Source organism: Pelobates fuscus, chromosome 1, assembly GCF_036172605.1.
Source record: "Pelobates fuscus isolate aPelFus1 chromosome 1, aPelFus1.pri, whole genome shotgun sequence".
In the NCBI taxonomy this organism is placed as follows: Eukaryota; Metazoa; Chordata; class Amphibia; order Anura; family Pelobatidae; genus Pelobates; species Pelobates fuscus.
This window is the reverse complement of record NC_086317.1, coordinates 136,079,491-136,151,579: the sequence shown is the minus strand read 5'-3', so window position 1 is coordinate 136,151,579 and position 72,089 is coordinate 136,079,491. Positions and strand designations below refer to the sequence as shown.

Below are 72,089 nucleotides of genomic sequence, written 5' to 3'. Positions count from 1 at the left end.
ATTATTTTCTGATCCTGAAGTCTTGACCTCTGTTATGTTTTCTCAAGTCTGATAACATCTATATCTACTTTTAGCCTGTCTGTAAACCAGCCTGGGGAACAAACTTACATCACATGCTTTATATTCATATTACACGAATTAATTTTATTCTAAGACACTTCTCCACTGTTTAATTCCTTAGCTACTATTCTAATTGAGAGCCTTTTCATATCATTCATTGGATACTTGGGGGCTCAACAGATAGTGAAACAAGATTGCCTTGTCGACTCTGTTCTGATTCTCTCTGGCACTATAAAGGACATATAACAATGGTATACTTGTCCTGTCTTTAAGTAGCTTTAAATTAATTTATGTAATCCCAATGACTATTACATCCAGGGCCGGCATTATCATAAGTTGGCACAATCGGCCGCCTCAGAGCGCACTGACCCAAGGGGCGCAAAGATGTGGGAGCACAGAGAACTCCGCTTCCGCCAGTCGCTCTCTGCAGCAATGCTAGAGCCAGTGAGTGTAAGAGCCTGTGTGTGTGTGTGTGTGTTAGAGCCAGTGTGTGTATCAGCAGTGTGTGTAAGAGTCAGTGTGTACATAACAGCCAGTGTGTGTGTGTCTATAAGCAGTGTGTGTAAGAGCCTGTGTGTGTGTTAGAGCCAGTGTGTGTATAAGCAGTGTGTGTAAGAGTCAATGTGTACGCAACAGCCAGTGTGTGTGTGTTTATAAGCAGTGTGTGTAAGAGTCAGTGTGTGTGTAACAGCCAGTGTGTGTGTGTTTATAAGCAGTGTGTGTAAGAGTCAGTGTGTGTGTAACAGCCAGTGTGTGTGTGTGTATAAGCAGCGTGTGTAAGAGTCAGTGTGTGTGTGTGTGTGTAACAGCCAGTGTGTGTGTGTGTATAAGCAGCGTGTGTATGTAAGAGCCAGTGAGTGAGTGTGTGTAAGAACCAGTGTGTTAGAGTCAGTGTTTGTATAAGCAGTGTGTGTGTGTGTCTATAAGTAGTATGTGTGTATAAGCAGCGTGTGTATGTAAGGGCCAGTGTGTGTGTGTGTGTGTGTAAGAGCCAGTGAGAGTGTGTGACACAAGGGGGTAAAGAGACTACAAAATTAGGATGAAGACACAAAAACATGAAAAGAATGCCAAACAGGGGATACAATATACAAAAAGGGAAAGCAAGAAAGAACAAGGTGGCAAGATACACAAAAGGGGCTGTAATACTCTCTGGGAAATATTATTTGGAACTCCACCGCAGATAAATGAAGAGATTTATTAAAATAAAGTAATATAACTTTGGAAGACTTCTGCAGCAATAAGGATTTGAAATAATAATGCATAAATAATAAGAATCTTGTTTCAGTATTGCTTCACGAGAATATAGCATTTAAAAATAAATTAAAATAAGGAATGCTTAATTAGCAGTAAGTACGTATAGTCTGCTAGACTTCAATATAGTTTTCCTGTTGTTGGAAAGTAACCCAGTCTTTTAAAGGACCACTATAGTGCCAGCAAAACAAACTCGTTTTCCTGGCACTATAGTGTCCTGAGGGTGCCCCCCCCCTCAGGGTCCCACTCCCGCCGCGCTGAAGTGGGAGGAAGGGGGTTAAACACTCACCTTTCTCCAGCGCCGGGCTCCCAAGGAGCTGGGGACTCTCCTCCTCCTTTGGCCATCATCGGCTGAATGCACATGTGCAGCAAGAGCCGCACGCGTATTCAGTCAGTCCATAGGAAAGCATTCTCAATTCTCAATGAAAATCACAGTGAGAAGCGCGGAAGCGCCTCTAGCGGCTGTCAATGAGACAGCCAATAGAGGCTGGATTAACCCATTTGTAAACCTATCAGTTTCTCTGAAACTGCTATGTTTACAGCAGAAAGGGTTAATCCTAAATGGAACTGGCACCCAGACCACTTCATTAAGCTGAAGTGGTCTGGGTGCCTATAGTGGTCCTTTAACTTAAACCAGTAAATATTGCCAATTATATATATATATATATATATATCCTGGTACGAGAAGTGGCTATAGTCTTTTAGACTTTAGAATAATAATTAACGTAAATGAGCAATTCAGCAAATTAGATTTTCAATAGAGATAGCATGTGGAATCCCAGAGGGCAGACTTTAGTATTCCTTTTCCTTCCAAAATAACTTTAGGTAAGAACCAATTCGTAATCCCAATGACTGGAGAACCTATCTTGCCTTTCTTGGATGATGAGCATTGTAGTCGTTTCCACAGTAGAGTGGATTATGGTTCCCTGAAGTAAGTGGAGAGAGGCAGGAATCCTAAGTGAACTTGTCAGGGATTTGAGAGAACAGCGTAGCCAGGATCAAAGCCAGAGAGGTTCAGTATACAGGGAATCAGTTAGCAGAGCTCCATCGGGAAGCGGCAACAATGTACCAAGTAGTGAGAGCATATCAAAGATGAATAAACAAACATTTATTGAGAAATTTTGATGCGGTTGCGGCTTCCTTTTTAACCCCTTAAGGACACATGACATGTGAGACATGTCATGATCCCTTTTATTCCCGAATTTTGGTCCTTAAGGGGTTAAGGGAAGCATGTGACGTCAGATGCATGGGCGGAGACGGATTGGCGAAAACCCGGAAGTCATACGGGTAATGCAGATCGGTCTGAAAACAATATGGAGGAATTCCGATACAACATGGGGGAATCCTGAAAGGGGCAAAAGAATGGATAAGAGGGGCAAAAGGGGGAATATTAGAAAGACAGGTAAAGACAAATTCTGGGGCAGCAAAATGTGTCCTTTGTGTAGACAGAAGTCCTTGCACCGGCCCTCATTACATCACTCTTTTTAAAGTGACATTCTAACTTATGTCTACCCTCTTTTCGTACTCCCTACTCTGATGCTCGCCTTCAATATTTCTCTAGGGCTGCACTGTTCCTGTGGAACTTCTTTCCCGTTTCTGTTAGATGCTCAATCAGTCTCCACTTCTTCAAAAAATCATTAAAATATAATATCAATTAAACTCCCACACTTTTCAGTCTTCAGTGAATACTATTCTACCAATCTGCTTCTCTACTACTACCCTTACCCTTTGTGTCACTTTACCCCACTCCCTGTAGCATATAAGCTCATTGAGCAGGGCCCTCAACTGTTCTGCTCCTATGAATGCAACTTGTTTAGTTACAATTACATATTTGTTAGTCCACCCATTGTACAGCTCTGCGGAATTTGTTGGCGCTATATAAATACTATTAATGATAATCACCAGAATGCTTTAGTAGTTATGGTGTCATATGTCTGCTGGCACCATCCCATGGTAAGTTGTAATAAACAGTTTGGCACTTACCTGGCTCTTACAGGTGCCAGAGGTATTTCCATACGGATGTGGTAAACTTAGCTTTAGTGTATTAGTTGATGCCATGATTAATGGAATGCTAATGTTGAGTATGCGAATAGACAAAAATGGGATACTAAAAAACAAGAAAATACATAGCACATAGTGAAGTACAGTAATTGCCATTGGATTTAACCCCCAATGATTGCACTCACGAAATAGTATAGAGTAATGCGCCTTTAAGCCCACACTGGGGCTAGGGTAGGGTTCACCTTCCACGAATAGGTGACTTCTGTCTTCCAATGAAGTGGGAATACGCCAATTTGGAAAAAATATTTTTATTGAGGCAATACAAAGCCTTAGTAAGAAATAAGATAAAAATAAATAAAATGTAACTGCAATCTAACGCGTTTCGTCCACGTATAGTGGACTTCCTCAGAGATAATAACACCGTATAAGCAGTAAAAAAACAAAGCATGCTTAATTCCCACCCCCAACAAAGTCCCTTTAAATAGAACCAGTCCGTGTGTTGATTGGAGAAATCTCTCATAGAAACGCCCGAAAACCTCTTTAATCCATCCTCTCTTTTCAATAAAGGAGCATTCCTTCCATCTGATGATCATAGTAGAATTTGAAAATCGCGGCAAAATTTAATGGTTATCGGTCCGTTTGCGTTCCATTACTATGCGTTCCAAACGCGTATTTCCGGTTGCGTTCCAAATACGTATTTCCGGTTGCGGATGTGAACAGAGGTCATGGGCGCTGACATAGCATTCCATGACTTCAGATATATGCGTTCCAAATAACGAAACAGTCTTACAGCTTGACAAAAGCTAGAAATAATCTTAAAATAATACCATAATCAGAAACATGATTTCATATTCCAAATTGTAACACATGTAACTTAATAAAAACTAACAACTAACAATACAATAAGAATTCAATCCTTTGCCAAGTGTGATCAAAATACATTAAAAAAATATATCAAAAATACATAATTTGAAATAAATGAATACAAATAAATATAAATAAATAAAACATAGATAAATGTAAAATAAAATTAAATAAATAATTGAATATAAAAAATATATATTACCCTGTTACAGGTGCCTCATCTCAGGTCCCTATTTAGCCTTGTACTGCAGAGAGCCTCAGATGGAATTTTTTCCCAAGTAAGTGGTTAATCTCATAAGAGCAGACATTAGACTGTGAGAGTAGGACCTGCCAAAGATGGGGTACATTGACGTTGTGGCAGGCTTATGCAATGTATGATCATATAATGTAACTAAATCCCCATTTTTTTTTTTGCCTAGATTAGGTGTTTTTAAAAAAATTTTTTACAAACTAATAAAATCTGTCAACATTGAAGTTGCTGTTTAGTAGATAGGAGAGTGCGCTGGATCTTGAGTATTGTTTATTGTATAATATGGCCCCCAGCAGCACCCCATTTAAGCATGTTTAGGTGAGTGCAACCATCCCCCCATGTTTCATATATATATATATATATATATATATATATATATATATATATATATATATATATATATATACACATACAGGGAGTGCAGAATTATTAGGCAAGTTGTATTTTTGAGGATTAATTTTATTATTGAACAACAACCATGTTCTCAATGAACCCAAAAAACTCATTAATATCAAAGCTGAATATTTTTGGAAGTAGTTTTTAGTTTGTTTTTAGTTATAGCTATTTTAGGGGGATATCTGTGTGTGCAGGTGACTATTACTGCGCATAATTATTAGGCAACTTAACAAAAAACAAATATATACCCATTTCAATTATTTATTTTTACCAGTGAAACCAATATAACATCTCAACATTCACATATATACATTTCTGACATTCAAAAACAGAACAAAAACAAATCAGTGACCAATATAGCCACCTTTCTTTGCAAGGACACTCACAAGCCTGCCATCCATGGATTCTGTCAGTGTTTTGATCTGTTCACCATCAACATTGCGTGCAGCAGCAACCACAGCCTCCCAGACACTGTTCAGAGAGGTGTACTGTTTTCCCTCCTTGTAAATCTCACATTTGATGATGGACCACAGGTTCTCAATGGGGTTCAGATCAGGTGAACAAGGAGGCCATGTCATTAGATTTTCTTCTTCTTTTATACCCTTTCTTGCCAGCCACGCTGTGGAGTACTTGGACGCGTGTGATGGAGCATTGTCCTGCATGAAAATCAAGTTTTTCTTGAAGGATGCAGATTTCTTCCTGTACCACTGCTTGAAGAAGGTGTCTTCCAGAAACTGGCAGTAGGACTGGGAGTTGAGCTTGGCTCCATCCTCAACCCGAAAAGGCCCCACAAGCTCATCTTTGATGATACCAGCCCAAACCAGTACTCCACCTCCACCTTGCTGGCGTCTGAGTCGGACTGGAGCTCTCTGCCCTTTACCAATCCAGCCACGGGCCCATCCATCTGGCCCATCAAGACTCACTCTCATTTCATCAGTCCATAAAAATCAAAAATCAGTCTTGAGATATTTCTTGGCCCAGTCTTGATGTTTCAGCTTGTGTGTCTTGTTCAGTGGTGGTCATCTTTCAGCCTTTCTTACCTTGGCCATGTCTCTGAGTATTGCACACCTTGTGCTTTTGGGCACTTCAGTGATGTTGCAGCTCTGAAATATGGCCAAACTGGTGGCAAGTGGCATCTTGGCAGCTGCACGCTTGACTTTTCTCAGTTCATGGGCAGTTATTTTGCGCCTTGGTTTCTCCACACGCTTCTTGCGACCCTGTTGACTATTTTGAATGAAACGCTTGATTGTTCGATGATCACGCTTCAGAAGCTTTGCAATTTTAACAGTGCTGCATCCCTCTGCAAGATATCTCACTATTTTTGACTTTTATGAGCCTGTCAAGTCCTTCTTTTGACCCATTTTGCCAAGGAAAGGAAGTTGCCTAATAATTATGCACACCTGATATAGGGTGTTGATGTCATTAGACCACACCCCTTCTCATTACAGAGATGCACATCACCTAATATGCTTAATTGGTGGTAGGCTTTCGAGGTTATACAGCTTGGAGTAAGACAACATGCATAAAGAGGATGATGTGGTCAAAATACTCATTTGCCTAATAATTCTGCACTCCCTGTATATATATAAACCACCTTGGCAAAAGATAGAAATCCCCCTCAAAAAATCCATCTCTATATATATATATATATATATATAATATTTTTTATACCATAAAACTGGCTAAATCCACATCTATATGTAAACCCTTTGGTTCTAAAGTATCCAATTTATAAATCCAATAGGTCTCACGTTGTGCTAATTTTAATTCCCCATTACCTCCTCTCCAATGGGAGGATACATGTTCTATACCACAACCTTTGAATTCCCTCCAATTAAAGGCCGGGCATGTATTACAGTGAACTGGCACTGAATGAGTCGTAATACCCTTCCTTATATTATTAATGTGCTCCATAAGGCGTACTTTTAAAAGCCTTTTTGTCTTTCCCACATATTGTTTGCCACACGGACACTGCAACAAATAAATCACAAAGTCCGTGTGGCATCTAATATTAGATTTCACCGGGAAGGCAACTCCAGTAGTATGACTTATAAACTGGAGAGCTGAACCTAAGTTCATCCTTGAGCACGCACGACACATTTGGCATCCTTTGAACCCCTTTGTAATATTATGTGTAATAGCTTTCTTTTTAGGGATATCTTTTCTAGGATAACTCAGAGCCACCAAATCCTTCAGATTCTGGCCTTTCCTATAAATAATAGATGGTCGATGGGGTAAAATACTTCCAAGAACTGGATCTTGGAGTAATATGGGCCAGTGTTTATTGAGGCACCTATTCATTTTCCAATGGTCTGTATTGTATTTCGTTATAAATGAATATTTAAATTGTTCATTTGATTCACTTTTTGGATGATTAGTTAGTAATTCCCTTCTATCCCTTTTCATGAGTGTTCTAATTTCCTTTTCAATCATGTTCTTATTATAGCCTTTATTTACCAATTTATTTTTTATATGTTTTGCCTGGATTTCAAAATCTTGGGTATTAGAACAATTTCTGCGAACTCTTGTTATTTGGCTTTTAGCAATGCCCCTCAACCACGGTTGATGATGACAACTTGTCCGCTGTTTCCATCAGTTTTTTTTTTTTTTTAAACATCTGGATCTGATCTTATCCCCTTCCCAAAACAAGTTTAAATCTAAAAAATTAATGGTATCTTTATGCCATTCTGGTGTCAATTTTAAATTAAAAGTATTGAAATTGAAATACTGTACATAATGCATAACAGCCTTCACTAACTTATATGTTGAATTACTAAGTATGCGTGTGTTGTCATTCATGCTTCATAATTTTACAATTTATTTAAATGGGAGACCAGGGATTGACTGAGACAGTTTAGCCAATTCCTGGTTGGTGTACACAGCTCTAGATGTTGAGTATGACCTTCTACTTTAGCATATTTAGTGCAGACTAAAAGGCCACAGGTGCCCAAGAGAGCCAGTTAAGTGTAAATATGTTTGTAAATGGTTTGACAGCTTACAGTGGGACTCCTGGCACAATAACCAATACACTATCATGGTTATGATGCTTTCTTTACTGAATATGTGTCATTATTTAGTAGATAGAGCCCAATATGCATTTACAGATTTTGGTTGTTCAAAACAAAGTACAAACAAGTATAAGGCAAAGGCATAGTCAGACAGGCAAAAGGGTCGGTTCAGGCAGCGCAGGATCATAAACATAGAACAAGCCAGAGTTCAGATAACAGATAAGCAGACCGGAACAGGGAACAACATGATAGGAGTCTGGAGCACAGAATACTAAGCAAAGATAGAAGGTCTGAGAAGACTTATATCAAGGTTTCCTATTATACTATTCCTAAGGTGATTATTCAATACCAGGGCCGTTTGAAGGGATTTGGGGGCCCCAAGCAAAATGGACATGGAGGCCCCCCCCCCAATACTCCCCACACATACGCAAAGCCTCCAGGAACTACAGCATAGCCATACAGTTTAAGTTCACCCACACTTTATATAAATACAAAAGGTTTACAGTGCAAATACTGCTGTTGTATATAATGTGCATAAAATTTGAACATTTTTCACAATTGAACATTTGCAAAAAACACCACTGTAACGGATCGCCTGGCACCCCGACTGGGTACCTCCGTTGATGGATGCTCCTAGCGCTTCTTGAGGATTCCAAGCACTCTAGCCGACACCACAACCACCGCAGGACGAACCTCTCTTCCTTCCAGAGCGAAGCAGGAACGAGCTCTTAAAAGAGCTTAGGAGTGATTATAGCAAGGGAATATGCAGAGCATAGCAATCCCTTGTAGCAGATTCCCCCAATAAGAGACAGGACTCCAAATTGAGGATGAAGTAGAACTAACTCAAACTTTATTTTACTTGGGACTAGCCCATTTGGTCTTAACATTAACATTGCTGTGAAAACTCAATAAAATTACAAACAGTCAAATCATAGCAGGCAACATTCAGTGACTTATTATAACATAATTACATATTTATAAATAGGTGGGGAAGACCATAATTAACACAAATGTCTCTCCTGCATGCAGAATTAGCGATATGCAAATCTACCCGAATATGCAAATTACCAGTCTTGCTATTCAGGTAGTGCATATTACTGTTGCTACCAACAGAGGGCACTACACAAGCTCCATAGCCAAATCCACCTAGATGGTAGCAATCCTCAGCAGTACAGGAGAGCAGTCAATACATCCCAGGGGCCATAGTCACATGGCAGGAGGCTGGCAATCAGTCTTCTCCAATGCCCAGTGGCAAGGCTGGTACCGCCACATTTCTCCCCTTTTCCAAACAGACTAACAGGGTATCTGACCTCCTGCTGGTCAGTGCCCTGGTTAGTCCAGCAACCCACCCACGAAGCACAAACAGTAATACAGCCTACCCACAATACATGGTTACTACACCTGGGTAAAAGATTAGCTCGTCCATGTCCAGGTGCCTCACCAAGGCTGTGTGGGGTACTGATAGGCTGCCTTGGTGGGTTGCTGAGTGCCAGCACTACCACGGGAGTAGCCTGGTTTGAGCCATGCTGAAAAGAAGAGTTGGTAGGCTCCTCTCTCGGGATCTGGGTCTGCTGCTGGAGGGGGAGACCGACTGTCTCCCCTTTGGTTACATAGTCCTGCTGCTGGAGGGGGAGACTGACTGTCTCCCCTTTGGACACACAGCCCTGCTGCTGGAGGGGGAGACCGACTGTCTCCCCTTTGGCTAAACAGCCCTGCTGCTGGTGGACAGGACCGACTGTTCCTACTCCTAGTGGTGCATGTGCAGAGACCACGGTCCCATCTGCACTGTTGTGGAGCTTACAGTCTCCCCTTGGTGGGTTAAGCTGCCGCTGGGGAGAGGGGGTAACAAGCTCCTCTCCCATACATACTTTCAGCCGCTGGGGAGAGGGACCAACTGTCTCCTCTCCTAATGACACACACTGCCGCTGGGGAGGAAGGACGACACCTTCAGCTCCCTGTAACACACACTGCCGCTGGGGAGGAAGGACTGCACCTTCGGCTCCCTGAGACTCACTGGACTGCTGGGGAGAGGGACCAACTGTCTCCTCTCCTAAGGACACACACTGCCGCTTGGGAGGAAGGACTGCACCTTCGGCTCCCTGAGACTCACTGGACTGCTGGGAAGAGGGACCAACTGTCTCCTCTCCTAAGGACACACACTGCCGCTGGGGAGGAAGGACGGCACCTTCAGCTCCCTGGGATACATACTGCCGCTGGGGATCTGGGTCGACTGCCCAGCATCCCTGTAGGGCCGGTAGAGAGACCTCGGTCCAATCTCCACCTGCCAGCTGGGTGTCTTCCCAGGACAAGTCAATAAGATCTTCCATCTCTGGTGCTGGTTGGGACGTATGTGGTACAGTACCAAGGTCCCCTGATAACAGGCTTGGTTGCTGGGGAGGAGGAACTAAACTCAATGCTTCCGGTGGTATACAGTCAATAAGCCCCATCATGTCAGAGACAGGCGGCGTTATACATTGGAATAGGCAAACATAATCCTGTTCTAGTTCCCACTCCCGGTTGGCAAGAAAAGATAGATCTGGCTGAATGGCATCGATCTCCGTAAGGTCCCAGTTGTCTGCCCGCTCAGCTCGGATGGACCAGAAGCGAGCAATGTCGGTGTCTCCGAACCAGAGACTAGTTTCAATAGTATCCCACAACAAACCAGGGCCATCGTAGTCTTCCCCCTCAATACACTTGTACTCGATCAGCCATGGGTAGAGGTGGTAAGCATGCCACCGCAGGGCCCGATAGGAATCATCCAGCCACACCTCAGTCTCAACAAGCGTCTCCAGTTCGCTTACCCATTCCTCTGAGGGCTGGTTTCCCAATAATGGCATCCGCAGCTCTAGTTGTTCTGCTTGGCGCTGGTTAGTGGTAAGGATTTCCTCGAACCGGAAGGGTCGAATTTCGTCGATGTCCTCCTTCCAGAGATCGGTACGAAGCGCCACCCTCCACTCTGTCTCTCTTTCCTCTGGGATAGGATACTCCATACTGCGCATCACATCCTGTAGTCGCTGCTGGAGCCTGGCGTCAAAGGGAGATACTGCACGGCCTTCCATCTCCGAAGTAGTGCTGGTTTTCCCAAGGCTAGGAAGCCATCCCACCGCTGCCACCAATGTAACGGATCACCTGGCACCCCGACTGGGTACCTCCGTTGATGGATGCTCCTAGCGCTTCTTGAGGATTCCAAGCACTCTAGCCGACACCACAACCACCGCAGGACAAACCTCTCTTCCTTCCAGAGCGAAGCAGGAAAGAGCTCTTAAAGGAGCTTAGGAGTGATTATAGCAGGGGAATATGCAGAGCATAGCAATCCCTTGTAGCAGATTCCCCCAATAAGAGACAGGACTCCAAATTGAGGGTGAAGTAGAACTAACTCAAACTTTATTTTACTTGGGACTAGCCCATTTGGTCTTAACATTAACATTGCTGTGAAAACTCAATAAAATTACAAACAGTCAAATCATAGCAGGCAACATTCAGTGACTTATTATAACATAATTACATATTTATAAATAGGTGGGGAAGACCATAATTAACACAAATGTCTCTCCTGCATGCAGAATTAGCGATATGCAAATCTACCCGAATATGCAAATTACCAGTCTTGCTATTCAGGTAGTGCATATTACTGTTGCTACCAACAGAGGGCACTACACAAGCTCCATAGCCAAATCCACCTAGATGGTAGCAATCCTCAGCAGTACAGGAGAGCAGTCAATACATCCCAGGGGCCATAGTCACATGGCAGGAGGCTGGCAATCAGTCTTCTCCAATGCCCAGTGGCAAGGCTGGTACCGCCACAACCACTGTACCATAAAATCAAATATAAATTAAAAAAGTGCACAATAACTAAATCCCAACATACTAAAAACACACACACACATACATACATACACGTTTTTCAGTTCTCACAAACATGTGCAAATTATCTATAACTGCTGTGCACTTAGTGTGAAAGAGCTCCCTGTCCTGCCCCCTGTCCCAGAGAGCTCTCTTCTGTCCCTTAGAGCTCTGCCCTGCCTCTTGGTGGTCTTTCCTCTCCCCCCCCCTCCCCTACCAGTCTCTTCTCACCCTCCCCCCCCCGTGTTCTCCTCATCTCCGCTTCTCCTCACCCCCCTCCCTGTGTTCTTCTTACTCCTCCCCCTCCCTGTGTTCTGCTTACTCCTTCCCCCTCCCTGTGTTCTTCTTACTCCTTCCCACCCTCCCTGTGTTCTTCTTACTCCTTCCCACCCTCCCTGTGTTCTTCTTACTCCTCCCCCTCCCTGTGTTCTTCTTACTCCTCCCCCTCCCTGTGTTCTTCTTACTCCTCCCCCTCCCTGTGTTCTTCTTACTCCTCCCCCTCCCTGTGTTCTTCTTACTCCTCCCCTCCCTGTGTTCTTCTTACTCCTCCCCCCTCCCTGTGTTCTTCTTACTCCTACCCCCCTCCCTATGTTCTTCTTATTACTCTCTCCTCCCCCTCCCTATGTTCTTCTTACTCCCCTCCCACCCTCACCGTGTCCTTCTTACTCCCCCTCCCTGTGTCCTTCTTACTCCCCCCTCCCTGTGTCCTTTTTACTCCCCCGTGTTTTTTTACTCCCCCCTCCCCCTCCGTTTTTTTACTCCCCCTCCCCCTCCCTATGTTTTTTTTTACTCCACCCTCCCCCTCTCTATGTTTTTTTACTACCCCCCTCCCTCCCTATGTTTTTTTACTACCCCCTCCCCCCCTCCCCATGTTTTTTTTACTACCCCCTCTGCCTCCCTGTTTTTTTACTCCCCCTCCCTTTGTTTTTTTACTCCACCCCCTCCTTATGTTCTTTTTACTAGCCCCCTCCCTCCCCATGTTTTTTTACTCCCCCCTCTGCCTCCCTGTTTTTTTTACTCCCCCTCCCTATGTTCTTTTTTTTTTTACTCCCCCTCCCTATGTTTTTTTACTCCACCCCCTCCTTATGTTCTTTTTACTACCCCCCTCCCTGCCTCCCCATGTTTTTTTACTCCCCCCTCTGCCTCCCTGTTTTTTTACTCCCCCTCCCTATGTTCTTTTTTTTTTACTCCCCCTCCCTATGTTTTTTTACTCCACCCCCTCCTTATGTTCTTTTTACTACCCCCCTCCCTCCTTCCCTATGTTCTTTTTACAACCACCCACCCCCTATGTTCTTCTCAGTTACCTCCCCTTTCCTGCAGCATGGCCGAGCTCCTCTTCCTCCTGGCTGTCAGTCCGGGCGGGTACCGCGCGGTACAGGAGATTCAGTTTCCTGTTCCCGGCCGGACTGAAAGGAAGTGAGCACTCAGTGTGCACTTCCTGTCAGTCCGGCCGGGAACAGGAAACTGAATCTCCTGTACCGCGCGGTACCCGGCCGGACTGACAGCCAGGAGGAAGAGGAGCTCGGCCATGCTGCAGGAAAGGGGAGGGGACGAGAGAGGAGTGCTGCAGCCGCCTGAGGCTCTCTATAGAGCGCTCAGGCGGCTGCAGCCTTATAGGAAACACCGGCTCTGCTCGGGGCCCCGGGCCAGCTCGGGGCCCCAAGCAATTGCTTGGTTTGCCTGCCTGCTAGTGACGGGCCTGTTCAATACATTTTATGTATTATTCTCCTTCTATAGTAAATGCTACATTCTTCTAGTTTACATTTCACAGGTGTCCTACCGGTCTCCTGGTACCTCCTTCTGGAAAATGCCTACTTCCCCTTAAAGATGCTTTTGTTATTGTGCATGCGTGCCTAAAACATCCAGTCGGAGAGTGGATTCGGCTGATGCAGCTCGGAAGCCGCTGTCTCCGTCGGTACAGCGTGGAGAGGAGTATCTGATCGGGCGGGGGTTCTGTGGACGGTCCGGTCTGGGGGCTGATAATATAGGCTTTAAATATCTTAATTGTCACTTATAATATTATAACTTGGTAAATCTTTTTGAGTCATTTATACATATACTCTTCCATGAAATAAATGCTGCACCTGCACTTTCTGCAGGTATATTTGCAATTTATCAGTCAAGTTAAACAAAACTCTAAGTTTAAAAAATTATTCAACTGCATTTGCCTCTGGTAAACAAAGTTATAATCTTGCCCTGTAACACTTAAGGAGTTAACATACAAAGCAATTATATTCATTTGAGGCAGTAAAAAAAAAAAAACCTTAATTAGAGCAATAATAATTATCTATGCAAAGTCTTGAAACACATTCACTAATTGTTTTCTTCTTAATTATAGTCTTTAACCCCTTAACGACGAGTGACGGACGAGGTCCGTCACTCAGGGGATTGCCTTAACGACGAGTGACGGACCTCGTCCGTCACCCGTTAAAATTAACCCCAGATCGCCGCAATCGCGGCGATCGTGGGGTTAATGGTGCTCCGGTCTGCCTCTGCATTAGAGGCAGACCGGGAGCACCGGATCGGGCTGTCCCAGTACATGTGCCCGCTCTGACAGCATGCCAGAGCGGGCACATGTGCTCTCTATACTCACCTCCGCCTCCCTGCACTTCCGGGTTCAGTGTGAAGTGCAGGGAGACGGATCAGTGTTGATCCTGCCCCCTGGTGTTAAAAAAATAAAGTTTAATTAAAATCCCACCCCCTTTACCCCCCCCGTTACCCATTTTAATATAAAATTAACCCCTTCCCTGCCAATTGATCACTGACTACAGTGATCAATTGGCAGGGATTACATTTTACTATGATCTGATTTTTTTTTTAACCCCTGAGGGTTAATTATTATTTTTTTTAACCCTCCGGGGTTAAATATATTTTATTAATTAATTTAAATAGTTTAAAGTTATAAATTTAGCTAGCTGGGGAGGGTGGAAGTTAGTGGGGAATTGGGGGATTTAGTATTAGGCTAACTAGGGGTTAACGTTAAAAAAAGTTTAAAAATAAGCTTTAAAAAGTTAAAAAATTAAGTTAAAAAAAGTTTTAATAACGTTTAAGAAAAAATTTCAAAAAATAAACCCTTTACCCAGTCCAAATAAAAATGAACCCATTCCCTGCCAGTCGATCACTGCCTACAGTGATCAAAATACAGATCACAGTATTATACTGTGATCTAATTTTTTTTTAACCCCTGACGATTAACTTTTATTTATTTTTTAACCCTCAGGGGTTAAATTTATTTAATTAACTAATTTAAATATTGTATAATTGAATATTTTGTTAGCTGGGGTGGGTGGGAGTTATGGGAAAATGGGGAATTTACTGTTAGTGCTGCTTACTGCTAGTTAGGGGTTAACGTAAAAAAAAAGCTTAGAAAAATGTTAAATCTGTAAAAAAAAGTTTTACGAAAGTTTAGGAAACTTTAAAAAAATTAATAAACAAAACAAAAGTTTAAAAAATAGTTTTAAAAAGTAAAAAAAGTTTTAAAAAGTAAAAAAAATACATTTAATAACGCTCATTACCACTACACCTGGTACAAGCTAGCGGAAAAATGATCCCACGCTAAGGTTCAAAATATGCCTTTTAAAATACCCTGGGATGTCTTCTTTAAGAAATGATATGGCTTTATGGGGTATTTGGTTTATATAGCCTGGTAAAATACTCTAAAATGGGACATGGGCACAGCGTAAAAATGTAAAGTTTGAAAAAAAAATGGAATGGCTGTGTCCCAAATGTGCCCCTCCGATGTCCACATATACCTGGCAAAGGTACATACGGGGGTATTTTTGTACTCAGCAGACATAGCTGAGCAACATATGAAGTATTATACAGTGGTAGTACACATAAGGTTTGCAAAATATACTGTGCAAACTCACTTTGTGTGTCAAAAAGGCAGAAAAAACGCTTATTACCACTACACCTGGTACAAGCTAGAGGAAAAATGATCCCACGCTAAGGTTAAAAATATGCCTTTTGAAATACCCTGGGATGTCTTCTTTAAGAAATGGTATGGCTTTATGGGGTATTTGGATTATATAGCCTGGTAAAATACTCTAAAATGGGACATGGGCACAGCGTAAAAATAGAAAGTTGGAAAAAAAATTGAATGGCTGTGTCCCAAATGTGCCCCTCCGATGTCCACATATACCTGGCAAAGGTACATACGGGGGTATTTTTGTACTCAGCAGACATAGCTGAGCAACATATGAAGTATTATACAGTGGTAGTACACATATGGTTTGCAAAATATACTGTGCAAACTCACTTTGTGTGTCAAAAAGGCAGAAAAAAACACTTATTACCACTACACCTGGTACACGCTAGCGGAAAAATGATCCCACGCTAAGGTTCAAAATATGCCTTTTGAAATACCCTGGGGTGTCTACTTTAAGAAATGGTAGGCCTTTGTGGGGTAGTTTAAATTTAAAACCTGCGAAGATGCTTGGAAATTGCACTTAGGCCCGGCGTCAAAATTCAAAGTTCGGTAAAAACTGATATGGCTTGGTCTCCTATATGGCACTGTAGCTTCACGAAATAGTGCCATAGACATACAATGGGGGTGTCCTTTTACTCAGAAGACTTAGCTGAGCATAATTTGGGGGGTTTGAACTTAGTGGCACATATGAAATATACAAAATGCCCAGCAAAAATGCAATCCGTATGTAAAAAATGCACAAAATTATTTTTTACCACATACTTTGGCATGTAATGGTAAAAAAATGGGGGCATGTTAAGGCACAATATGCACCTTATGAGATACCCTGGGGTGTCTACTTTTACAAATGGTAGGCCTTTGTGGGTTTTTTTGAACAGTCAAACTGTTATAATACCCCAAATGGAAGCATAGACTCATTAAATCCGTCTCTCAAAATTCTACTGTGAAAACTGAAAAGGACAGGTCTCCTGTATGGCACTGTAGCTTCACGAAATAGTGCCATAGACATGCAATGGGGGTGTCCTTTTACTCAGAAGACTTAGCTGAGCATAATTTGGGGGGTTTGAACTTAGTGGCACATATGAAATATACAAAATGCCCAGCAAAAATGCAATCCGTATGTAAAAAATGCACAAAATTATTTTTTACCACATACTTTGGCATGTAATGGTAAAAAAATGGGGGCATGTTAAGGCACAATATGCACCTTATGAGATACCCTGGGGTGTCTACTTTTACAAATGGTAGGCCTTTGTAGGGTTTTTTTGAACAGTCAAACTGTTATAATACCCCAAATGGAAGCATAGGCTCATTAAATCTGTCTCTCAAAATTCTACTGTGAATACTGAAAAGGACAGGTCTCCTATATGGCACTGTAGCTTCACGAAATAGTGCCAAAGACATACAATGGGGGTACCGTTGTACTCAGCAGAAGTAACTGAACACATAATAAAACTTTGTACAGGAATAGCACACACCAACTTTACAAAATACACATGAGAAGTTCTTTGTTATAAGTTTGTGTGCAAAAACACCCAAAAAACACAATTTTACTCCAATATTTAGCAGAGGTTGGCGGTAAAATGGCTACGTAGAAAGTGTCAAAACAACCTTAGGTAAATAGCCTGTGGTGTCTACTTTATATAAATATATACTTTTGTGTGGCAATTTTGTTTTCTATTATGGCTATAAAGCTTACAAGACAACCATACCAAATTCTAAAATCGCTCCATATTAAAAGTTTATTTTACTCCTTGTGCTTTGTGACCTGTAACTACCAAAAAAAAACTGAAAATCCCAGACACATTATATATTCTGTAAATCAGAACAACTAAATGAATTTATTTTTAATTACTTTCCTTAACCTGCACTAATTAGGCACACATTATTATTGCAAAAACTGTAAAAAAAATCTAAATTTTTCATTTGTTTTGCATTTTTCTGTATTTTTTTTATAATAAATAAGCATGTATATATATATATATATATATATATATATATATATATATATATATATGTTACATCAAATGAAAGCCCTTTCTGTCCTTTAAAAAACGGTATATAATATGCGTTGGTGCAATAAATTAGTCAAATGCAAATTGCAGTTGAACGCAAACAGCAAAAAATGCAAAAAATGCCGTTGTCACAAAGTGAAAGACAAGCTTCCGAAGCTCTGTCCTTAAGGGGTTAACTTAATAAAGATCTGCAAAATGTTTCTTACCATTTATTTGAAACAAAGTATTGCAGAGGGTAATTTAAATTATTGTGTAACTAAAATAAAGGTGTACAAAAATGATGCAAAAAAAGTTTTTTACTGTTATAAGCAAATAGTTTTTGCTTGAGCTTTTGTTCCTCTGTTGGTGGCCAAATTATTGGAGTGCAGTGCCTTGCAAAAGCACTAACCCCCCTTGGCATTTTTCGTGTTTTGTTGCCTCACAACCTGGAATTAACATGGATTGTTTGAGGATTTGCATAATTTAATTTACAGAACATGCCCACAACATTGAAGATGTTTTTTTTTTAGGACAAAATAACAGAAAAGGACAATGTGCTTAACTATTCACCACCCTAAAGTCAATACTTTGCAGAGCCACCTTTTGCAGCAATCACAGCTCCAAGTCGCTTTGGATAAGTCTCTATGAGCTTGCCACATCTTACCAGTGGGAATTTTGCCCATTCCTCCTTGCAAAACTGCTCCAGCTCCTTCAAGTTGGATGGTTTGTGCTTGTGAACAGCAATCTTTAAATCTGACCACAGATTTTCCATTGGTTTGAGGTCTGGGCTTTGACTAGGCCATTTCAACACATTTACATGTTTCTCGTTAAACCACTCGAGTGTGTTTGGGGTCATTGTCCTGCTGCAAGGGGAACTTCCGTCCTAGCCTCAAATCATGCACAGAGTGGTACAGGTTTTGCTCAAGAATATCACTGTATTTAGCACCATCCATCATTCCCTCAACTCTGACCAGTTTCCCAGTCCCGGCTGCTGAAAAACACCCCCACAGCATGATGCTCCCACCACCATGTTTCACTGTGGGGATGGTGTTCTTTGGGTGATGTGATGTGTTGGGTTTGCGCCAGACATAGTGTTTTCTTTGATGGCCGAAAAGTTAAATTTTAGTCTCATCAGACCGGAGCACCTACCTCCATACATTTTGGGAGTCTCCCACATGCCTTTTCGCAAACTCAAAACGTGCCATTTTGTTTTTTGCTGAAAGTAATGGCTTTCTTCTGGCCACTCTGCCATAAAGCCCAACTCTATGGAGCGTACGGTTTATTGTTATCCTATGTACAGATACTCCAGTCTCTGCTGTGGAACTCTGCAGCTCCTCGAGGGTTACCTTAGGTCTCTGTGCTGCCTCTCTGATTAATGCCCTCCTTGCCCGGTCCGTGAGTTTTGGTGGGCGGTCGTCTCTTGGCAGGTTTGCTTTTGTGCCATGTTCTTTACATTTGGTTATGATAGATTTGATGGTGCTCCTGGGGATCATCAAAGATTTTGATATTTTGTTATAACCTAACCCTGACTTGTACTTCTCAACAACATTGTACCTTACTTGTTTGGAGAGTTCCTTGGTCTTCATGGTTAGTGGTGCCACTTGCTTAGGTGTTGCAGCCTCTGGGGCCTTTCAAAAAAGGTGTGTATAAGTAATGGCAGATCATGTGACACTTAGATGGCACACAGGTGGACATCATTTCACTAATTCTGTGACTTCTGAAGGTAATTGGTAATTTCTGTATGGTTGCACTGTTTATGTGGAACTCCCTTTCCTGTTTCTTTAGACTCCAGTCTCCATTCCTTCTAAATAAAATCACTTAGAACTCACTCAGGGCCAGACTGGCCAGGATACCAGGAGATTTCACACACTATCGGGCCGTTGCGCTGCCTCCTAGGGCACACCGGCCCGTGAACCGCACGGTGCAATAACAGGGTAACCGGCAGGAAGGGATGTGCTCCCCTCCTGCCGGTTACAGAATGTAGCATGACCAAGCAGGCAGACCGCAGGTAGAGGAGATTCTGTTTCCCTACCTGGTCTGACAGGAAGTGCTCACAGAGAGTATAGAACTGCTTCCTGTCAGACCAGGTACAGCGAGCAGGAGATCCTCCACCACGGTCTGCCTGCTTGGCCACGCTACAGCAAGGTACAGGGAGAGCTGGGGGAGGCTAATGGGACACACGGGGCTCGGTGGCTATAGGAACACATGAAGGGCTGGGTGGGTGTAGGGACACATGAAGGGCTGGGTGGGTGTAGGGACACATGACGGGCTGGGGGGTGAAGGGACACATGAAGGGCTAGGGGGGAGCTATAGGGACACATGGAGGGCTGGGAGGGAGCTATAGAACACATGGAGGAATGGGACTATAGGGACACATGAAGGGCTGGGGCTTATAGGGACACATGGAGGGCTTGGAAGGGACTATAGGGATACATGAAGGAGGGGGTATAGGGGCACATGGATGGCGCTCAGTGGGGGCCTATTGGGACACATGGAGGGCTGGGAGGGTGACTATAGGGACACATGGAGGGCTGGGAGGGGGCCTATTGGGCACATGGAGGGCTGAGAGGGAGGATAAAGGGACACATGAAGGGATGGGAAGGGGGCTATAGGGACACATAAAGAGCTTGCGGGGTATAATGAAACACATGGAGGGCTGGGGGGTAATGAAAAACATGGAGGGCTGGGGGGATGGATTAAGAAGCACAGAGGGTTGGGTTGGGCTGGGTGGGTGTAGGGACACATGAAGGGCAGGGGGGTGAAGGGACACATGAAGGGCTTGGAGGGAGCTATAGGGACACATGGAGGGCTGGGAGGGAGCTATAGGGACACATGGAGGGATGGGACTATAGGGACACGTGAAGGGCTGGGGGTTATAGGGACACATGGAGGGCTTGGAAGGGACTATAGGGATACATGAAGGAGGGGGTATAGGGGCACATGGAGGGCTGGGTGGGGGCCTATTGGGACACATGGAGGGCTGGGAGGGTGACTATAGGGACACATGGAGGGCTGGGAGGGGACCTATTGGGCACATGGAGGGCTGAGAGGGAGGATAACGGGACTCATGAAGGGATGGGAGTGGGGCTATAGGGACACATAAAGAACTTGCGGGGTATAATGAAACACATGTAAGGCTGGGGGTGGAATGAGACACATGGAGGGCTGGGGGGGATAATGAGACACATGGAAGACTGGAGAGGGTGGAATGAGACACATAGTGGGCTGGGGGAAATAAGACACATGGACGGGCTAGGGAGTAAAAATAAAGGAAAGGTTGGGGAGAAAAAAGACACGGAGGGGTGTGGGGAGAAAGAGACAGAGTGGTTGGCAAAGGGGAACTGGAGACACACGTAGGAGCTGAGGAAGACATACAAGAGACACACAGAGGAGCTGTGGAAAGGGAGAATGTGATGCACAGAGGAGCATGGGCGTCCGCAGGGGGGGCAAGGGAGGGCACTTGCCCCCTCTCCTGGATTTTTCATCTTGTTCTGCTATTTTTCATGTGATATTGAAAATACAGTGCTGGCCAATAAGTGGCGCTGTGTATGGAGAGAGACAGGGATGGGAAGCTACATCTTATCCCTGCTTCTCTCTCCTGACTGAATCTGCAGGGGAGCAGCAACTCCTAGACTGCAGAGACAGCGTACAGATCAGGTAAGTGAGAGATGGGGGGGTCAACCTACAGATCAGGTAAGTGAGGGATGGGGGGCCAGCCTATAGACGGCACATGTAGAGATATACATACACAGTGATACAGAGACATACATACGCAGACAGTCATACAGAGACATACAGACAGGGCAAACAGATATATACATACACAGACAGTCATACAGAGACATACAAACTGTATGTCTCTGAACTGACTATCTGTGTATGACTGTCTGTGTATGTACACAGGGTGGCTAAAAGATAGATCCTCATCTGTCGTGCAACTTCAACAATGCTTCAAAAGCAAGGGCTCTACAGATTCCCCATGCTTGCAGGATTGTATTTAGCACTGAGCAATATTTGTGTGTTTGAATGTAAGCATGTTTTTGTATGAAGTATGTTTGTGTTAATGTAGGGGTGTGTTAGTATGTAGTGTTTGCGTTTGAATGCAAGCATGCATTTATGTGTAGTGTTGGTTTTTGAATGCAGGGGTGTGTTTATATATATAATTTTGGTGTCTAATACAAAGGTGTGTTTATATGTAGTGTTGCCGTTTGCATGCAGGGGTGTATTTGTGTGTAATGTTGGCGTTTGAATGCTGAGATGTATGCACATATACACATACTCTGACACACACACACGCACACACTGTGATACACATACACGCAGATACACACACTAACACACATGCAGACACACAGATAGAAATATACACATTCAGATAGACAGATACACACACACATACACATATATAGATGCAGACACACACTGACAAACACACAGATATACACAAACACTGACAGACATACAGATAAACACACACTGACTGACAAACAGATATATACACACACTGACATACAGATACACACTGACATACATACCGATGCACACACAGGCACACTAACAGACATGCAGACACACCAATAAAAACACATACACACTATTAGACATACAGACATACAGATATACATACAGATACACACACATGCTGACAGACACACAGATATACACACACAGACACACACAGACATACAGACACACTGACATACATATACACACTGACAGACATATAGATACACACACACATACACACTGATAGACATACAGATACACACACAGACACACTGACAGACATACAGATATACACACACTGACATACAGATACACATTGACATACATATACACACATAGGCACACTGACAGACATGCAGACACACCGATACAAACACATACACACTGATAGACATACAGACATACAGATACACACACACACATACACACTGACAGACATACAGATGCACTGACAGACACACACTGACAGACAGACAGACAGACAAACACACACAGAAACACATGATGGTCAAAAATGCACACTTTTCTAGCCACCCTCCTGTTTCCTACCTTGTGGGTGCCGGCCACCCAGACATTTGTGAACATTTTTGCTGACAACGGAATAGAAAAGCTTATACCATCTGGAATTTCCTGCTCTGTAAAGCCCTGATTCCCCTGATGCTTAAAGGGTTACTTTAACCACAAAAGACTGTTTTTATGAAACACTATTCTTGATTAGAGTAACCCGTTCTATGCTGGTTCTGCACTGAACAACTCTAAAAACAAACAAACAAACAACAACAAAACTTAAGCTAAAACTTATCACTGTTCCAGAGGGTAGGCCAAGTTCTGAATATTCTGCCGCACTCATTGGAGGGGATATTGAAGAACGGGGAAAGAATGAGCAGAGTGGAGGACACAGCTGACACAGAAAGGTGGGGATGTGCAATTGGAATTTTGTCACCAGTGTGCTGTGCTTGCACTTAGACAGATACGTATTATTTTTAATAATCCAGGCTGGAGACATGCAGACTTCAGTGAATAAAACTAAATATGTTAATTAAGCAAACTTCTTCCACTCCAGTTAGTTTAATCCCCTCTCTAATTAATTTCATGGTAACCACCATTTTTCCTTTAATATAAGCACCATTATTTTACCACTTTTAATTTTTATAATTATAGTGTGTTTGTCAAAATGTTGGAGGCAATGAATGTGTACTTGCTGCTGTAGTTTTCCTTCTATTCAATCAGTGATTGCTGACGGTCAAGTGACATCGACAAATGCAAAATGTCACGTTTTACATCCAGTAGCAGCTGTTTGTGTCCTCTCTATATCATCACAGGCACATGCAAGGAACATACATTAACATTCTCTTTGTTTGATTGACCATGCCATGTGTAGCACACAAAGATATGTTAGGGCTTAGCATTTATTATCTACGTGTTCTGCCTTTGCCATGTGTGCTAGAGGATTCACCCACAAGTTTAAGAATGAACAAGACCTATATTTCAATATTATTAACAGGCAGTAGTTTCACAATATCAACCAAAAGGCTTAAGTACAACATATAAAACATGATACATAATAAAATAATAAAAATAGCATTTGCTTAAAAGGACACTCTGGGCACCAATACAACTTTAATGCATTTGACAGATTTGGGCATCATTAACCCCTTAAGGACACATCTTCAGAAACCTATCTTGCACTTAAGAACACAAGCAATGTTTACATGTTTGTATCCCTGACCCCATGCTTTGTGCAAGGATTTCTGCCGCAATAGGCAAAGATCCATTTTGCCGGCCCCTCATGAAAGCAACTACATTCTCTCAGAGGTTTATTCACTAAACAATGATTTCCAGTGAATTGAAAACAGAATAGCAAAATATAAGCAAAAACAGCTGAGCTGTGACTGTATCTTCTAGATCAGCTACGTTGGCCTAAATTTTGCCATTTGGTTTCCAGTTATGTCTGATCACAGTGCTCATTCCTCTCTCGTAACAATCTGTGTATTCTCTCTCTTATCAGCTTTTATCCCCATCTTTCTCCTGTTTCTCTATTCCTAAGCTTGCAGTGTCTGTGTTCATGATTTCTCTGCTCACTCTCTGCCATTGATTCTCTCCAGCCCGTCTTTCTTTATTCTTACAGGATTATTCACTAAAGTGAGAACTGTTGGGAATTCAAAGTGAATTTCTAATTTAGGCTACTTTGACTTTACATTTGAAATTAAGTTTTAATTCATTTTGAATCCAACAATTGTCACTTTAGTGAATAACTCTGTAATTGACTTTTGTCGTTTTCTTTTCTTTTCCCTGTCTGTTCATCAAACAGTGAGCTGAAATATAACCTGCAAGATTTAGACAAAAACAAAATAGTTATATAAAGTCACCATCTTAACACCTTTTCATAACGTTTTCAAATCACTATTTAGTAAATAGACTCCTAAGTGTCCTCTTTAAGAGAGACAGGCCGAGACATTTAGGGAAAACAAGACAGACTGAACTGAAGAGATATTTAGGGAAACAAGACGGAGCCGAGATACATTTAGGGAAAGCAGAGACACCTGTGAGAAATTTAGGGAAAGGGAACAGACTGGGAAGGCAATTAGGGAAAGGATAGAGAGATTGTTGAGGTATTTAGGAAACAGAGACAGACTGGTAGACATTTTAGGAGAGACACGGTGAGCAGACATTTAGGGAAAGAAAGAGACTGCCCAATATAACCACACACATTCATACATACACATTGCCCAATACATCCATCCACACACACACTGCCAATATATCCATCCATACACATAAACACTGCTCAATACATAAATCCATACACACACTGCCAATACATACATACACACACACACATTGCCTAATACATGCATCCATACACACCTATTGCCTAATGCACACATCCATACACACAAACTGCCTAATACACGGTTTCCCAAACTGTAGGTCACCAGCTGATTTTTCGTGGGTCGCGCTGACTCGGGAGACCATTAGGCCCTCGATCCATGACCGAGCATCCGACACCAAGAGGGGTTCCACCGGCTCTGTAACAGCGATAAAGCCCAGTGCACCATCCGGTCTGCAGCACCGCCTCCACTGGGGGCAAAGCATGCAGTAAGTGTCAGTGAGCTTAGCCAATCACAGAGAGTTACCACGGCTTACTGCGGTAAAGCTCTGAGACTTCACGTGCCAGAGTTTGCAAGACTATGTCTGCATGGTCTGCAGCCAGGGGAGGCGGAGCTGCAGACAGGGCAGCAAGCGCCACCAGACCGCCAGGGAGGAAAGAAGGAGAAGAGACCACTGGATCACCAGGGACCTCTCAAAAAAGTATTTTAATGTAAATGCCCCTCACCTCCCACATACTGTCACCATCACCTCCCTCCCACACTGTCACCATCACCTCCCTCCCACACTGTCACCCTCACCTCCCCCCCACTGTCACCCTCACCCCCCCACTGTCACCCTCACCTCCCCCTACTGTCAGCATCACCTCCCCCACACTGTCACCCTCACCTCCCCCCCACTGTCACCATCACCTATCCCACACTGTCACCATCTCCTCCCTCCCACACTGTCATCCTCCCTTCCACCACCACACTGTCACCCTAACCTCCCACCCACACTGTCACCCTCACCTTCCCCCCCCACTGTTATCCTCACCTCCCTCCAACACTGTCACCCTCACCTCCCCCACACTGTCACCCTAAACCCCTCCCACACTGTAACCCTAACCTCCCTTCCATACTGTTACCCTCACTCCCCCTCCCACACTCTAACCCTCACTCCTCCCCACACTGTCATACTGTCATCCTCACCTCCCTCCCTGTCACTGTCATCCTCATGTCCCCTACACTGTCACCCTAACCTCCCTCCCACACTGTCACTCTAACCTCCTTCCCAAACTGTCACCCTCACCCCCACCACACTGTAATCCTCACTTCCCCCACACTGTCATCCTCACCTCCCCTACACTGTCACCATAACCTCCCTCCCACAAACTGTCACCCTCACCTCCCCCAACTGTCACCATCACCTCCCTCCCACACTGTCACCCTCACCTCCCTCCCACACTGTCACCCTCACTTCCCTTCCACACTGTCACCCTCACCCCCCCACACTGTCATCCTAACCTCCCCCCACACTGTCACCCTGACTCCCCCTCCCACACCAACACCCTCACTCCACCCACACTGTCATTCTCACCTCCCTCCCACACTGTCACCCTCACCTCCCCCCACTGTAAACCTCCTCTCCCCTCCACACTGTCTCCCCCACCTCCACCCACTTTAACCCTCACCTCCCCCCACTGACATACACACATAATGTCACTTACACATTCTCACTGACATACACATAATGTCACACATTCTCACTGACATATACATAATGTCACGTACACACTCCCTGAAATACACATAATGTCACTTACACACTCTCACTGACACACATAATGTCACTTACACACTCTCACAGACATACACATAATGTCACTTACACACTCTCACTGACATACACATATTGCCTATTACACACTCTCACTGACACACATACACATAACTTCACTTACACACTCTCACTGACATACATACACATATTGTCACTTATACACTCTCACTGACACACATACGCATGCCGCTGTGGCAGTGTCCAGTGGTCAAAGGGCTCTGATCAATAGCCTATCCCCTCCACCAAGATTCAGTGGTGATTCCCAATTCCCACTTCCACTTTGAAGCATCCCCTGGTTCTTTCCCTTCTGATAGGGCAAAGATTGGGTATTTGATGAACCAACTATCTGGTAAAGCCCTAGCATGGGCTAATCCCTTATGGGAGAGTGGTAAGACTGTAGCTTACAACTACATGGAATTCATTACTGAATTCAAGAGATCATTTGAACCTCTTGGGAAGGTTAAGAAGGCAGCCAAGATAAGATTCGGATAAAACAGGTCAATGGATTTATTGGAAGACTATGTTATCTATACGATGGATAAAGATAATCACCTTAGGGAGAGAGCAAAGACCAAAACACCTAATGCCGTTTCCCCTGTTTCTCCAGCTCCTCGTATGACTACATCTTCCCTATAGTTGCTGTCGAGTCCGAACCCATGCAACTGGGAATGATGAAGCCATCGGAAGCTGAGAAACCGTATCGTAGGGCTAAGGGTTTATGCATGTATTGTGGTAAGAAAGGACGCCTAAACTGCCCTTTACGTCTGGTAAACCTCTGCAACTAAGCACTGTTAGAGGACCGGCCTTAGGTGTAATGAAATCGTCCTCTATCATGCCTTACAACAGAGTCCTCCTCTCGAATATTCTATCTTGGGATGCTCATAACATTCCTTGTAAGCCGCTGAGAACTTCATAGATAAAAAAAAGTTTGTTAGCGACCTTCTTACCCCTCTGAAGAAGAGATCCACACCTTTGGCCATTGAGGCCATAGATGGTAGACCCCTCAAGATACCCATTATAACCCATGAGACAATTCCATTACCCTTATCCACAGGGACATTACATAGAGAGAATATAGCTCTCCAAGTAATTTCTACCTTGTCATGTCCTATCATTCTTGGGTTTCCCTGGTTGGTGTGGCATAATCCGGTCTTGGATTTGGTTAAAGGTGAAACACACACCCTGCATTCAAATGCAAACACCACACAAGTACGCAAACACTGCTCCCATATACAACCCTTCAATGATGGGCAAATGGTAGATCCGCAGCTGGCATAGCATTGTGGGAGTTGTACAAAAGATGTTGATCTACCTTGTGGCCACTCTTGCAATAGGGGGGGGGGGGGGGGAGAGGAAAAAACTTTCTTGCACCTGGGCCCTCTCTACATTACTTCAGCCACTGGTTCAGATCATTCAGTATTGTTAGAGGTTGAGCTCTGTGCATATAATTTTGTTAAAGGGACACTGTAGGCACCCAGACCACTTCAGCTCATTGAAGTGGTCTGGGTGCATTGTCCCTTTTGCACTTAGTGCTGCAATGTTAAACATTGCAATTCCAGAGAAGCTGAAACACAGCTTGGTATTCCTGGAACTTATAGTATCCCTTTAAGGAAGTAATTTTCCAGTGTGATTCCGGGGTAGCTACAGAAGCAGGCTTATGGTGCATCATTCAAAACATTTATTTATTTTATGCAAGAGCTAAAAAGTTTTGAGGATGTTAAAAATACAGCAAATTGACAAGGTCAAAACCTATCAAATGCATTAAAAGTAGCATTGGTGTCTGTCGTGTCCCTTTAAGGTAGGCATACTAAACATTGTCTTGTATATTGGCAAAGTTAAAAAAAAAAAAGATATATTTGCATTATATGTATATTTCTATAGACAAGCATGTACTGTATACTTATATATAAATGTATATTCCTTTGTGTGTGTGTGTGTGTATGTCTATATATATATCTATATATATATATATATATATATATATATATATATATATATATATATATATATACCGGTATATGCAAATTATTAATATAAATGCAAATTCCTATTAGTTTTACTCATCACCCTATCTAGTGTATCAAGCAGAATACTTAAAAGATCATTTAAGTACCAGATTTTTTTTGTAGCAGAAATCAGAGTAAATGCTCTTTTACAAAGGTATTGTTAAGAAAAAGCTGTGCATTATGACAGTGCTAGTTTTTGACAATTTTATTTTAAATTAGATTTTGATTAGCAAGAATTATACGCACAGCTCCTCTACCATGTCACCGATCGTTTGTGAATCCATTCTTCAGCTATGACAGTATATTTCTAACTATGCAGGGTCACGTTCTCTACATCGGCATAATTTTTTTATGGTGTTCCATATTCCTGTATCAAATATTCTATTGTATATGTAATAAACACTATCTGGCTTCAAGGCTCTTAGAATGGATTTTCATGTATTTAGGTGATTTCTGCTATCATGGTAATTGAACAAATTTAGGGTAGCATTTTATGCTGGTGGCTCCGACTTTGAGACAACAATTTATTTAGAATGATTTTGATAATACCCGGAACCTGTTCAGTCATGCTTGACTAAAAGTATATGTCATTTTGTTAAGCATGAGAAAGGAAGACAGAATGAAAACAAGTCTGTTTAACCCTGAATTCTACCAGACTGGGTTACATAAAGAAATGAGCATTTAGTGGCAGATAATATTAAAGATACACTCCAAGCACCATGACCATTACAGTCTGCTGTAGTGCTTATAGTCGCAGGTGTGTCCTGGTGCCCTCCAAGCATAAGTAGTCAAAACGTTTGTTAATGGTTTAACAACTTTCATGGAGTCCACTGGATGCCAGTCACCTCCTAGTGGAAAGCGAAAAGATATCTGCACTGAGCCAGCCCAGCTGGGCACTATGAAAGTAGGTGCTTCCAGCTCTCCTGGAGGTTGTGACCAGCATGCAGTGGACCCCTGGTAAGTTGTCAAACTGGTCGCAAAACGGTTTGTCTAATTAGCCGGGGAGAACACCAGGGTGCTGTCAGTACCATAATCACAACGACGTGCTGTAGTGGTTATAGTGCTCAGAGTGTGCATTTAAAGCATTACTCCTACAAAAAAATAAACAGTATTTAAGAAAGTGCTTTTTTGGGCCAGAGAGTAACTGTTGAAGCAGGGAGACAAATAATGGACACATCAAACTCATAAACTCACAAAAATGGATCACAGTTCTATTATTTACATTTCATTTTACATGTTATCATTGGACAGAGACTCTAATTTTACAATTGTTGCTCTTTTTGCCCTCAAACATCCACTGTAAAAATATATAGTGACATTTAAGATAGATTATTTAAATCAACTTTAAACAACAATTGTAACTCTTGAAGGAACATCCCAAACACCTAAATCACTTTAGCTTGTTGAAGTGCTTTAGCTAGTGTGTTCTCTTGTTTTCATTTTACAAAAAATGCTTGGATGGGCTCTATGTGGGGAGGGTTAATGGCTGCAGTGGGGGTGTTATAGGCAGCAGTCAGGGACAGAGGCCGCAGTGGGGGGATATGTGCTGCAATGGGTGTATAGGGCTTGTGGTTGGGATAGGGTATTAGGAGCTGCAGTTAAAGGATCGGAGCTGCAGTGAAGGGGTAGGTTGTTAGGGCTGGCAGTGGGCGCATAGAGGCTGCAGTAGGATGATTGTGGCTCTAGTGGGGCCGATAGGACTTATAGTGAGGACATAGGGGCTGTAGTGTAGGGGATAGGGGCTGCAGTAAGGTATAAGGGGTTAGGACCTGCAGTGGGGGTGATAGCGAATGAGAAGAAAGTATAAAGCAGGGCAAACAAAAAAAATTAATATAAAAAAACAAAAACTTTAATAAACTAAAGTTTATTAACCTCCTTGTGGCTTACCTTAGGCCAGAGAGGGGGAATCCTGATCCCTGGGGATCCCCTGGGTACAGACAGCTCGTTCTGGTAGGCGCAAAGGAAAAGTATCCGAATGCTGCCATGGTAACCGAATAAAGATCCATTGATTCAATACATCTCTATAAGGTGATGCTGTTCTGGCAGTAATGGGATTTGCCGCACATATACAATAGCCTCCCAGTGCTTTCCTATGGGGTAACACTAATTTGGCAGAAAGTATTAAGACTTATGAGCTCATCCAAGGAGGCAGGGCTGCCGCAATAAGAATGCCATGGTGAGGGCTGAAAGGTAAGTAATTACCTTTATTTCTTTCATTTAGCGGGGTGAGTAATCTAAATAGGTAACTACAACAATAAAGGAATATATGTTTGATTTCCTTAAGATATAGTGCTCCTTTAACATAAAACAAGAATAACACCTTGATATACTAAGCGGTATAGGGATTTCAATTAGTATTGCTGAAAAGAGCTATTCACTAACTGCCATAACTTTGCTGCAGTGCTCAATAGGAAAACAGATAGGGCATGGCAAGTCAGGTTGAAGGCTGCAGGTTGAAAACGTATTAAGTATGGCCCAGGAGATGCCTAGTCAGTGGCGGAACTGTGTATCTGTGCATCTGTGCACCAGTATTTGTGTTAATGTGTGTGTATCTGAATGTGTGTTAGTGTGTGTGGATCTGTATTTGTGTTAATTTGTGTGTGTGTGTTTGTGTATCTGAATGTTTGTTAGTGTGTGTGTGTGTATCCAGGGCCGGTGCAAGGATTTCTGCCGCCCTAGGCAAAGGTCCATTTTGCCGCCAGACACAAACACGCTGACACACATACACCCACTCACTGACACACAAACACACAGAAACTCACTGACAGACATACACACACTCACTGACACAAGCACACACTCTCAGAGACACACAGAAACTCACTGACAGACATTCACTCACTGACACACACATACACTCACACAGACACATGCTCACTCTCTGACACACACATACACTCACACAGACACACGCTCACTCACTGACACACACATACACTCACACAGACACTCACAGACAGACAGACATACAAACACTCAGACACTCACTGACAGACATACACTCATTCACTGACAGACACACACACACACACTTACTGACAGGCTTACACAACACACACACACACTCTCACTGACAGACAGACACACACACACACACTCACTGACAGACAGACAGACACACACACGGACACTCACTGACAGACCTACACTCATTGACAGACACACACACAGACACACAGACACTCACTGATAGACACACACACACAGAGAGACACTCACTGAATGGCATGCATACACTCACTCACTGACACACACACACACATAATCACTGACAGACCCAAACACACACAGATACTCACTGACATAAATACTCACTCACTGACACACACACACTCACTCACTGACAGACACTCACTGACATATATACACTCACTGACAGACACATACACACACACACACACACACAAAGGCAGACACTCACTCACTGACAAACACTCAAACACTCACCTCCCTGGGGTCCAGTGTGGGGCAGCTCTTCACTCCTCCCGCCTGCTGTTTAGTATGCCGGGGCCGGAATGATGTCATATTCTGTCTTCCGGCATCACAGAGGGCGCGAGAGGGATGAGTGAGAGGCTGCAAGAAGAGGCTCCCTCGCACCGGCATTTGATGGCAGAGCAGGCACCTGTCATCAAGGTAAGAAGGTGCATGCTCTGCCATACTGTGACAGGGCTCCTTTGGGCGTCCCCACCTTTGGGCACCTGGAGGAGCGGCCCGGCGCTGAGGGGGGGCAGATCTAGAGCCGCTCACCCAGCGCTGTGGTTCAAGACTGGGGGAGTCCACCAGGAAATATCCTAGTGGGCACCCCCAACAGGCCGGCGCCCTAGGCGAATGCCTAGTTCGCCTAACGGTGGCGCCGGCCCTGTGTGTATCTGCGTGTGTGTCTGTGTATCTGCATGTTTGTCAATGTGTGTGTATGTGTGCATCTGTGTTTCTGTATGTGTATTAGTGTGTGTCTATTTTGGGCATGAGTGTGAATCCTGGGTGTCTGTGTATCTTTTACTAAAGTTTTACAACAGTACATAAAAACACATACATTCCTACATTCAAACACACACACTCCATACAAACACACAAACAACTGCTCAGTGCTAAATACAAGCCTGATCCCCAGCTGACAAAACAGCTACCGTTTGAACATCTGTAAATGCTAAAGATTAAAAAATGCTTGCACCAGGGGCCTGTCTTCTTTAGTTTTGCCATTGTACCCAGTCTATTGAGCTCTATTACTAAAGCTCCCTACAAGGGCCTGAGTCTCCTGGGCTCTTTTTTAATACATGGGTCTCCAGGCTACGATGCCAATTAGTAAAGCTTCCATTCCATTGGAAACCATAAAAACTGCAACACCATTTTATTATTGGATTATTTTATTTATATTTGATGTAGAGACCCAATTATTTTTCTTTCTTAAAAGATCTGAACTGATGCCTCGAATGACATGCTTAGGTCTCACTGGCCTTAGCATATATTTCTTATTGTTTTTTTGTTTTTGTTTTTTTTACTGTTTATTGCTGCAAACAATGACAGAGTGTTACTGTTGACAGCATGGCTATTCACAACGTCTAGTAAATCATCCTCTTAGTCTGAAACATTGTCTTCCATCATCAAGGTGCTGACACCTTTTGGATAGAATTCGTTAATTGAGGCCATAAAACTTGACATTTGTACAACTTGGTTTTTCCTGCTTTTGTTTTTTTTTAGATTTGTGACACATAATAATGAGTTCTGTTGTGCTGGTCAACATGTTCAACTTGTTTGTTTATGTCAGCATTGAAGCCTTGCTGTATAAATGTTATTCTACAATTTCTGTAGCGCTGTAAGATAGTTGGACAAACAGACATGCAATTACAATAAGACGAGTTAGAGCAGAGGAAAAAAAGGTTTTGAGAGCCCTGCTCAAACAAGCTCACATGCTAGAGGGAGTGGGGTAAAGTCGTGCAAGAGGTAAGGGAAGGACGTATTTCATGTACAGGAAAAAGTAGGTTACTAGACTAATTTACAGTGAAGGGTTAGTTTATTGGATGACACAGTTGCAGGAGAGGAAACAGGGTGGGTTACCAAGGTGCAGGAAGGGAATGAAAAAATGTGATGTTTATAGCCAATTTACACTATAAGCACCATAACCACTACAATGTTATTAGCTATGGTGCTTTGAGTCTATGAGAGCCATCTTCTGGTTTTGTAACAAACCATTTGGAGGGTCTGACAAAAGCCAGAGTGCTCCTTGGGATCCCATGGGACAGAGAGGCAGACTTAAAGGACCACTATAGTCACCCAGACGACTTCAGCTCAATGAAGTGGTCTGGGTGCCAGGTCCCTCAGGTTTTAACCCTTCACATGTAAACATAGCAGTTTCAGAGAATGTTTACTATGTTTACATTGCAGGGTTAATCCAGCCTCTAGTGACTGTCTTCCTGACAACCGCCAGAGGCGCTTCCACAACGCTCAATGCAAAAATCACAATGAGCACGCAGAACATCCATAGGAAAGCATTGAGTAATGTCTCTGGTCGCGCATGCGCATTCGGCTCCACTTGGGAGCTGACGTCAGAGGAGGAGGAGAGGTCACCAGTGCCGAGGGCAGGGCCGGATTAACATAGGGGCTGATGGAGCTGTAGCTCCAGGCCCAGGCCCATATCATAGGCCCATTGATTTAAAAAAAAAAGAAAAATTTTTTTTTTTTTACACACTACTCTTAGGGTTGCCAGGTATTTCTCATGTATTTCTTAGGGTTTCCAGGTATTTCTCATAAGTATTTCTCAGGCATTTGAGGCTGCCTAGCCGGTGCCTGTACTGCAGTAATACCGGCAATACAAATGTCTGTCTCAGTATAAACAGAGATTGTTCTGCAATACCAACGCCAGCCAGTAGGGGTCGCTGTTTGTGTGGAGAGAGGCAGTGATAAGAAGTTACGGGACACTGGGCAACATGGGGAAACTGAGAGACATGTAGACACTGGGGGACACAGGGAGACATGGGGACACTGGGTGACTTTGAGACCTAGGAAACATGGGGCACTCCCAGTGTCCCCATGTCTCCCAGCCAGTGTCCATAGTATCTCAGTATCCACATGTGTCCCTGTTGTCTCTCAGTGTCAGTGGTGTGCCAGTGTCCCTAGTGTCTCAGTGTTTCCTAGTCTCCCAAAGTCCCCTAGTCTCCCAGTGTCCCCATGTCTCCTAGTGTCTCAGTGTCCCCTAGTGTAAAAGAAAAAATCTCAGGCACTCACAGTGATAGATTTAGGCAGGTTTATTGGACACTGCAACGTTTCGACCTGTACGCAGGTCTTTATCAAGTCCCCAATATCCCCTATGTATCAGTGTCACCTATGTATCAGAGTGTCTCAGTGCCCCATGTCTCTCAGTGCCCCATGTCTCTCTGTGCCCGTAGTGTCTCTGTGTCACCTAGTATAAAAGAAAAAAGAGCTAAACTCAAGAGGCAGCAATTGCCCAGAGCACATGTCTTGCATTGGGAGGTCTGTGATTGGACAGACACAAAGTCTGGACAGGTTTAGAAGGGGAGGCCTTGCAAAGGCAGACAAAAGAGCAGTAGCTTTTGCAAAATTATTATTTTTTCATTATTATGCATGTAAAAATGCTTAACTAGGGGGGTGGAGCCAACGAATGAACCTGAACAGACGCCATTCCTGAAAGCTCCTCACAGGCCCTGTCAAAATCGCCTTATATCATCACCCCGAAACGCCATCTAGCCTTGCCACCCCAAGAATTGGCACCGGGAAGCCTACTTGCACAGTTAGATGCCTTTCCAGTACGCTCAGCGACAAAATAAACAGAAGCGTAAAACTGTGGCCTACCAGCCACTGACACCACGAGGCCTGGAAACGTTCCTTGATCAATTCTTCGAGGCACACAGCCCGAGCAAGCCAGAACGGCACCAACACTAGAGTCAGCAAATGGGGAACAAGAAGCAGTCAACAAGCCTGACACTGAACCCACCTTAAGCCTGCAACATACAGACAGCTCGGCCCGACTAATAAAGGGGATCTCAAAATCCTCCTTGCAGACCTGCGCAAAATGATGGCAGCTGACCTAGTGCCCCTACGAACGGAGATCCAGGCCAATACTGTACGCATTAAAGTGATAGAAGAAGAAATCACGGATGTCAGAACCACAGTGAATCACCTGAACGGTGAGATCCCACAACTCCACACTTACTATTACAACATGTCCCAGCGCCTGACTGCCCTTGAGGACCAGAAGCGCCGCAACAATATAAAGATCCGAGGCATCCCCGCCACAGTAGTGGCTGAAGAGCTGCCACACTACGTCAGGAGGCTGCTTACATCCGTTCTCTCGCCCCCAGTGGCCAAGAAAATTGTCCTGAACAGCATATTCCGGATCACTAATGCAGCTAAAGCCTCTTCAGCAGAGTCAAGAGACGTCATAATTAAATGCACCTCAACGTTGGATAAAGCCCATATCATGGCAGCACTACCCAGGACTTTTGAAGACTCCTCACCTAACTTCTTCAACGACCTATCCAGGGCAACACTACAATGGCGCAGAACCCTGGGCCCTGTCACTACCCACCTCCGATCCTCAGGCGTGACCTACCGCTGGGTAAACCATGGCACTCTACTGCCGAACCGAAACTGCACCACATACACACTCCGGTCTCACATCCTGGCAGCATTGGGTCTCCCCGCACCCGATACCACCCCATTACCACAGGCCCCATCAGAGACGCTAAACCCTCATAACATCACCACATTTGTGCCAAGGGTCTCAACACTCACCACCCCTGGGACTTGAACACTTGGAGCAGAAACATTAAGGACTCAAGAATCCAGGCGGCAAGACATAGGAACGCAAAGCAATGGATCACACCAGATGGCTCATTTTATTGTTTAAACAAAGTTTGACAATAATTATTTTTTTTATACTTCATATTGTATTAAGTTAGACACTGCATGTTCTCCCCGCCTAACAATACACGTAATGTCAGTTACAGGCTCCTATGAGTAGCAAACGGGCCACAGTGCACATCGACCAGACCAGGCACGGCAGAACACACACCCGCACAGGTGCCACACCCATCACAAACACCTCTTGAAATCCCCCCCACCCCACGAGCCCTAGGCACTGGGGTAACCACTCACACCAGCCCTCTCTCTAACCATGGGGCAATCATAGGTGCCCAGCTTGCCCACCCATGTACAAACACACACATGACCGGCCTCAGTAAAAACAGGCTAGCCAGAGGCTCACGAGAATCACGAGCCACCATGTCATAATACCACAGCACATGCGGGACACACCTACGGACACCTACAGATATATACTGACGCATAACAGCCTAAACATCCTACAACACCTGGGTTACTATCCTGGCCCGACACTGCAACACTCACACCAACACTGACTAGGACAGCTCCCTCCTGTCTATATAAAAAACAAAAGTGCCATGAATCTATCATATAATGCTGATCTTGTAACTACTGCTTTCACTACCTTAATTGACCAAATACATGTATGGTATATTACAAGCACTACAAAAATAAAGATTTATTAAAAAATTAAATAAAAAAAACCTCAGGCACTCACTGTGATAGATTTAACCAGGTTTATTGGACACCGCAACATTTTGACCTGTACCTTGGTCTTTATCAAGTCTCCAGTGTCCCCTATATCACAGTGTCTCAGTGCCCCATGTATCCCAGTGTCCCCTTGTGTCTGTCACCCAGTGTCCCCATGTCTCCCAGTGTCCCCAAGAGTCTCAGTGTCCCCAGGTCTCCCAGTGTTCCCTAGTATCTGTGCCCCCATGTCTCCCAGTGTCCCCATGTCTCTCAATGTCCCCTAGTGTCCTAGTGACATGGGGACAATGGGAGACATGGGGACACAGACACTAGAGGACTGGGAGACATGGGGACACAGACATGCCCCCTTTTTGTGTATGTTCGCCCTTTCAGCTGTTCTGGTTATGTGATTTGTGTCAGTGGCCCACCCTTTTACCGCATCCATAGACTTCCTGCTTTACTGGACACTGCTGTTAGGGGATATGGGTTGACTTAAAAGATGAAAGCGTGAGATTAGCAAAGGGTATGTGTTTTCTCATAGTTGCATCCTATGAGTTTCCCTCTAGTACCATCTTCATCAGATACATGACGCTTAGGAGGTAGGACTGTTTTAGTGTTTTTGGTCAATAAGATTTGGAATTAGGCCCATCATAATTATCAGCACCAGGCCCACTGGGCTCTTAATCCGGCCCTGGCCGAGGGAGCCCGGCGCTGGATTAAGGTAAGTGGCTGAAGGGGTTTTAATCCCTTCAGCCTAGCGGGAGGAGGGCCCTGAGGGTGGGGGGGACCTAAGGACTATATAGTGCCAGGAAATTGAGTTTGTTTTCCTGGCACTATAGTGGTCCTTTAAAGAAAGATGCTATTGTTTTCTCTCTCTTTTTTCCTTACATAAATCAGATTAATTATCTTACCATTTTCTGTTTTTTTTGTTTTTTTTTACCTCCTGGGAGACTAAAAGCATCCCGTTTACATTGACGAGAAGGCTGAACTTTGGATGAACCTTAATTCACACTAAAAGCACTTGTATTGGATTTAGGTGCTTAAAATCAAGGTCTCACACCCTTGTATTGAGTACTTCATTCTGCGCCCAAAGTCATTATCAGGCACTGTTGAGTCCATACGCCAAGTGAATAATCTCACTTCCAAACCCAAACTTAATGCACCTAATATAGCAATTAAGGCTTCTAAATTCCAATTAAAAGTTCATAACAATGAACAAACCTATACATTATTAATGAAAATGAGAACTAATCAAAACATGAACCTCTCAAATTGAGTCGATTTTAACAGAAAACAGGATGCATTTAATTATTCATGAATGTTTCATCATAATATCTTGCCTGTTTATTGTAGAAATGCAGATAAATCAAAATTGTTTTGCTGCCAAAAATTAATTTGTCATAAATGTTTTTTTTTCCCAGTTAAAAGTTAATAGAAAAATGTTGCACTTGTGAAAAATATTACTAGACCTGATTTAAGAATTTAGGTCAAAATAGTTGAAAAATATATTTCAAAGTCAACTGAACTGTTGATTTTCTAAAATCACTTATTTTATCTTAAATTTAGCAGATTGGTTTTTAACTCACTTCAACATGCTGTTTATTTGTTCCTGGCTGCTGTATATTTAAAAGAATGTCATTTTGGTGTAAGCTCAGATGTGTGTAGTACAGAACAATAATAAATCTACTGAATCCACAATCATAAATGTCACTGTGTAATTAATTAGAGATATCTTGTGTGTCTGACGGTGATGAGGTCTTATTAAGGAAACATTTATATTGCTAGCCAGTGCACTGTATTGAAAGTTGAAGACATTCACTATTATTATTATTATTATTATTATTATTGCCATTTATATAGCGCTAACAGATTCCGTAGCGCTTTATACTATTATGAGAGGGGGGTTTCAACTATAAATAGGACAATTACAACACTGACTTCCTATTTTTTTCACATGGATTGTTAAGGCATTTTAAGACTTTATAAGAATTAGCTTGCAAGACTTTTTTTTGTATAATCAAAGCTTTTTTTTTTTTTTAAACACGAACAGATATGATAAGAGAACTAGAATTTTATTTCATTTTTTTTTTTTAGGATTTTTGTTTTTTATTTGGATTCTCTTGGTTGTATCTATGTCACTGTGTAAGTTTTCCTTGATCATTTAGAATTACTTCAAATCATTTATGTTCGAAATGCCATTTTGAGAATGCCACAATGGGTAAACAGAGAGTCCCATTGGGCTTCTAAGAAAGCATTGAAATACTTGTTTTGGCTACCTAAGACTAAACGTTAAAAATGACTTGCACACATTTACCCAGGATCCTTAAACAAATGTTGGAGATTCAGGGCTGATATAGGCACAAAGTACCATATATGGTGGAAGTACACTGAAATTAAATCCTATTGGGCAATGGTAGAGAGAGAGATAGCTACAGTCCTACACATAAACTATACACTAACTCTTGAATGGAGTCTCCTATTGATGGAAGTAGGTATTACGACAAAAATTGAGATCAAACTATTGTTTCATATATTCATTGCAGCCAACATGCTGATAGTCAAGACATGGAAAACAACAGTTGTTCCATTAACCCCCCTGAGGGGGTTAAAGTCATATGGGATAATTATATAGATCAAGTTTGGATACCCTCCTGATAGATGAATTTCATTGGGGAACCCCACATCATTCAAATTATACAGGGCTAATATTCCTTCTTAAGACCCACAGACCCCTTCACTGGACTTTGTCCTCAATACGACATACGGAAATCTAGATATTTCTTCCTTTCTCTACCACGTACCAACTATGTACATAGTTATCTTGTTGAATGGTAATCAAGGATAGTTATCCAGTAGAGAAGACAAGAGTTATTAGCAGAGGCTGATAGGAGTCAGTCTGAAACTCACCAGATTAGATGACAATTTAGAGCACAATTACAGAGCAGTACCACTCAGCGGCACTACCTTCCAACACTATTATTATATGCCATGGAAATCACCCTAATTTGACAAGTCCCCTCCCGTAATCATGAGCCACATAAACACTTGATAACTTGCTATCGATAGTTGCCATTCACAATGACGGACAACTAATCATGGGATCCTCACTCATTACTGCTGTTTTCAACCCATTGAGTTGACTGTTTGGGGGAAATATTTTTGACAAATAGAATCGCCATTTGTTTTATATATATGTTTTGCCATTTGTTTTATTTTATATATATGTTTTAATTTGTTATGGTTTATTTTATACATGTCAATGCAACAATGTGTGTAGCACCTCACAATGTTACTGTGTATATTCTAATGTCACTTGTAATTGCAGCGGAGCCGTAGTCCTAGCAGGGACTCTTCTCTGCTGAATTTACGAGAGCACAATCAGGAACAAGAAAAACGCCAGAGAAATATCCCACCTCCTCCCCAGCAACTGGACGACACACAGCTCTGGGAGTACAACTGTTTTTATTCCTACCACATACAGCTTTTATACATTGCTCCTAGCATGGGGTTTCTCAGTCACAATTATAGGGCTTTTCTTCCCAGGATACTCTGTGCCTGAGAGATAAGTGCGTGAGAAAAAAAAAACTATAACTTATCTCTCAGGTACAGAAAAATCTACAATATTTAAAAACAGCAAAAAAATATATTTTAATAACTTCAGAACCTCACGAAAGTTATATCACTGAATAGCTTGGATCTGAGCATACACTTTGCCGAAATATCACTCAGATCCCTTCAATGGTTTAGGAATGCCATTCAAATGAAGTTTTGACCGGTCGGCCATGAGGTGATACCCCAAAACAGCTCCAGAGAAAACAAGGCAACAACTGGTCATCTTTCGGGGATTCTCACACAAACACTGATGAATCCATTCCCTGGCTGCTAGGGTACGAATGCTCCCCCTTTTCGGTAGTTTATGCTTCTGAACGCCGTTCTCCTAACTGTTCAGGAAGTTGTATAAGCAGCGGTACCAGTTTACCGGGTGTTCGACAGGTCGCATATGCAAAAATAGTTCCACGTCGTCCACGACCATGTACCGTAGCCCTCGTTCGGGAGACAAAATGGCCGTCAATTGTTTGCCCATGTGCGTTCGTTTAAACAAACGTTGGCCACACAGGGAAAGCACTTGACCTAATAACCAATTTGTGGTTAACAGCCAGGGGTGGTCGGTGATTTTGAAGTGCGAACAAGGGGCCACACAGCGAGGGGGTTCGGTAAACGAACGGGGGTATACGGACAACAAAGCAAAGGGAATACAAGTATGTTTGGGTTCTCCATTCGGCTACATCTCGATGTAGCATTATTTGCAACCCAGGAAGCTCTGAAGTGTTTCAAGATATGCTTTTTGTGGGAAACTGGAAAATGTAAAAAAAATATTAAATTAAAAAAAAAAATTCTAATTTTTAAAATAATAAATACTTTAAAAAGTGGATCCAGATACATCATTTTAGAAGCTTATCGAAACTATTAAATCGAGGCCATAGTAGCTTAAGCCATACCAACGTAGACTGTGGAATTCACAAAAAAGAGAAGGTATTATGTCTCAATCATCATTCCAAAGACAAGTAGTTCCAATGTGGTTGCAAATAGAGTGGCTATTAATTGCCACCACAAGAAACCAAGTTTCAAAGACCAGTTTCAAGCTTGCGGCTAATAAATATCCACTTTATTTGCATATTACGAATTCTGGAATTTCCTTAAATTTTGTTAAATTGCTTCTCCATCATTTACTTTGCATAACTGATGTTATGCACTTTATCTTGATGCCTTGTTCCTGTTTTTAATTTGATCTCATGTGAGGTTCATTTACAATTTTAGTTATTCTGAAATAGAATTGTGCAGAGTTTAAAACCGCAGTGCAATGGAAAGGAAATATAAAGTTGGCAAAATTGCTGAAATTATTATTTTTTTTATGTGCTATTTTGGTTTATCTTTTGCATTTCTTTTTTATGCAAGAATAATTTCAATTGTTAGGTCACACTAGTTGATGTAGAAAAAGATTTTCATACGGGTTTATTTACTAAACACCAAATTGTAGTGAAAGCCATACTGCAAAATATGGGCCAACACAGCCAACCTCTGACTATAGCTATGCAGAAGAACTTTTAGTAAATTTTGAAAATCGGTTTCCAATCCACTACAATTTGATGCTTAGAGAACTAACCCACCAATCAAAGTAATTAACATGTAAGGAATTTAGAGTAAAACCGATTAGCAGGTAAAATCACTGACATGAATGGAGTTCTGATTTAAGTACGAGAAATGGTATAGCAATGTATAAAAAGCTCGAGTTTTTAAGAGGGTTGTATCTATCTTTAAAGCTATAACCGAAGGTGCAAGGGGTATTGAGTGGCAGAAGATGGGTTACTAAAATGGCGTGACTGTGTTCACACAAAATATTATTGCATTTTCTGTTTGTACCAATATTTTCCTGCGTCGGTGCCACATTTTCATGTTTGCATCCTTTGTGACCGTTTTGTTCTGTCCCTCCTTTTTGTTTTAATAAGGCAGAAACAGTTGCACTGTCAATGTGTAAAAAAAGAGGTGCAAGAATTTGCCTTTTTTCCCAACAATTTTTTCCTTCACTGTCAGAGTGGCACATTTTCTGAAACAGATAACAAGCTTTCATGATCTTTCTTTGTTTAAAGTGCCACTGTCACCCCTCTGAAAAATGTATATTTCATATAAAAAAAAATCTGTTCAGCAGTAATGTCGGAGACCCACCAGGAGACGATGGTGGCGCTCGCAAGGGACAGGTTCACGTAAATAGAATTCATCTTTTGCTTGCCTACTCTAAGATCCCTAATGGTGATTCCCCCATCAGGGTTCTTTGCAAATATTGCAAAGTTTCCATACAGTGACAATGCCACTTTAGTAATATTAGTCATTTATCTTATTTTGTCTATGTATTCAATATTAAAATGATCAGGAAAAAAAGCGAAAAATCCAAACTAAGAATAAAAACTGCAGAACGACTGGTTATTTTTGTGCGTTATAACCGTATCATACATTAGGAAAAAAACTGTTAAAAAAACACAAATATGAAAAGTCAGTGCTTTTGTACTTTAATGTTCTAAATTATTTTTATTGTTCTCTTATTTTATAACTAGCCCATAACCTACCATAAGAGAACCCAAATTAGCTGCCTAATTATATCAGTATGAATGGAGGCAAGAGAAATGAGGCTTGGTGTGTGGGATATGATTAGATGCTAAATTTCTATTATATAGATGGCAAATAAATTGTATACATTAAATGTGTGTCTTTCATATGCAAAGTAATGTATGATATCACATTCTGTTGCACACTGATTATAATGTAATGTAACTTTTTTTTTTTCCAAGAACAAGTACCCTAGCACTCTTTGTTGATCAGGTGAGACAAATAATTTTAACCCCTTAAGGACACAACATCTAGAAAAAAAGGGAATCATGACGGAATATTTCTGTCATGTGTCCTTAAGGGGTTAAATTCTGCTACACTTCCCATGACTGCAAAATGCATCATAGATAACTGTGTGGTGCAAAAAATACTTTTAAAAAGACAAAAGACACTATAAACATCAAATTCATTTTAACCCTTTCTTTTTTTATTGAATATTGAATGAAAAACATGACATATCCAAGAATGTTTACATATGTCCTATACCATGTCTATAGGACTGAAACAGTGATAGCCACTTAAAGCCATTGCTCATGAAGATTTTTTTTTTCCTTTAAAAGTTTAAAGTAACACTTCAGGCACCATAACAAATTATTGGAATAAAGTTGTTTTTTGGCCAGGAGGTCCCTGGCACTGCCTTACCTTTAGAGGTGAAGAAAAAGGCAAAAAAGCATACATACAATTTAACGGTAAAACTGTGAAAAACAAGTCTTACAATTCAATTAATATGAAAACTCTTTCTGTGTCAGTCACCATGTGGCATTTCGGTTTGGCGTCTCATCCAAACAATCGTTTTTGGAAAAATGATTTTGATGAACTAAAAGGGTGTGAAAATTGGATAATATTACTAATACTGCAATATTAATAGCACTGCAAAATATATATATATATGTTTGTCCTGAAGAAAGTTCAGATGTTGAACTGAAACGTCGACCTATGTTGACACACTTTCAATAAAATAAACTTTGGAAAACCCTGGAGTGCTGATACCCCCTCCTTCGGCTGTATACAAGATTGTGCTATCAAGCATCGGGTTAAAATATATATAGTAAGTAGGAGTGCAAGACTGTCAGTATTTTATGTATATGTATGTGTGTGTATATATATATATACACATATACATAAAATACTGACAGAAATATATTTATATATATAATTTTATCGGCATCAATCAATCACCTTTTTTTCCCCTTTATTGGTCCTCTCAGCATCAATCATCTTTATTCCCATCAACCATCTCTTTTTTGGGGGCTCTACGAAATAATTAAAAAAAAAAAAAAGAAACCTTTTTTCTAATGTGTTTTTATTTTTTGTTTTCTGATTTATCCATATAGCATTTTGAAGTTATGGAATTTTGAAAAACCACTGGTTGCCCAAAATTTTGTTTGAAACTTTATGCACAAGTTTACTAATCACACCGGAGCAAGAGACGAGGTATCTTGGGATAAAACATACCAATACAGTCTCCCTCTAAAGCCATTACTATATCAAATGTATGTATGTTTGATGGCATCCTGTGACACACACTCCATACTGTTGTCTTAGACCAAGGCTGAGTTGGCATCATGGTTCTATACTTTCCAAATATTTAAATATAAAAATAGCTGTCCTCAATTTCTCCACGTTCATTCTGATTTCATAATAACATGTCCAGCTCAGCCTTGGATCAGCAGCCTTTATAAATGCTTGAAACTGTAATTCTGCATTTAAACTCATATTATTTAACCAGTCCAGGCATGTTGACTTCTAAATATTTACAATCATCTATTTTAAAGGAAGTCTTTTCGTGCCAGACTATTGATCAATTGACATAGTAAAAATAATATTGATGTATCTTTAAGATGTATCTGGAATTTTCATAATATCATATAAGATTTCAAATGGCTAAAGAGGTAAACTTTAATTTTAGGGTTCTGAGTAGGAGTGTGACCAGGGGCAGGGCTGTTCTGAGAGGTTTCAGGTAACTTAATAATAACAAAGCAGATACAATGTAATTTAGAACAAGAACAATGTATCTTATGAACACAGACGGATTGTTAAACATATTAATTGTAGTTTAAAGATGCATTACGCATTGTATTTTTATGTCATGTCACACAGCAATTATGTTTACTGTTATATAGCGGGTGCCTGTCGTTGGGGCATGACACACGCATTTGTGAATGTTAACCTTCTTTATGCACTCAAAAATAAAGAATTAAAAAAAAAATGCATTACTGTGAGTATATGTGCTGTAGAGCTCTGGTATGCACTCAGACACACCAAAAAGGACCTCCTAGAAAAAGAAAGGGATTAGGATCAAAAATTAGGACAGAGATTTGGGCCAAAAATAAAACTATCATAAAAATCATAAAACTATATATACTTAAAAAGACAATAGTAACCATAGTGTACTCTGCTTGATAATGCACATTCTAAACAAGCGAAATCATACATTTTCCAATGCTGCCTCTCAACCAATACATAATTGAATAATGCATTTTTCTTATGTGCCCCTATATAAAACCGAGAATTTATAATGCTAGTGTGAATATCCGACAACATTGTTTGGATCAGCATATGAGTGATCTACTCTCACTACGAACATGTACAGGGTGTCAGGGCTGGAAGGAAAAGGTTACAAGCTGACAAGCTGTTTGTGGACAACATGGCATGCACACCTTGCGATCCACCTCTTTGCACCCACCCAGTATTGGCCATGGTTTTAGTGCTCACTGCAAAGCAAAGAACATGCGAAAGGCTTGCACTGTACTGCCTGGGGACAGTTCCGAAACTAAACTGGGACTATGGGACAGGACGCTAAAATAGAAACTTTACTTCCAAAATGTGGTCTTAATCTTGAGGCAAAATAGTCTGCTGATTCTGCTTAAACAAATGCTTTACATTTTTTTTTCAATTCTACAGTCTTGTTTAAAATTATTTTTACTTTTTTCTAAAATTCTATTTTATTTAACATGTATTTCCCAAAAGCCAATGGACACATTACACACTGTATTTCTCTATTAACCAGTATTATTCTTTATTAATTTATTAGAATATATGGCCATTAATAAGTTCATATTTTATTTTGTTCATATTGTTGTTTTCTTCTTTGTGTATCTTAGAGCTCTAGCTTTACAAGTCTGTGACAGTACATTTTTATAGCAGAAGAAAAAAAAAACACTCCTAGAAGGCATTGTTAGGAAAGTCAAGTATTGATTTCCATTAGTCTGTATAATGGCGAGAAAAATATCTGGGGCTTTTTTACTAAAGCAGGAATTGTCAGGAAATGCCCAGGGAATTGGAAATTGTAGGACAAAAAAGGCTTATCTAAAAAAAAAATAGATGTGAATGAGCTTTTTTATAATTCAGCTATTTTGACCAAGAAAATTGCAATTCCTTTGTTATTTTCTCACAATTCCCGGTTTTGTAAATAGCTCTTATAGATCTGTGTTAAATGTTTAATGCAAGATATATAAATCAGGCACCAATGCCTTGATTTAATATTTCTGGATAAACCTTTAAACTTTTAAAATGAATTAATATATTAAAAAAGATTGTAAGATTTTTTTAAAATATATATATATATATAAATAGATATATATATTAAAACGTTTATCCAAATATATAAAAAATTAAAAAGCGTATCCAACAATATTAAATTGGAGTCCTTATTAGATCACTGACGTTTCCCCCAAAAATAAAGTAGCTATATATGGCATACTACGTCTGTATATATCCAAAGAATATATAACATTTTATATGGATCATTTCACAACTAACAGACCATGTCTAGGTTATGTACAGATTAAAGGATGGGTTCCCTAAAGGGAGTGAATAGAGATAAATGAATTCTGAGAAACAGTGGGAGAGATTCAAGGTGCAATACATTAAACACACTATACTACAGTTCTATATTACATGAGTTCATCCATAGAAATTTCTATATTCTTTATTTATAGCACAGGCAGGATGTGCTTTGGTTTCTTATTTATGAGTTTTACACCGTGGCCTCTGATCTCATATTGTGTATTTCAAATTAGCCACCTTTTACAGATCATACAATGTCTTTCGTTCTCAGTTTAAGTGTGCCTAGTTACATATTTTTGTACAGTATTTTTTAGTTTGTTTCATATTTTGGTTACGTTTTCTGTCTACGAGACACTCCACACCTTGCTTGCTGTTACAGACCTTACAGATCTCTTTACTTCTTTATTGATGTGAAGCTGAGGAGCAGAGTATGCTTTTGCTACCCCTAAAAACATACATTAATTGTACCTTACAATCTGAAACATTAAATTGGTTTCTTTGCAGGTTTTTTTTGTACTTTATTTCCATTAATTGAATAAAAAAAAAAAAACCTGAGGCTAAGTCTTGTTAGAGAACACAAATAAACTCAAATCGGGTTTATCGATTTTACTAGATAAGATGAGGATTTTACAATTCAGTATTGATACTGTGGGGAATTATCAGATATTGGGTTGTCTTATTACAGCCATCGTTTCTACTTGGAGGTATTTTGTTAAGTTCTGCCATTCTAAGCACTAACACTTCTTTGTGTAATGTTCTTGGTTCCTAGCCTTTCTCAGCAATGTCCTTGCCTACTTAATGCGAACTAATGTTCTTTCATTAATTAACACCTCATGGCACTGCATCTCTAATTGGGTATGGACAATCTCACTGCCAGGGTTCATTATCTAATGTAGACTTGTATGTTTTATAGTCTTAAATGAAATTACATACTTTTTTTTAATTCTGAACTGTTATATTCAGTTTATGATGATTATATTGTGCAAATAATTAATATACAGTCAATTCCTACACCGTTCACCTGATTTGGATGTAAATACCCTCAAATTAAAGCTGAAAGTGTGGAGTTAAAGCACATCTTGTTAATTTCATTTCAAATCCATTGTGTTGGTGTACAGAATTGTGTCGATGTCCCAATATTTATGGACCTGACTGTATCTACAATTGCTTCAAAAATTGAATAAATATCTGTTGATGATTCAGTTAAAGGGACTCTATCTGCTTAACTCTGCAATGTAAAACATGCCGTTCTGCAGAAACAGAAATGTTCATATTGTAAGGTTTAAATGCCTCTAGTGAGTGTCAATGTGACAGCGAAACTCTATTTCAATCAGACAATCTCATAGAGACCACTCATGTGCACTAGCCTCTCAATGTTTTCCTATGGGAAAATACTGGATTGGCTGAGCTGACCTGTCTTGATGATCTCAGCCAAGGAGGTAGGATGGCACTGTGGAGACAGGTGCTGCGAGGGAGAAAAAGTAAGTAAAATCACCTTTCTCCTTCATGGGGGGGGGGGGGGGAGGGGGGTGGGGAGGAGGGTAGGCAATAACCTAACTAGTTAGAAGGACATTGTAGTGTTAGGAAGATACACTTGTATTACGAACACATTAGTGTTCCTTTAAGTACAAATATTTGAACAAAGCTTTTTGACTTCATTGGAAAAAATGTGCTACTATTATATGTACTACCAGACCCACCATCAGGAGAGTAAATGTATTTTTGTGGTATTGAACCTAATCAAGCAGTGGGGCAGCAAGGACCCTTTAATGCTATGTGGTCCAGTTGGGGAGACCGAAATATCTTAATTTTTAACAACCTCCTCCACCCAATAGTGTCTGAATTGTTATAATATTGTTTTGAAATAGTTTTTTTTGTTTTTTTTTAATGAACAATTTGTTCACGAAAAAAACTTGTAAAAAATATTCCATACAAATGTATCAGTATACTCTTCACTAGACCCCAGAGAAGCCACTCTCTGGCAGATAAAAAGTTAGGGAAATGGAGGGTGGCTAAAATAATTTGTGTAAGGTATAATTCAAAGGCTGCATATCTGGCAGTGTGTGTTTGACCTACCTAAACCATTTTCCCTGAAAACAGAAAAATGTTCAGGACACCCAACTTTCTGACAGTTGGGCAGATTATTATTTTTTTTTGTACATATACAAAAAAATACAAAGAAAATGTAATACATGCAATCTTCCATTTTAAATAATAATACAAAATAATGGCAAATTTCCTATAAATGCCATCAATACCCTGAAATGCACAGGGCTTCAGAATACATAAAGAAACATAAAATCTCCAGCTGAAGATAAAAATACAAATACAAAGTAAAATTATAATCAAACAATATCTTTATTTAAAAAAAACATACAAAAACATACAAATAAGTTAGCAAAAATAAAAAATAAAAATAGCAAACCCACACACATAATAGAAAAACGCCACCAAATCCTGTCTCAAAATAAAATTGGTCAAACAATGCTACAATAAGAAAAATAGAAAATTAAAAAAGCAACATTGGCCCCATGTGAATAAAAAAAAAACTTGTTTTTGTTTTTTTAAAAACCACACTAATTTAATAAAAAGTGGCTATGAAAATATATTAAACATTTCATACCAAGCAATGGAATTTTTCTGAAGTTTTTTTTTTAGAAGGGTGTGAAAACCAATACATTTTATGCTGAACTTGTGTGCACTGAATATTAGCAAAATCTATATCATTCTGAAACAGGATCTGATCAATGTATACCCAGTCACAGATCTGGTTTGGGTTAATCATATGTGTCTGTGATTAATGCTTCGGACTTGTGCCGTCAAATTTTTATTTTCTCCACTGATCTTTAACATGCATTAAACCAAACCAGCTACTGGATGACTTGCAATATCATGATATGGTCGAAACTCCCATATTTACTTTAAACCTTACTGCATAGTTTATTTTATAAAATATTTTTAAGTTAGGAATAAATAATAACCTGGGTTGCAATTTACATAGAAATTTACTCTTTTAAGTTAATTTAATTTAAGTTTAGTAATTGTCATAATTTTATATTAAGTTTAATAATTTAATTAAATAGTTATGCCTTAATAGAGCAATGTTGCAATATGGTTTGTTAATCCTGGGTAAACAAAGAATAAAAAATCATGATGTTATAAAACATGTAGACTAATATTTTATAAGCCCTGTCATTCCTAAAATCCCATATTTGTGCCAATGGACATTATATAGTTCTATAAAATGAATATTGTTTTAAGGTTTGCTTTGGAGTCATTCGGCTTCTTACACAATAGCACTACCAAGCAAATCTAGGTCCATGATAAGAAGGTCCAAAACAATTCATATTCGTAACAGTTGATTAATTCTGGATATGTTGCTCAGGAAAGCTGATTGACACTTCTCCGGATGCGATGCTCTCTACAATTGAGGATAAGGAATTCATGTCACGTTGCTCCGAAGAATCATCACTTAAGAGGTGATCTGAAGGTTAAGAGAGAAATGTTATATAGATATATATGTATACTCGACCGTTGTTTGTATCACTTCTCTGCAACCCTTTATTATTTAACTTAAGGAAGGATACCATTAAAGAGGTCTTTCATACAGTCAACATTTTTTTATTATGGACATTTTGTTGGGCTACCAATCATTGCATATTGTATCTTCTTACCCTCATTTATACTAAGGAGGATGGTTTGGGGGTTCAAACCATGGTGGTTTATTGGATAGAAGTTTTTCACCTTCTCCTTTTCATTACCTCACTAACTCTTTCTGTAAAGTATTGCAATGCTATGCCTTTAACATTTTCTAGCGGTAACGACTAGGAATTTTTATTTATTTAAATTTGACAATTTTTATTCGGCAGTGCATGCGTATTTCAATCATATGAACAAGTATTATGCATTTTAGTGTACATGCTGAGACATAGTGGATATTGAGACATAGTGGATACTTCCATCGCACAGTTGTTACGTTTCTCTCATTGTTGTCATGTGTTCTCGTAGGTGTGCGATGGTGTTCCGAGGGTTCCACAGCGACAATTAGATACATTGACATACATTGTGCAGTAACATATGTAAGCATAACAAACCTGTTCTGACAGATATTTATAAGTCATTGAGTACACTGTACCTTTTCAAGGGTAATGGTTGGGATTGAGAGGAGGGGAGAGGAGGGGTGGATTAACTTGGTGGGGGAGAGAGACTTACAGTCGCTCGACAGGGTGATCCATTGGTTTGTGTTTCTGATACCGTGGTGCGTTCTAAAAAGTCATTCCACATTGTGTGCGCTAGTTTCATGTATTTTTTAACCCCAAATTGGTGAGCATATGTCATTTCATAGGCCCAGTTGAGCTTTATTTGGTTTAACAAGGAGGTTTTGGTTGGGGCTGTTTTTGTTTTCCATAGTCTGGCAATACTCATAGCGGCTGATATGAGTATGTGGTATGTCATCGCCCATTTCTCTCTAGATAGTGATTCTGGGGGAATAAATAAAATGCATAGTTCCAGGGTCAGTTTGATTTGTGTCCGAATAGCGTCTGGTATGATGGTTTGCACATCCTGCCAAAAGGGCTGTAGGGTAACACAGGTCCACCAGATGTGTGTCATGTTGCCTGTGTCCTGTCCGCATCTCCAGCATCTATCTGAAGAATGTGGCCAGATTTGGCGAATCCTGACTGGGACAAGGTACCAGCGGTACATCAGTTTACGTTGCATCTCAATGTGAGATACGCATGAGGTTACACCTCTGTATGAGGAGTAGGCTTTAACCCAATCCTCCCTATCTATAGTGCGTCCTAGTTACTTGTATGATTGTATATACGTGTGTCTATCTTGATCTGATTCCTGGAGTAGCGCTTTGTAAGTCAGGGAGATCAGTTTTTTGAGTGTTTTTTTATGGATACACACCAGTTCAAATTCGGACAGGTGCTTAATGGGTGTGGTGTGTATCTGGCAGGGCTTGTTTTTCGTTAGGTAGGATTTAATTTGTAGGTAGGGGAAGATTAGTCTTGACGGGAGGTTAAATTCTTGTTGTATGCCCGGGAAGGGTTTTATGTTTCCGTCGTGGTAGAGTTGCCTTATGTCCTGTATCCCCCACCCCGTAACCATGGCTGTGTTTAGGTTTGGTATTATGGATTCTAGGGTCGTGAGTGGGGCTGCCATCGGCATTGGGAGATAGTGTACCATTTGGTGTTTTGAGGAATCCCATTGCTGTAAGATGTGTTGAGTTGTATATAAGAGGTGTGTAGTCTCCTTCCTGTGCGATTTGGGGGTCCAAAACAGCGAGTGCAGCATTGAAGGTTGCGCCCAATAATTCTCAATTTCTAACCATTGGGGCGAGGTGGGTTGTGCTTTTAGTTGTGGTACTATAGTTAGTGCTGCTGCTTTGTGGTATGCTAACACGTCCGGGAGGCCTAGTCCTCCCTGCGGTAATGGCTTTTGCAATAGTTTTGCTGCTACTTTCGGTTTCTTATTCTGCCATGTGAATGCTATCAGCATTCTTGATAGGGTTTTGACGTAGTTTCCCGCTAGCGGAATTTGGAGGGTTCTATACAAATATTGCAATTTTGGCAGTAGAGACATTTCTTAGCCGCTATTCTGCCAACCCAAGACAGATGTTTTCCCTCCCAAAATTCTAGCAAGCTTTTAAAAATTGGAAGCAGGGGGTGGTAGTTTGTTTTGAATAGGGATTCGGGGTTCTTTGTCATTTTGGTGCCTAGAAACGTGAGGTAATCCTCTCTCCAGTCTAGAGGGAATGTGCTTTTGAGATTTTCCAATTGTGTGTTTGTGAGATAGATGCCCAATGCTTGTGTTTTTGTTACATTAAGTTTGTAATACGAAACTCGCCCGTATGTTGTAATGTGTTTCATGAGGTTGGGAAGGGAGATGTGTGGTTGAGTTAGGGTGAGGAATACATCATCAGCGAAAATGCTTAGTTTGTATTCTCTCCGATTCAGCGAGACTCCATGGATTGCTGGCTCTTCCCTAATTGTGGCAGCTAATGGTTCTAAAGCTAGGACATATAGCAGTGGAGACAGGGGGCAGCCTTGGCGGGAGCCATTGGAGATCGTAAATTTATCAGAGCAGAAACCTGCATTAAGGACCTTTGCCAATGGGTGACTGTATATAGCCGCTACTGTGTTAGCAAACTGTGAGGGGAAGCCATATTTTTCCAGAACTGCCCTTAGAAAGTGCCAGTTCAGCCTATCAAAGGCCTTCTCTGCGTCCAACGAAACTAGAAGGCTACTGATTCCTTTCCTCCTTATGCTATGGATCAAGTTTAGGACTTTACGGGTGTTGTCCGCCCCCTGTCTCCCCGCTACGAACCCCACCTGGTCATCGTGGATTAGGGTTGGTAGTATTGAGCTAAGCCGGCGGGCATAGATTTTGGCATATAACTTTGCGTCGGTGTTGAGTAGGGATATTGGTCTAAAGTTCGGGCAGTGGGTCGGTGGTTTACCCGGTTTGGGGAGTGTTATGATGTGTGCTAGCAATAGGTCCTCTGGGAGTGATTTGTTTGCTGTGGCTGAGTTGTATAGTGATGCTAGGGGTAAGGCTAGAGTGGATGCAAATTTTTTGTAATATAGGACGACTAGGAATTTTAATGGCCTGTCAAGTGCATTACTTGATTTAGCCTGATGTCTAATTTAGAAAAAAAACGTATATATTCCAAGAATTGAAATATGACTGTCTGTGAAAGAGTAGACCAAGTCCTTATATTGCAAAAGGTCTTGATGGTAAGGTATGTCTTTTTGCTGATGATACTAAGATAGGTAACAGGGTTGATGTTCCAGGAGGGATAAGCCAAATGGCAAGCCAGAGTTGTGGCAGCTGACATTTAATGTGGATAAGTGCAAGATAATGCATCTTGGATGTAAAAACCCAAGGGCAGAGTACAGAATATTTGATAGAGCCCTAACCTCAACATCTGAGGAAAGGGATTTAGGGGTGATTATTTCTGATGACTTAAAGGTAGGCAGACAATGTAATAGAGCAGCAGGAAATGCTTGGTTCTATAGGGAGAGGTTTTTGCAGTAGACAGAGGGAAGTACTCATGCCATTGTACAGAACACTGGTGAGACCTCACTTGGAGTATTGTACGCAGTACTGGAGACCGTATCTCCAGAAGGATATTGATACTTTAGAGAGAGTTCCGGGAAGGGCTACTAAACTGGTTCATGGATTGCAGGATAAAACTTACAAGGAAAGGTTAAAGGATCTTAACATGTATAGCTTGGAGGAAAGACGAGACGGGGGGATATGACAGAAACATTTAAATACATAAAGGGAATCAACACAGTAAAGGAGGAGACTATATTTAAAAGAATAAAAACTACCACAACAAGAGGACATAGTCTTAAATTAGAGAGACAAAGGTTTAAAAATAATATCAGGAAGGATTACTTTACTGAGAGAGTAGTGGGTGCATGGAATAGCCTTCTAGCTGAAGTGGTAGAGGTTAACACAGTGTTGGAGTTTAAGCATGCGTGGTATAGGCATAAGGCTATCCTAACTATAAGATAAGGCCAGGGACTAATGAAAGTATTTAGAAAATTGGGCCGACTTGATGGGTTCCTATCTGCCGTCACATTCAATGTTTCTATGTTTCTATGACAAAAACAGTGAACCAGTGTGTCAGGGCTTCTAAAGATTACTTCACAAGTTCTAACAAAATAAGGTTGAATTCTAAACAGTAGTATGAAGAACACTGTATAGAATATATCACAAGAATATTCTGTGAAGAGTTAAAAGTTAAATAGGCTACTGTTTAAATTGCTACCTGAAACCCACTGGGTGCTGTTCCCCACCTCCAATATTTACTACAGAGAGCCGGAAGCTCTTTGTCTGAGCTAAGTAGAGCTAACATAAGATCCTGCTTAGGAAGAAGGCACAAGAAGTAGTCGAGGTGGGGAGTAGTACCGATCCGATCCCAGGTAAGACGTCAAAACTGTTCTCAAATTGATTCACTCCTCACAATAGATTGGAAGGGTGAGGGTGGGAGGGGGACCAGGTCACTTCTGGCATCATAACCTCTACAGCAAACTATAGTGACTGTTTGGAATGTTCCTTCACAAGTTAAATAAATATATCTTTTTGGGAGGGAGACAGGGGGGGGGGGCGGGGAGGCTAATAGTATTTATAATATTTAATATATTGTAAATTTGCTTTCTTGGGTTCTGGATGCAAAGCTGTACACCAATTGTTTATTTTATTGCCTGATTGGAAAGGGCTGTTTAATAAGTTAAAGAGCTGGACAAACTGGTAAATACTAGACGCTTGTAGTCCGTTAGCAAAGTATGATGTGCATGAATAATTGCAAATTCTATATATACATTTAGCCTTTTAAATATCACTGTCATTTTGCTTCTGGTCATTTTGCAAGACGTTTTCTATAAATATCATGAAACCATACCACTGTGACACACAAGTGACCCTTTTGTGTTTTGGTTGGTACCAAGTATCACAGCAAATTATGGGACAAATGACCTTCGCAAACTATGTAATGCGGGCATGTGATATTTTTGAACATGGCACATCATTTGTAATGCAGAATCTGAAGGCCTGAAGGTGTTTTTGTTCTGCTTGATTCGATTTACATAAGGAACACATTTTGACCCTTGTTTGAAAAATGTTTTGTTTACACTTTATTTAGATGCAAATATATTCAGATCAGCTCTGTAAAATCGCATAGCCCGCAATAGTCTAAAATGTAAAATATGGCAGAAAGTATTGCTGTAACTCTATTCACAGAGGGTCAATACTTCACAAGGGAAAAATATATTTTTTTTTAAAGTGATATTGTTTTGGCATGTGTTGCAAACATAAGACCTACAAGGGGATTCATGCTGCATTTGTTGTTAATAACAAAGCAACAAAGGGCACAAACCTCTTATCTTATGCCATAGTTTCAAAATAAGATTTTAGCACCCGAGTCCATATTCATTCGGCTATGCTATGTATATGATGGGATATGAACTAAAGACAAGTTTGTTTTTACTGCCATTAACTTAAATTTCTTCTTTTTTTTTGGGGGGGGGGGGAGGGGAGATGGGGGTTATACACCTGTTACCTGACTCCAGATAATTAATTTCCATATCAGCTATAACTCTTTTGCATTACAGAATTACTTGTGCAATTTGTAATGAGTTGTTAATATTTTACTTACCACTTTGGCCGCTACTAAAGTCAGACTCATTCCATTCTGGACTGCAAGATGAAGCAGTTGATCCACATTCACTCGATACCTATAATAACAAGCAGCAAAATCAACTAACAAATTACAATATTCTTGAATTACTTTATACATTCTATTTTTGGATTGTATTAAACATCTTTTGAGCCCTGTGTTACTCTTTTTAGCACATGCTAATCTGAAAAACAAATTGCTATCACTACTGTGTGAGTTGCATAAAGTACCATGATACAAAAATAAAGTTTCTGTCACTGAATTTGAAATATATGTCTTTTTTCTAATCTCTCCTGTAAAATAAAGGTATTTCTATAATATTATTCTAATTATTAGGGTAGGGTGATGTGAATACATTGTTGGTTTTCTATAGGGGGCTTTGGATTAATTAGAGGGCTGGGGGATTGGCAAATTGGATTCATTGGAAATAAATGTAATGTTACGCACTTTGAGTGTAACATGTACCTTATGATTGGATCAGGGTTATCATTAGTAAAGACTTGATAATAATGTGCAATGTCAGTAAGTGGCAATAAGGGACAGTAAAGTACTATCATTTATAATTTATATGATTAAAATTAATTTTTGGTTTTATATAAAGTAATAGGAACATATCCCCTTTTATAATCAATGCCCCCTCTTGAATAAGCTTGGAGCATGTTTCAAGAAGGACATTATGGAATTTGAGATGCCTGATTTAACTGGAAAGCTGACAGCCCTGAGCCTGTGGGTGTCTTGTGAGGTCTATTTGAACTGCAGATACTATCCGTCATGCATTTGTCATATGGGTACAAATTATTGCAGGTGTTTACAGACTGTTGGTTGTATTTTTTATATATATTTTTTGCTAAAATAAATGAATACAATTATTATTGAGGTTGGTGGGACTTCCTACAATCGTGTACCTACGTGCATTTGCAAAATAAATCTTGTGATACAAGAAGATATATTTGTATGATACTGCATTCAGATGTTCCTAATTTCCCAACACATGAAAGGGAGAAAAACACAGCAAAATGTGAAAATGAATGTGCCAGGTCGACAGTCTCTGTACAGCATGTAAATAGACTATAGAAAAGGTACAAGAACCATCCAGGTTTTGACAGTATCTATTTTACAATAAACTGTGAACTGCTATCTTGAGGACTTTTGCAGATGAGTCCATGGAGGAAAGTACACAGACAGAAAAAGAAAGTCTACAAACAACAAATAAATCTACAATGCAATTGAAATTTAACAAAACGCTCTAAGGTGCTTACATCATGTCCCAAAGTATCAGAAATATTTGAGCCCTTTGCGCAGTTTCAATAGTCAAATTCAATAAATTAACCTAACGATGCAACAGTAATAAATATGCAAAACACATAAGCCTTGCATTTCAATAGTTTTGGAAATGAGATTCTGGAAGATCAGTTTTTTATGTTTAACCTGTTAGCTAACAGTGATCTTAGCTTTGAAAGTAAACCTGTTATGGAAATTTACACTTACTAGAAATCACTTCCGTATACATTGAATACACCATATATCACAAAAAAACATGGTGTATTCAATGTACAATCTAAGGCTTTACTCACTTTTTCTCTATTCCCGCGACACTGTCTTCAAGCTTCATGGGTATTACTCTACGTGTAACACCCACCTACGGACTGCCCTCCATTCCGCCTGCACTCCCCCCCATGTCTTTTTTGATTTACCCTGCTTGGGATGCTTCTCCAAACAGGGCAAACATTGTCAGTGATGTTGGCATGCTGATTTTGTTGCCAGTGTGCCAGCATCAGAAGCATCAGCTTGGGAGCTTCCATAATAACCACAGTGCATACTATGGGTGGAGAGCAGATGGACCTCCTGTGATAGCACATTGTATAGATAGATTCTTATGTTCAATCTAATAAGCATAAGTTGTTTGGGGCATGACAGGTGCTCTTTAAGCTGCGCATAACAGGAAATAAATTGAAGGAGAAAAAAAACAGATGATTAAGACCAGTCAAAACTTTGAAAATAGAAATTAGAGGGAGAAATATGGGAGCATTGACTTTATAAAGGAACAATCCCACCCCATCCCAACATCAAGTCAGTGAGTTGTTATGGGGAAAAGAGTGTCTGGACGTGGTCTTATCTTAAGGGATTAAACCATTTCCCAACAGTTAAACCCCAAAGTTGGTCCCCTGGGGCAGTGGGGCTCAATACCTCTGGCCCCCTCTCCTCCTTTTTTCTGGCTCCCACAGTATAAGGAAGGTTTGACAGTTGGGTGATGATAGTCGTAGGGCAGGATCTGATATTCTTAACTCTCAATGGCCACCTAGAAAATCTTTCTGATACTGCAGCAGCAAGGAGGAAGGAAGAGAGGGGCAGAGGTGTCAGGTTCTGGGGGACTAACTTCAGTGTTAAACCATTGAATGTAAGACAACTGCTAGATACTCCCAGATACTGAGGCCCCCTTAAAGGGGCACTCTAGACCACCAAAACACTTCAGCTTGCTGACGTACGTTATATGTGAAGAGTGTGTCCTCGTTGTTTCATTTTACGAAGAGCACATATTTCAACAGAAATTGGCCCTTTTATAAATGTACCTTGTTACACCTACTCATTAAGCTGCATTGGGAAGTCTGTGATTGGACAGCCAACAGTATGGGCGGGGCTAGAAGTGGAGGATTTGCAAAAGACGCAGACAAGAGATCTGTAGGCTGGTTTAGTATATACCCCAATTAAAAAAAAATGCATAATTAAATGCAAGCATGTTTTCATTAAGAATATATCTACGAAACAGTGACTTTTGCTCCTTTTTTTTTATTAGGACAGTGGAGTGTCCCTGTAACTACTTAATTTAACTAAAGTTGTTAAGCAGTTGGAGTGCAATAAGATATACATATGTGCCAGCTGTCCTGAATTCTATAGAAAAGTCACAAATTTGAGTCCACTTCTTGCCATCTGGGTTTTTTTTCTGGTGTCCTGCCAGAAAGAACACAAGAGAGCAGCATTAAACATGGTCGGTGATTTTGGATTATGGACAGCCCTGGTTGGCCACCTTGCCAAGTTGTCTGTAAACCTGGCATGTATGCTTGCCAAGATTACATGCCACAGTTTATGGAAACATACACAACCAGTATTGCAGTTTGCATAATTGTCCTATCTGGTGCAATGCTCCCGAACAGGATCTGCGTTTTGCGTTATAGGGAATAAGTACATCTCTGTTGATGCTTTGCCAACATCATGGTTGTAAGAGCATTATGGAAGATGCAGTGCACAATATCATGAGTGCCAAATGTTGGCTACCCCTTTACAGCAATCTATATAGGGATCATTCCAGTCTGCAATTTGGTCCTCAATCATAGCAACACATAGGAAGCAGTACTAAATAAGCTGAATATTCTAACCTGGTCCTGACTGGAGTTTATATCTTCAGCCAATGCCCAGTTAATGTGTTAGTGTTAACTGAATGCCAATTTCAACCTTGCCAGGGGAAGTATGGTAATAAGTTTCAAGGTGTCCTATAAATGTATATTAGCAAATTAATATGTAATAGCCCACATGATGCTCAAAGAACATTAAGTACTTAACACAATATGCTGGGTGACTGGTATTTTTTGCCTGGCATTTTAAATTGCTTTCTAGTGGAATGTGTATCTGTCTCCCTGAATACAAGATAGATTTGGCTGTAAAAGTTATGTATGAATAATATTTCAATTCAAATCACAGACACAGGAATAGAGACACAAGTTCTCTAATGCACACAGAGTTTACATTTATAAACATTATTAAACGCACAGCTTGACATTATATTTATTTTGATCCATGAAGCCAAGCTATCACAGATTTACATACTAATGAAATTCACCGAAGCATGTAAATGGTATACATCATTACTGTTATTAATATTATAGTGAAAACTCAATTTTATTTTTTTTGGTCGAAGAATTTAATTTCATGAACCATTATTTATAGCTCGGGCTTAAAGCATAGCTCCCAAGAGTCTTAGATATGACGAGACAGTCCTGATTTGGGACACGTGTTGCAGGCTCTTGTTTTTCTATGTTTCTAGGAAACATTAGCAATAATGACCAGAGAATATACCAAGAGTGCTTCGTTAAACGTCCTTGCAGCAACGTGAGCTTGGCATTTCAGCATTAAACAAGCTTTTTGGACCATGGGTAGGTCTAGTTTACAGAGAAGGTTTCATGTCGGCTCAGTGTTTACCTGTGCTGGGCTAAAATACATTTGTGGCGATAACGTATTCTGCATTCAGTTGTGGTTCATTCAGGACCATTAGTGCCCTCAATTCCTTACTGCTCCATCTCCAATCCTGCTTTCATATCTCACAATGTTAAAGTGGACCTTTCACACACAAGTGTGTGGATGGCAAAGTTACCTTCAGGTAAGTATATTTAATCCGTACATTATACTGGCAAAATTGCCAGAAAATAGTTTAAAAGTCATAGTTAGAATTAGATAACTTCCCCCACAACATGGACAACCATGGATGCCATATTTGATTTTTTTTACCACTATGCCGATAGCATAAAGGTAAAGGTTGAGAAAATAAAATAAAAATGAATAAAATGAAAATGGTGTATTTGCATGCAACCATGCTATCACAATATAAACTCATTATTTTCTCTATAAAGTTAAATTTTCACGAAGAGTGCACTTTAGATCCTGCTCTCTAAATCAATTTTTACTGATATTCTGACAATATAAATAAATTGATAGCAACATGTTCTATAACAAATTGGATTAAGTTACATGAATAATTCAATAATGGGCATTATTTTATATAGTTCTATGCCTTTCAATAGTTAAGACTGGTGTACATGCAGTTCTGGATTTTCTAAAATTGACGCCTTTGGGACCTCTTTATCCTTGACCAGAAACTTTGCATTATGAAAAAAATTATACTAGCTAGCCTTCCAAACTATATACACACTTTTTATTTGAAACAATGACACTCCACACTGAAAAATGCCATGTATTATATGAAGAGACAGCACAGAGGCTAGTGCTCCATGTGCTGTATCTCTAAGTAAAACCAGCAAGTTCATTTCCTAGCCTTTTAAACTTCCAAGGTGGATAAAAAAAAAAGTACCAGTTTATTTTATTTAGAAAAATAATAACTTCAATAATGCACTTGAAGTCCGTTAAAAGCTTGCATTTATGTTGAGTGGATTTGTACGCACATTTCTCCTGTCGTTATGTCTTATATATCTCACACATTCCCCACTCAATGAGCAAATGCCTTTGACATGCTGAGAAAAATAGAGATCATTACCGAGAAGGACCCAATGACCTTAAGGCATTGACTTGTTTTGTGAGTTTAAACTTTACTCCAAAGTGGAACATAGAGTACTGCATTGACAGGTACCCGTTTAACACTCTAACAAATCTATCTGACAAGCAAACAAAAGGATTTTACATGGGTGTTATTTAAAAAAAAAAAAAAACACCGCCATAACCTTATGTTATATTTTTAAAATAATTGACAATGTATAATGCAGTCAATACTCCATCAGGGCAAAATTTTACTTTTATGCATGCGTTATCGAAAGTAATACTTTTACCTAATGAAAATTAAACACAAGTACACAGAACAGCGTGAATAGAAAATATCTCTGGACAATAACAGGGAGCCACAGTCACTATACAATTACCAATTTGGGAAGTTCATTCTCATAGACAACATAGAGAAAAATAGAGAAAAACAATTAAAAGATATCAGTGTACAATTTATTGAAATGTTAAAAATCAATGATATCCTATATAGCCGGAGTCCCCACTGGTAAGCAGCCCGCACTCTTTACTTTCAGAGCACAGAAAAGTGCAGATGTAAGGTGCAATTTAAAGTGCAAAGTGGCTGCTAATATACCAAATGATCTGGGCCCTCTTCTTGATGCTCAATGCATTTTGTGGGTCCGACTTCCTCAGCAGCTTCTATATAGCCTACATAGGCTATCATTGCAAGTGTTGACATTGTGCCATTGCTTAATATTGCTTTATGTGTTTATTTGATTTTTAACATTTCCTTAAATTGTACACTGATATCTTTTAATAATTGTTCTCTTTTTTTCTCTATGTTGTCTAAGAGAATGAACTCCTCAAACTGGTAATTATATAGTGACTGTGGCGCCCTGTTATTGTCTATAGATCTTTTCTATTCACACCCAGGACAGAGGCTAGCCTGTACTTATTTAACACTGTGTGCTCCACACATCCACTTTTATTATTATTATTATTATTATTATTATTATTATTATCATTTATATAGCGCCAACAGATTCTGTAGCACTTTACAATATTACGAGAGGGGGGAATTTTACTATAAATAGGACAATTACAAGAAAACTTACAGGTTGATAGGTTGAAGAGGACCTGCTTTTTGCAAGTACACATTAAACCTACACTTTTTATTCTTACTGCATGCCAAGGATTAGTAATCTGAGAAGGCTTTTGGGCTTATTTTAATAGAATATTGTATTATTTTTGTTTGTTTGTTTTAGAAATATTTTTAATATGTGTATATATCTAGTTAAGAGGTATGTTTCATTTAGAAATCATACAAGTATTTGAAATATATTTGTAATTTTTTTATACATTGAACATATTTGTATTCAGAAAAGTAGTCATTCTGAGTAAAAGAAAACACGTATTTTATTTATTTAAATATCTTTTTTTTCTACCAAAACTATTCACTGTATGTACTATATATCATTGCATTTGGCTGAGATACTAGGATACACACTATCACAGTCAAGGTCAAAAGGACAAGAGACGCTATCATTCAAAAAGGAGTCACTTACTAAGAAGCTGCACTGCCTATTAGAATAGGCAGGGAGGTATTAGCTATAAATCTATGAGAACACGGAAACATCCGTAAACAATCTGAAAATACAAGATGAGAATACATAAATCACCAGCTGATGTCATATAGACATTTAAAATTCTAATGCCGTTTGTAGTGGCATGTGATTATTTAGTGTGAACGTGCAAGCGTAACCTGTATTCATTGAGAAAGAATACAGTATCAGCACATTGCCGGAAGGGGAAATATTAAGATATGTAATAGGCAATGCTTCGGTCTGAATATAAATTCAACCCCTTGGTATGTCTGATTGCGTTTATCTTAACAAACTGCACAGAATATGACGTGATATATATATTGGGGAATTTAAAAATGGAATTGCTAAATTTAGGCTAAAATGTCAAGCTACGACTAAGCTGTAATTTAGCTTGCCAGACACCATATTTCAGTGTTTTCATACACACACGCATGCACACACTTTTTTGTAGGTATGTAAATGTATACACATGTAAGTGATAAGGGGTGCTTTAACATTCAATTCTCGCCATTTTTTTTTTTAAAGAATCCTTTCAGAGTTTAAACATTGGGTATTTAAGTCAAGATATATATGGTCTTTTTTTAAAATTATAAATAGAAATGTAGGAATGTGTTTCCCTGTCACTACAACTACACAGGAGTTCTAGCAATCTTGTATTGCTGACTGTGCTACGTGTTAGAATACAGTTGGTTACCTACCACCCTCTGTGATCCACTACTAATGTACAGTAAATCCCTCTGGTCCCTCTCCTGCTGGTTAAGAGATGCCAGAAGAGCTTGCAGTCGTTCGATATACTGGATAGCGCTCCTCAAAATTTCAACCTTGGGCAGCCTCTGGTTGGGGTTTAACAAAGTGCTTCTTTTTAGGGCTTCAAAGGCTTCATTTACTTTCTTTAATCTGCGTTTTTCTCGAAGTGTAGCCGCCCTTCTTCTGTCCATAGAAACCGTCTTCCGTTTGCACATCTTGCAGGCCCATGGCAAACACTGACCAGGGCAATGGTCAGATTGACTTAGACTGGAATGGGGTGAAACCTTCTCTTCAATGCCTGATCCCTGCAATAAAACTCCATCAGTGCAAATCCCCATCGCTCCACGATCTTGAAACCCACTTTGTTCATAAGTGGGGAGTCTGGCATTGAAATAATTTTCATTGTCGTAAAATCTTTGGTCGGGGAAGAAATAAGGACTTGTTTCAAAAAGCTCCATGGTTATGAAATGTTTAGAAGTGCTTCTCCTTCGACAACTACACAGCAACTGCACTTCTCCCTTTTGCACCAACTGTTTGATGCCATTTAAACCCTCTGCCCAGCATTAAATCACGCAGATAAATATAGAAAACATTCACGAAATTTGATCCACTTTTTAGCTGTTGCCTGACATCAAAACTTTTACATTCTGAACAGACACAAATCTCCCTAGAGGATTCAACTTTACAAAGAAAAAAAAATACACTATTTTCCCTTTAAATGTCTTATTAGCTATTAGAAATTATTTATATATATATATATATATATATATATATATATATATATATAATAGATAGATAGACAGACAGACAGATAATGATATACACATGTAATATATACATGTACGTACATACATATGATAACATATATAAATGTAAATATATGTATAAATGCTTTATTTATCAATTTTGCCTATTTAACATTCACTGCTTTGATTTTCGAACAACCTTTAAAATTATCAGTAAAACTACTGAAAGCAGTAAACTAGAGGAAGTGGATATGCAGATTTAATTCACTTACAGATATTATGAAAATTAGATTAAGAGAGTTATGTTCTAGCAATCTTCTCTCATTGATCTTTTTAAAAAGAACTCTATCCTTGAATATATACTCGTGTATAGTAATGTATTTTTTCTATTGTAGAGAATACACGGCACACATAGCTGGGTCAAAGAAATGATCTGAATGTTAAATATCTTACATTATTCCATTGGGTATAAAGCTTAAACGTTTTAATTAAATGTAATGTAACAGGGTGAATATACTATATATATATATATATATATATATATATATATATATATTTTTTTTTTTATTGGCATTTATAAATATATTATTCAATTATTCTTATATATATACACTGAACAAAATTATAAATGCAACACTTTTGTTTTTGCCCCCATTTTTCATGAGCTGAACTCAAAGATCTAAGACTTTTTCTATGTACACAAAAGGCCTATTTCTCTCAAATATTGTTGTTCTATTGTGGCCAGCCTAAGGCACACCTGTGCAATAATCATGCTGTCTAATCAGCATCTTGATATGCCACACCTGTGAGGTGGATGGATTAATTATTATTAAAATAGAAGTGCTCACTAACACAGATTTAGACAAATCTGTGAACAATATTTGAGGAAAATAGGTTTTTTGTGTACCTAGAAAAAGTCTTAGATCTTTGAGTTCAGCTCATGAAAAATGGGGGCAAAAACAAAAGTGTTGCGTTTATAATTTTGTTCAGTGTATATATAGATAGATAATTATTTATATCTATATTATATATAATATATGTATCTATATTATATCTAATATATGAGAGAAAGTTTATATATACATACCGTAATTTTCTTTTCCTGGTCAAAGGCCATGGCAGCACAACAATGAGTTAGCTCCTCCCCTTCCCTAATAGATAGGAACCAATTAAAACAAACCTTCAACCCTAAAACAAACCTAGTACCATAGTTACATAGTTACATAGCTGAAAAGAGACTTGCGTCCATCAAGTTCAGCCTTCCTCACATATGCTTTTGCTGTTGATCCAAAAGAAGGCAAAAAACCCAGTCTGAAGCGCTTCCAATTTTGCAACAAACTAGGAAAATATTCCTTCTTGACCCCAAAATAGCAGTCAGATGTCTCCTTGGATCAAGCAGCTATTTCCCCACTAATTAGAAATTATATCCCTGTATGTTATGTTTTTGCAAGTATTTATCCAATTGCAGTTTAAACATCTGTATAGACTCTGACAAAACCACCTCTTCAGGCAAATAATTCCATATCCTTATTGCTCTTACTGTAAAAAAAAACCTTTTATTTGCCTTAGATGAAATCTCCTTTCTTCAAGCCTAAATGTGTGACCTTGTGTCCTATGTATAGCCCTGTTTATGAATAGATTTCCAGATAATGGTTTGTACTGGCCCCGAATACCAAGCTATAAACTTTTCAGCGGATCCCTGTTCTGCCATGGCCTATGACCAGGAAAAGAAAATTACGGTAAGTATGAATACATGTTCTCTTTTCTTGGCCATATTCATGGCAGCACAAAAGTGGGAATAGCTAAGCTAAGATTAAGGAAGGGAAAGAAAAGATGATGCACAAAGAATGATCAAATTGAGAATTCTTTGCTTAACTATAGCTCACAGAAAACTGTAGACACATGCCAGGATTGGAAAAGAGTTTTGGTGCTTTAAATAGGTTTGGTGACATCATAATGTAATTTTACTACTGCGCATGTGCATTCCCAAACGTTCGCTCATGTGTTACGAACTCCATTCGGTTTCTCACACGCACAGTAGTGTGGGGCTAAGGCCAAAAATGTCAAGATGAACGGAATTCTTAAACTACCAAATGTTGTTTATAAAAACAGAAAAAAAACATAAGAACAGATACCATTCGCGCAGAAATGCAAGAAACTGTAAAATTGGTGCGAACAGTCAGGGATCATAAAACCGCTGAACACCGTTCATTTAAAGTGAAGAGATAAAAGCCTTGTAAAAGCCATTTGGCATTTTCCAAAAACCGAAATGAGTCAGAAAAAAGCGTCAAACAAAGCTGCAAAAACCCCTAGCCAAAAACTGAGCAAGAGAGAAAAAATCCAAAAGGAATTCAAAAACCACATAAAAAGTAAGTTAATAATTTACTTGATAACTGAATCTGCATTGTTTAGTAGAAGAGGGTAAGGTGTCCCACGGATTTTAACAAAGCTTTTTTGCTACCCCCAGTGTCACAGCAAGTTTTTTAACCCATGGTCACTAAGGGGGGTCACCTTTGCACGGGGCCGTATCCTGAAGGCTTCCTAAGGAAGAGAGGCTCAACTCCCTTATGGCATGATGTAGCCCCCAGGTAAGCCAAAAAGAAAAATTGGAACCCAAAATGTTTCCAATCAAATATATGTCCTATAAGGGATAGGACAGGAATAAAAGACTAAGGTTCGAAGAGTAAGAGGGGATACTTATACCCATTGTTTCAATTTGTGTCTATTGGGAAAGGGGAGGAGCTAACCCATTGTTGTGCTGCCGTGGATATGGCCAGGAAATATATGTATGCTTTGTCTGGAGTTGTGGCAGGGATTTTTATTAACTATAAAAGGGACTCCCCCCTTTCATACCCTACCGTCAATGGTCTGGTGATTTGCATGCCCCTCCCTCCACTCCCTGTATTCCATAAATACTCTATAAGAGTGGGCCCTCTTTTATTTTCAGGCCTACCACATCGTTGGTTCCGGCACACCACAACCGACTCCTATATCAGGTTTTACATCACAGCACATTCTTGCAAATACCAGTATCGATTTTTGCCCCGAACACAAATATATATATATATATATATATATATATATATATATACAGTCATAAGAAAAAGAAAGTAAACACCCACTGAATTCTACAGTTTTACATATCAGGACATAATAACAATCATCTGCTTCTTAGCAGGACTTAGAATTAGGTTAATACAACCTCAGATGAACAACAGCACATGACATAGTACACCGTGTCATGATTTTATTAAAGACACGGAGGCGAGTATTATGCATAACTCTTTCTTTATTTCCTCAGCAGCAAAGATAGAAGAATATAAATATATCAAAAATGAAAGAAAAAACTGTATAGGTACACAGGCAACCAATTACATAACAGAGGAAGTGACTATATAAGGCCTGTGTCTCCCACAACCCCCTCAAATCTTTAGTGTACCCCAGATTCCCGGGGTGTCCAGCTCTATGTCCGGTGGAGTGTTTAAAAGCTTATCTGGAGGCTACGCAGTCTCTTCGCTCGCCAGATCTACACGCCTTGTTCATTTCTTTTAGAACGCCTCACCGACCTGTTTCGACACCGACTCTGGCACGTTGGGTGCGTTGGCTTTTATCTTCGGCTGGTATAGACACATCTATCTTTACGCCCCATTCTGTACAAGGTGCTATGGCTTCAAAAGCATCGGCGGTCAGCTGTCGTCTGGAGGACATCATGCGAGCAGCGGATTGGTCTCGAGAGTCGACCTTCCGTAACTTCTACTTCAGACCTATTGAGCACATCGCATCTCAGGTGATAGCACAGCTTTGAACTTGCATAATATGAGCCTCCGTGTCTTTAATAAAATTCCCAGATTTTACTATTAACATGACGTAAAGTCATGATTTTATTAAAGACACGGAGGCAAGTATTATTCCCTCCCACCCTCCCGGTGTGGGGTATGGGGGTGTGATGTGATGGGCATATTCAAGTATGTTGAGATTTGGTCTGCCTTGTGTGAATTACGTGTACTATTTATGTGAATTTTTTATTATTTATGTCTATTATATTTTTCAGATTTTGGTTTTCCGATGAATAATCAACAGTTTTTTGTTGGGTAAGTCCACAGTTTGAGGTTTGGTTATTACCATATTTCTCTCTCTTTTCTAGCTTGAAGTTATCGAATTGTTTCCGTTTCCTGTTTTGGCTGAGTGGGATATCGTTCATCTTACCTGGTCTTCGGTTTTCGCAAGAAAGAGGGGGATTGTGGGAGACACAGGCCTTATATAGTCACTTCCTCTGTTATGTGATTGGTTGCCTGTGTACCTATACAGTTTTTTCTTTCATTTTTGATATATTTATATTCCTCTATCTTTGCTGCTGAGGAAATAAAGAAAGAGTTATGCATAATACTCGCCTCTGTGTCTTTAATAAAATCATGACTTTACGTCATGTTAATAGTAAAATCTGGGAATTTTGTAACAACAATATTCCAAAATGGAGAAGCTATGTGTGAAAAACTAAGTACAACCTTGTTGTGCCCAAAGCAATTAAGAGGCTAAATAGCAGACAGATGCTACTGATGCTAATTAAATGCCCTTGATTAATTGATCACCCGCAAGTGTGGCCAACTCTATAAAAGCCAAAGTTTTAGCAGTTTGCTGGTCTGGAGTATTTAGGTGTGTGTTATCACAATTCCAAGGAGGAAAGACATGAGCAATGATCTTAGAGAAGCAATTGTTGTTGCCCATTAAACTGGGGAGGGTTACAAGGCCATTTCAAACAATTTAAAGTCCATCATTTCACAGTGAGAAAGATTATTCAAAAGAGGAAAATATTCAAAGCAGTTGCCAATCTTCCCAGGAGTGGACTTCCCAGCAAACGTACCCCAAGGTCTGACCATACAATGCTCAGATAAATTGTGAAAAACCCAAGAGTTACATCTCTACAGACCTTAGTTAGCATTTTAAATTCATGGTACAATACGAAAAGTATGGTTTGTTTAAATGGGTTGCCAGGAGAAATCATTTTATCTCTAAAAAGAACATGGCAGCAAGGCTTAGGTTGTTGCATCTGAACAAACCACAATACTTCTGGAACAATGTATTTTGGACAGATGAGACAAAAGTGGAGATGTTTGGCCATAATGCTCAGTGCCACATGTGCCGAAAACCTAATAGAGCATATCAGCACAAACACCTCATACCAACTGTCAAGCACAGTGGTGGAGGGGTAATGATTTGGTCTTGTTTTGCAGCCACAGGAGGAACCTTGCAGTCGACCATGAACTCCTATGTATACTAAAATATTCTAGAGTCAAATGTGAGGCCATCTGCCCAACAGCCAAAGATTGCTTGAAATTGTGTCAAATCTACAACACAAAAGAAAAAAAGTGTTGCAATAGCCAAGCCAAAGTCCGGACCTCAACCCAATTGAAATTCTGTGGGAGGGTGGGGCCTTGAGAGAACTGTGCATAAACAAAAGCCAGGAAGCCTCAATGAACTTAAGCAATGTTGTAGAGAAAAGTGTGACAAAATTCCTCCACAATGATGTGAGCAACTAATAAAGTCATGCAGAAAATGATTAATTCAAGTTATTGCTGCTAAAGGTGGTTCTACAGGCTACTGAATCATAAGGTGTACTTAGTTTTTCCACACACGCCTTCTCAATTTTTGCTTTATTTTTGTTAAATAAATCACAACACAGTGTAATATGTCATGTGTTGTTCATCTGAAGTTGTATTTACCTAAGGTCGGTTGGCAGCTGGGTTAATAGGTGCATGCTGGCTAGAATCACTCTGCAGGAGCCTCCTCCCTCTTAGCGACATGTCTCCTCCACTGGCCCTCTGCCGCTGTGGTTTGGTAGTCTGTATGCGTGCCTGTAGTCTCTCCCAGAAGCGACAAAATATGTAATCTAGTCGTGACAGGGTTGATGCTGTGGAGTCATGGAGAGGCCCCAGGGATGGATTCAGGCCTTGTGCAGAAAGCAGGTGGACAGCCGCCATCTTGCAGGCAAAGTGTGGTCTGAGCACTGCTCGGTGCAAGGGGATAAAGGTAAGTCAAAAATAGTCCAGCGGAGACCAGGATAACCCCCACTGGTCCAAGGGGGGAGGGGGTAGGAGATCAACAGGAGTCGTCAGAAAGCTCATAAGTGAGGAGGTCGGCCGCCTCCCCTCAACTCCGTCTCTAGTAGGCCACAGCTGTGTTTCGTCTCCCCGGCAGATGTTAAGCGTGAGGAAAGCTTCTATCTGTTTGTCTGGGGGCCCCTAGTCGTGGTATAGCCCCGCAGTGTCCAAGATTGCTCATTGGCCGGGGTTATTGCCCTAAAATCGGCCCAACACATAGGAGCTGAAACACCGCACATCAGCTCTGCTTGAAAGCTAGGCTCTGCCCCAACAATGAATATTTTATAGATAGATCCTGTAACTTGGCCATCTAATTGTAGACAATATTTCTTATCTCTGCTTCATTTCTCTACATTCTAGTCTTCATTAATATTATATTCTGCAATCTTAAAGAATTCTGCTGCCTATGAAATGCGAGAGATGAATGTGGGAGTTTGTATGCACAGTCCTGGCTGTACAAGTCCACAGATGATGCCCTTTTTACGACATCGTACTGACAGGGATATAAACTATTCCGGTCTACTGTTCATGCAAATGTAACGTCACACTTGGCCTGATTTTCCACACAATATACAATTAAGAAAAATTTAACTACTGGCTGCTGATTTTTTTCTTCACTGTGGAAGCAAACTGTGCTATCCTGTAATGTCTCTCAATATAGGCCATTACTACAGCATGTGTAAGACAACAGCATGAGGCAAACAAACTAATGTCAGGGAAACTATCATTTGTCTCCTTCCCTACTGTGTCTTGTCCCTACTATCCAACTAGCAGGCAGTAATATTATGAGAGCATTATGTCTTTATGTTATTGTCTTGTTAAAAAAACATTAAAAAATGAACTATTCAGAAGGAAATGGAACATGCTTGGTTAATTCTAGCATTTATTTAATTGGAATTTACTTTTTACTGATGGGAGGTAAGAGCGAGCTACTTACCATTGAGATTTTTTAGGCGGAGATATATAATGGCAAAAATTTGTTCTGAATGAAGAGCAATCACAGTGTAAACCAACATTTTCCACCCAACAGTACTTACTGCGCCTTGAAAGTCCTTCATTAAAGGGTTACTAAAAGCACCATGACAACTACAGGTATTTGAAGTGGTCATGGTGCCTGGAGTCTGTGCACGTATGCTGCTGTACTTGCCACTTGCCAGGTTTGATCCCTTGCCTGTCAGAGGTGTAATTTCACATCTGGCAGCACTATTCGTTACTATGGTGCTGTTGCAACAGCAACAAACTTTGGCATTTTAAAAAGACAAATTCAAATGATGGCAGGAGAAGCTTCAACAGTGAAGCTTCATCTGCATCTGCATCTTTCCCTTTTGTAAAAGTTTGCACCAGTATAACCCATTTGTATGGGTTCATTATGCACTATAACTACCTAGTATATATGCAACAAGCCCTCTCATACATACTTACACATACACTGCCTAATATATGCACAAATTACACACAGAGAC

General features: G+C 40.3%; 1 protein-coding gene across 1 annotated transcript; it reads right to left on the bottom strand.

Annotated features, from left to right (window-relative positions):
* Positions 1–49,427: 49,427 nt before the first annotated feature.
* On the bottom strand, positions 49,428–64,313 carry MYOG (myogenin). Its single transcript, XM_063444324.1, has 3 exons — positions 63,734–64,313; positions 56,188–56,266; positions 49,428–50,502 (listed from the first exon to the last, which is right to left on the bottom strand). The coding sequence occupies exons 1-3, from the start codon at positions 64,238–64,240 to the stop codon at positions 50,381–50,383; spliced, it is 708 nt and encodes a 235-aa protein (XP_063300394.1). The 5' UTR covers positions 64,241–64,313; the 3' UTR covers positions 49,428–50,380.
* Positions 64,314–72,089: the final 7,776 nt, after the last annotated feature.

Coding starts and splice junctions, on each gene's coding strand:
- MYOG (XM_063444324.1), bottom strand. CDS start 64,240: ATGGAGCTTTTTGAAACAAGTCCTTATTTCTTCCCCGACCAAAGATTT. Junction 56,267..63,733: donor GTAGTGGATCACAGAGGGTG/GTAGGTAACCAA, acceptor TTGTTATTATAG/GTATCGAGTGAATGTGGATC. Junction 50,503..56,187: donor CTTTAGTAGCGGCCAAAGTG/GTAAGTAAAATA, acceptor CTTAACCTTCAG/ATCACCTCTTAAGTGATGAT.